We start from the raw sequence: 72089 nt of genomic DNA on the forward strand, positions 1-72089 counted from the left end.
TGTGCTTGGCTCTGACATTAAATGTTGGTTTCTTAGCTAGGTGGATCACATTCTGACTATCACTGAACCTTGTTTTTGTTAGGAAATTTCTAGCCATATATGACAAATATCCACATGACCCACATAAAGAAATCTATGCAAACAAGTAATTAGATTTCATATGCAAAAGAATAGGCAGTATACCGTCAAAGATGACACAAGATGTACACTAGTAAAACCCTCAAGAGGGAATAAACTAGCCTTCAAAAGAATCCATCACTCATGTCTATTATTCAACAATTAAATCATTACGATACATCTGCATAGTCCTCCATGGATACTAAAGCTTGAAGCCAAGAAAATAGTATCAAGGTGCTTTAAGGCTTGCATTATATTTTCTTCTTCAATCAATGTGAGGAAATAAACATTAGTGAAATGACAATGAAAAGTTGCTAAGGATTGTCCCTTGGAAGGGAAATGCCATGAAAAATCCTTTGCTAAGTAATATCAACAAAAGGAGGGTTCTAAAGAACAACCTTACACAATTAATTAGAAAAGGTCTAATTAATCAAGGGCTAAGTGTCATTAAATCTTTAAAAAATCGAGGCACTAGAGTAAACAACATTTTCATCAGTTGTAATAAATTTTCTCCCAAATTAGGAGACTAGATCATGACCAAATTGAATGATCATTCATTTATGTTATAGGACCATCTTCAAAATCAATTTAATAAAAGTATCTTGTTGGTTTGACTACCTAGCCCATTATACACTTTCACATATTGCGATAATGCTATATAATATAAATTCTCTTAACAAAACCTATTTTTTTAGGACAAAACACAAGTGAGAATAAGTGGAAAGCACATTAGACATGAGATTCAACAATTATCTTATAAGAGACATTGAGAATTTAAGTGATGTCTCTCTAATTACAAATCAAATCTAGGTCACAAACCTTTAATATGAACTAAATTTTACCTTTGTTGATAAGTTTCCTTAAGAAATTGGAATGAACATCTTCTAAATACACATTGAGAAAATCACATGGTCAACAATTTCCTAGGTCATTTGTGTAACTCATATGGAAATCCATTAATTCTAGGGTCGTATCATTAGTCATTGTAATCACCACTTCATTGAAAATGTCTAGAGATTTAGAATCTTAACATATATCACCAATTACATGGTGGATAATAGGCATGACACTACATTAAGGTACTATTGCAAGGTCTCCACCTAAGAATGAGATGGCCCTTGAGCTTAAAAAATTATTATAATGTTTATTGCGCAGGGGGCTTCACTTAGTGAACCTAGGTTATAGCACGTTCGTTCATGGCATACTAAAGAATCCCCCTATTTTCAAAAAATATTGCCCTAAACTCCCTTTTTGTCAACCCCTCCCAATACACAACTCGAATTAAAAACCCCCCATTTTCACAAACGATTGTATTTTTTCATAGCCCGAATTAAAAACCCCCTATTTTCACCATATAGGCAATATATTGTTCAATATTTTTAGGATCTTAAGCCCCCTAATATGAATGCAAATGATATAATATTGCCTAGCTAGTGAAGCCCTCATGGTGTATTGGCCTCCCTAATGACTTTAACTATCTAAGCGATAATCCAACCTTGAAGAGATTTATTTGGATGTACTATGTCACCAATATTTGGCTTGTGAGGTTTAGCTTTTATTTGAGCTCCTCTAGCATTATGTTTATCAAAAATTTATAGATGACAATGAAGCTTCATCACTTGAACTTGTAGTAGCTTATGAAGCAACTAATCTTTGAGCTAAGTAACATCATGAATGAAATTTGAAAACCTGGACATATAAGAATTGTAGTAAATTCAAGCAAGGTGTCATCTATTATTTATAAGAATCAAATAATACAAGTAATGATTCATCCTACCAAGCAATCCAATTGGTATGACCTTGTGAACATGACACTAGATGCTAAGCATGTTGGTGTGACTAAGGGTAGGCCCACATTGAAGGATAGATGTGCTAAAAAGAATTACATTTCTTCAAAATTTGGTTTCTTGAAACCCAACTCAATGTAAAAATGGTTTAGAAAGTGGTTGAAAAAATAATATTTGATAAAGCCCCAACTAAAGAGAATAACAAATAACCATGAAAAAGTACAACTAAGAGGAAATTGTTCCTTTTAATTAATATTCTAGTTGATAAATTTTTACAATCCATTATTAAGGGTAGACCACATGTATTTCACAATTAACCCTTCTTAGTTGTCTATATTGGGAAAATAAAGGCCAAATTTATAATGCATGCAAAATCATTTACATCCCTTTATCTAGCAATCTATCCCATTGATAAAAGTCCTTATTTTCTAGACACCAATTTAACCATATTGAATTCTCTATTAGAAGTGTATTACATATCCAAAAGATCATTTGAAATCCATTGCTAAATGTAGGCTCTTTTAACAACATCATTCAATGAATAAATATTTAAAATGCCCAAGGACTAATTATTTTATGTTGAAAATGACCCTTAGGACCTAGTTGGATGGGTCACATGTACAATCAACATAATGAAACCACCACATGAGATAAATAAAAGTGAACATTCCCCAACATCCTTGTTCTTGATTATAATTTAAAAAAAAACTATCTAGCCATATGACACAACCCACACTAGAAAGAAAAAGCCATTAATCTTATTTCTTGCAAACAAAGAAGGTGGATTTTTTCAAATAGTTCTTGAACATCCTACACAATGTAATTGAATTACATTTTTGTTATCTCCTAAAAAATACAAACTCCTTAGACGTTTAAACTAGAGTTGAAAGTATATGGCTAGATACTATTGGTGCAACAATGGAGGTGGGTGCATGCAACAACTATGGAGGATGATTTAGGTGTTCTTATAAAATAAATGTGCATTTAGATGCTAGAGATACTTTCTAATACTTTCTATTTTTAGTAATCTACTTAAATATGCATGCATAAGGTTGATTTTATTGTTAGCAATGGATTATAATTAGGTTTGAAGAGAATGATAATCAATTTATAAGGAAAAAAATGGTTTTCAAAGCACAAGAAACTATTGTGCATAATAGTATCAAGTGGACACAATGGAACATGGTAGTGTCTAAGTGGAAAACTATGCAAGATGGTGTCTAGGACACTAGCATGCCATATTAGTGTCCTAGGTGACATAAAAGTGTGAACATGGACATGAAAAGGGGTCTTTGCAATCTAAGGGGGAATGCTTAGTTGAGATAAGGTGTTTCGCCAATAATTTGTGCTCTAAGAGAATCAAAATTAGTCCATGACATGTTTATTACGGACAAACACTAAATTGAGTACAAAACAAAATGAGAAATCTTGAATCATGTACATTTTTGCCTATATAGTTATAAGAATTACAAGCCAACCAAACTCTCTTCTTTTATTTCCATTAAGTGGTCTAACAGATTTGATACAAATATTAAACCTCTAAAGGCGCACTAGATCCCTATCTCATGACTCAACTCACAACCTAACAAGATTTAAGTACATGGCATCATATAAATTGGATATAAATTAAAAAGAAAAATTTCTCAACAAGCTTAGATGTGTGCTAATCAATACTCAATCTAAAAAAATGTACACTATTATAGCTTGATCATATAATTCCAAGTAATCTTTAGTACACGTTTCAATATTTTAAGCCTCACAAGCTTTATTCAACCCATAAAAATTGTAATGGTGGAATTTGCATACCATGTCATTTCTCATTTACTTTTTGGTCCATTTTGAAGAAATGTCTTAGTGCATGTACATAGCGATAAATGCATGATCTTGTGTGAAGTTGGGCCCATTCTCTTAGCCTTTTGTCCATTGATATATACATATATCCCTACCTTATCATCACACACACACACACACACACACACACACACACATCTATACATTTTCCTTATCCATTCTTTTATCATGTTAACTTATGCATCGATCTTAATTTATTCATTTTCACCTATATTTAATTGTTTATTCACAATGAAACATTTTGTATTCATGGGGCAACCTTGTGGTAATTTTTTCCTTCTTTTCATAAATTTAAATTTCAAGATTAGATGATTGCCTCCATCTACCCTCCCACCTTGTATTGACTTTAAAAAAACATTTGACACAATTTTATGTTAGGTACTACTATTTATTGACAACTTATGAATTCATTTTAATCATCCATATATCATTTGAAATAATTCATTTTAGAGCATCGAAGGAGCAATTGAAAGTGACACATTTTAATTTGGTGCACTAAAAAGAATAACAAATATGAATATTTGGGCACTTGCTTTTATTTTTGATCCTTGTTCACTTTTATGGGGATTTATCTAAGAGATTTTGTCTCCCTATGATGAAATGACAACCCTTAAGGTATTTATAAATATTACTAGATCCCTAAATCTTTAGAAAGAGCATAGTAGAAACTTATCCATCTAGCAAATATAACATTACCATGTCTAGGGATGATTCTAAATTTATAGTATAGATTTTGCAATTTATGACTTTGCCCTAGATTTGTGAATTTGTCCTTTGATAGGACATAAATTCAATGTAAACTCTAGGGCGTTTTATTAATAAAGAGACATTGTTTCTAGATAAAACATTAGATGGATTTGTAATATTCAACAAAGAGACTTATTATTTAGTCATAAATTTGAGTATCACTTTCATCACATTTACATTTCTTAGAATAACTTGCACATTTAGCATACTTTTAATTTCATTTCTATATTTAGTTTATCTAGGCTAATTGTGCTTAATCAATTGTATTTATAATTAACTTAGGTCAACTTTAAAGAAAGCCTTATTTTCATATACATTTTTAGTGAACCCAACCAATTCTACACAACTCAACCTTCTTTTTAGGTTTAATATTGAACCAAAGTTTTCATATCTTCGTTTTTGAGTTTACATTTTATTTTTAGATCCAAATTTCCTTTTACATTAATGTGCTTCATTGATATATCTTCTTCTCAGGCTTTGTGTGATGTGTTGTGATCCTTTACATCCAACCTAGCCACTCTTGGCTACCACATCATGCTTTTGCTTTCAAATATGATATACCATTGATATTTTATGAATTTTTAATATGAAATTGTTGATTCGAGCTCTATTTTTGTTGATCCCCAAAAATGACTTTTGCCAATTTTAAAGGGGCAGTCTTCGGGAAGTTCCTTAGGCATGGGACCAAATGCGGCCTGCGAAACAACCTCCATGATTTTAGAAGTCGACTCTTCAATTAAAAGGGGATTTGGAAAGGGAGAGGGAAACAAACATCCACACCAAAAAAAATTTAAGGAAGGGAAACCTCAGTGAATGCAGAGCTTTTACAAAGAACTCAGAGTACTCTGCGAAGGACTTTCTATTAGAGTTATTTATTTTGCGAATTAGGCATAGTATGCCACAAACCCTTCATTGTTGGGAGGAGAGCAACATGAACAAAGTAACTCAGACATAAGTCATAACTTTCAAATCCTCCCATGGGAAGCATCTGTAAAGGCCAAACAAAATTAATAACTCAACTACCTTGAAAGAACATATCCCTTCGTATCTTGCGAAACAAATGTCATCCAAACCATTCTTCATAAAAATGGAAGAGTAAATATACATGATCCATATTTCATAAACAAAGGGGCTAGAAATAGAACATTCATTAAGAAAAACAATCATACATTCATGAAATGGCATAAAGTATCATTCATAGTGACAAAAAGGCGACAAAGGCACAACATGTTAGTTTACAAATAATGCTAAGGCTCCAATGCAGATTATGATTCATGCAAGAATAACAAGGGGGAGACTATTATTCATTCTTCTAAAATTGTTACATTCATAAGAGTTTTGAGACTATTCCTTTTTACAAGAAATAAGATCTCATGAAGATATTTTCCAAAACTCTCAGAGATCGGGCCACCATTTTCATTACCTTCTAGCCTTTTATAATCATTTTAGCAAGGCACCACTATTGGGTGCAAAAAGCTTTGCAAAGGTGAAGCCAATATGACAATGCTTTTTGCCTCTGCATTGGAGATTTTTGGGCCGTGGATTCTCCCTTGATTGCCGGTATGGAGAGCACCCATGTTTTGATCATGATTAAGGGTGTAACTGCTTCTATCATCCCATGATTTTCTCGATTCCAAAACCCTTAAAACTCTTCCAGTTCATGCATGTGCATCTTTTCTCCAACTGTTTCCATCATTCATCCTTCATGATTGTTGTGATCCTAATAGTCGAGAATCATTGCTTGTTGAAGTGGGAATATGGTCAACATGCGTGGAGGGAACATAAGGCTTATGTTGAGCTGTTTGGGCCTTTTAGTGAAACCTTTCAGTGGATGTGACACATGGCGAGTGAGCAAGGTTTCTTTTAAGAGACTACGCGGTATGACTTGAATTCTTCGCGGGTGCAACACATGACGAATGGGTGGGGCTCAGTTGAAATGAGCCCGAACTCCGAAAGGAATGCAACTGTTCGCCAAATGGCAGTGGGGCACACCATTCATCGTGCTCAAATGGAAGAAGGATGTTGTGGTTCATAAAATTAAAGGGGGTCGAAAGACTGACTACTATACAAAATCTACAATTTTCATAAGCATGACCTAAATAAATGAGAATGCAATGTATTTCAACATGTAATGAGAACATTCAAAATTGTGATCATAATGTCTACAAGTGACCTTCCAAAAAGTTAAGACGTTTCACTTCTATAAACATTACCCAAAATACAATGAGTAGTAAGTGGACCATTCATACTCATGAAATTATAAATCACTACTCATAAAATATAAATCAATAAAATTGATTAAAAAATTATACAATTCAATCTTAATAAAACATCATATAATTACCCATTTGTTAATTAGTCTCTTTATGGTGTATACCTAAAGAAGAATATCCACGGTGTAATGATTTTTGATGGTTTGGACCAGCAATAGCATGAAGACGCACAAAGGTAGATAAAACAAACGCCCGTAGAAAGTCAAGGAAGAAATTTCTTGGTAATAACTTTCCAGCCGGAAAACGTACAAACAAATCAAATAAATCGCCTGAGCCATTCCAACAACAACAAAGAAGAAAGACCAAATCAAACGAATTATTACCATTATTGTTAATGTTGGAAACCCAATTATGAAATCCACAGCAGGACGACATAGAAAACCTTTAAAACTATTGCACTGTAACATTCCCTTCCATTTCCTTCGGTCTCAACGTAGAAGCAAAATTTGAGCAGACTATTCCCTTCTTTTGATCGACAATGGCGGATGGCGGAGTGGTGGTCTTGGATGGATCTCATATTAGGAATGCCCTGCCAAATCTTCAGCAAAGACTAGAAGGCCGTCATCTCGACGGACAAATTTCTGGATCTGCATTTTTGGCATTGGCTGAGTCGGAGGCTTCTTCAATTTTGTTTGATCTCGCCTTGCCAGAAAATCTCAAAACCCTCGTCTTGAATAGATTGCAACTGACGGATAATATTGAGTCTCTGCAATTTGATAGCCGTACTGTGTTGCCCAAGCTGCAGGAGTATCTGCTTGCTCTCGCCGACGAACTCAAAGGTACGTGCAAATTGTACCTTAGATCGGGGTTCGGTGTGGTAATTTCTGTTTACTGACAGAAATTTCCAAATTGTGCTGCAATGCAGAGGTATTTGGCACTTTATGTTTGCCTTCATTTTAAGAAAACAATAGACTGAAATCCAGAGACATTTATTTTAAGTTATAATTCAGCAAAATCCCATGTAATTAGAATGTCTTTGCAAAGTTTTTGCCGAAGGCAACACATGTCGGATGTGGGCATATGGCTAATAGGCGGTTTAACTTGTTAATGCGCATAATTTGCGTAGATGGTCTGTATGCTCATACGGTGATGGGTTATTAACTCATATTATTGCTATTGCCGTTAGAATCTGGTGTTCTGTACCCCCTTGTAATTTCATTATTTTATACACCTAATAACAATGTTACTTAAAATTGTTGTCTCCTAGCGACATGATCTATTTTACCTTTATACGTAACCTATTACATATTTGTCCTATTTGCAGTTCTCATATTTCTTGTTTTCCATGTTTCTGGAATATGTAATACATTACTTGTTTCACGTGTATAGCTGTTTGCTTTGGAACACATTCTGATGCCTGGACTGCCGATGATACGATGTTATGCTAGTCCATAAATAAATGCTGAGTTATATCCTGGAACTAAATATAGAATTATTCTTTTAAAACACTAATTGACTGCAGGTCTGTGGAGAAAGTCTTAGGTTAGTTTGCTCATCGATTGCATTTGTGATTATGTCTATGCCTTCTGAACCCATTTTGTTTAATAGTTAGAAGCATCTTAAAACCTCCGACAACGCTGGAACATGAGAAGAAGATACCTAGAGTTATCCTCAAAATTCCAGGATTGGTATTTGAATAGGAAAATAGAATTGTAATGGAACTGGGATGATGGAGAATTGTGTACTTTAAACAGAGAATGTGTTTATTTTCACTCCATTCTCTTCTTTTGATGAATTCCTGTCATGATATGTTTTAAGGCTATGTTTTCATAAAGTCCTTACTAAGCTTCCCAACTTGAAGTGGATAACTCCTCACTCATCAATGAATATTGGTTTTGCTTTCTTAGTGGGTTCCTCACCCCTTAAGATAATCTGTATATACCTCCTTTTTGGCAACATGCTTACAATACCACCATTTTTTAACTAGTTCCATTTCCTTATGACCCAATCAGTTGACATCTATCTTTACTGCTAAGAGCTCCACTCCTCTGTAAGCAAAAAATAGAAGTGATATCCTTGTTGTCGAGGGTACCCAAAGTTTTAGCCAGAAGATGATGTTGCCATTATTAAAGCATGATTTCTATTAGATTAAGTGCAGTACTTCACCAGTGGCATTCTGTCTGGTAATGTGACAACATGAAATTGCATGCCAAAATTTCTATCATCTGGCCATTGAGAGCTGTGGGATGTCTGCTTGAATTGGTTGGTACTTCTCTGCATCTCTGTGATTCTGCTTGCTCAAATGCTTACATGTAGAATGCTGTCTCACTCTTCTCCTCGATCAATTAGACACTTAATTACTGTATATGATTTGTCAAAGAAATTATATTGGAAAGTTTGATATTTGGTGATAAACATTGGGTACATCCAAATTTTAATAATTTCCACAGAGAAGGGGGTGTGGAGGCTATTTTCTTTAGTAAAGGCACAACTTTATTTGGGAAATTATGACCAATGCTTATACAATTTTAATATTTGAGTGCACTGCTGATGCTTCTGTGGAAACGATTTTTTTTAACTCTTCCATCCATACTATAATGCCTACCAAAAACCCTTAGATGATTGCTCTAGATTTATTAGACAAAGATAGGATAACCCATCAATTGGATTGACAATATTTTGATGACACTCTTAGCATACAGAACAAGGAGTACACGCACATCCAAAGCACCAAATTTTTTGAAGGAATAAATGCCCATCCAGCTGACTGAAAATTGTGGAGTACAGTCCCATCAAAGCTGACCAAAAATTGTGGGTGCAAGCAGGCACTGAGGAGTTTAAATTTTAATAATTTCCATAGAGAAGGGGGTGTGGCATGGAGGTGGGGTGTGTGGGTGTAACTAGAAAGATGTAACTATTGATATTACGTCTTTTTGAGCGAACTATGCCCAATAAATATGAGATTATTTCTCTTGATATTATGCATAGTCATTTTGGTCATTACCACCAAACATGTTTTCCCAAAATATGGAATTACTTTGTTTTGAAATGCATTGTCAGTTTGGTCATCAATAACAAATTTGTTTTCTCTTTGTATCCGTGTTTATGCATGCAGGAAAAAATCCCAAACTCTATAAATGTTAGTTTATATTATTATAAAATAGTCACCATTCACACTACATATTACAAGGATCTTAGACAAGTCTCTTCTGGATTTTGTTAATACCAAGAGACAATTTAGATTGTTGTTGTAACATTTTCTGAAACGTCAAGGTTTTGTCATAAGTGATTGGTTTGGGTGAGGGCACAGGTGTTTGTTGGTTCTCTTGGGATCTCAAGTTCAGTATAGAAAATAATAGGGTTGATTTTGTTTGTTTTCGTATCATTTTTCTAATTGTTAATTTTTTATTTTCTGTAAGGTCAATCAGCTTGGCTTAACTGAGCGGATAAAGGAAGAAATATATAGACAAAGTCAATAGAAACATGTAATTATGAATTTACATAAAGGATAAAAGTTAGGACATAAAAGAAGTGATTATCAATTTAATTTTTCATAGGTGATTTCAGTTATAAATTCTAAATAATTTGTAGGTAAAGTGTTAAAAAAAAATACCCGTGATAAAAATGTGATGGCACAAGGCTGCAGATACATGTATCCTTGGCCATGGAGGTACTGCCACATATGAGCGTAGTACTTATTGTCATCCCAAATAGTGCTAAGACTGTGACTCGTTGAGGTTTTGAACATTCCAAACTTGCTTACAATTGTGTTTTTATTAATGGATTGGGAAAATATTTCAGTAAATACAGCTCTATATCCATTACTAACTTCTTGATCCCTATATTTTGTCATAAAACAAGTATCTTAAGAGTTAGATTATATTGGAATTGAGGGAAATTTAAGGACTAGTGGTAGTGGTAATTCTGTTTCACTGTTCATTCATAAATGATAGCACTTTCTTGTAAAATCTTTATAAAGTGTATTTCTCTTTCTTTATGTACCATCACTTTTTTACTTATTAAGTTGATGCTATTGTAAAATTCACCAAAACAGGTCTGATTCGTATCAGCAAATGTGACTATACTCATGATGGTCATAGTAAAACTAAACAAGTACTACTCACAAGTGCAACAGGGGTCATTTAAGGCGAACACTTCCACTTTTGGGTTCTCTTTGTGTTCAGATCCTGCAGGTAGCCCAAATGTTGCCGATTACCATGCTGCACAGTGCTTCTGTGACCTTCACAAGCTGTCTGAAGAGGATTTTGTGCAAGGCAAATCTAGTTCCAGTGATTTAATAGGAAATTATGAAAGTTAAAATTAATTTGAAATTTCTATTTAACAGGAATAAAAATGTGAAATTGTAAAAATGGTTAAAAACCTACAAAATCACTTTCCTAATCCTTCTTTTTTTGTTTTTAAAGATTTGCAAATAACCCAGATAATATGTAAATTAAAATTACTGAAACATTTTTTAAAAAGGGTCATTTTGTTTACCTTCAATAGCTCCAGCTTTGACAATATCTTGAAAATGGCCTGCAACTTGTGATGATTGTTTGTGAACATTTGAAATTGTTGGCTCCAACATAATTTTGTTTATTCACTCAGTTTGGTTGCCCAATTTTTGTAGCATCAAATTGCAGGAATGACATGTCCAAATATATATGCTCATAGCTTTCTTCAAATAACAACCATGTGAATCTGCAATTTTTGGCTTTTTCTGTTATGACTTGAACAATATTTTTAACCTGCAAAAATTCAATGGTCACTATGAGAGTGTTAGAAATATTGTGCATCCTTGAACTGCTCCTTACTTTCATGCTTTCAAAAACATCATACCTTTAGGGAACATTGTAAGTACATTTATTAAGGGCCTGTTCTTGTAGTCTTTCCATCCATCATATATTGTGGACATTCTTGTTTCATTCGAAGAATCTCTAATGGGATGAACAAAATACCCACATGTGCTGTAAGAACCTCAAAGGCCCTCAACTCTGACAATTGTAGTTTAGTTGACCCTGTTGCGTTTTAAGTTTGTACTTTGCAAATTTTGAACAGCAAGTATACTCTAACTATTACAAGCTCAAAAAGCAACTATAGAGAAACGCCAGAAATCAATAATAATTCAGTGGTAGCCTGATCAGACCCTTATCACATTTATTCAACCTTAATCTACCCTCAATACATAAACAAACATTATTAGATAGGAACTGAAAAATACCATGAAAATTCTGGAAACCCTTATTCCTTCCTTGCTGTCACACACAGTCCATAATGACAACCTGCTGTAACTTACTCCAGTCTGACCCGAACATTCCAGGCTAAGCGCACCTCTAGCTAATTTTTTATAATATTTTTTGATTCCTCCAACATGCAAATCGCAGACCCTTAGGTGATTGGCGCTACTTCCCAGGCAGCCGTACATCCACCAATAAATATCTCCTTTGGGTACCTCTGTTTCCCTATTTGCTGCTGCAACAAAATACTGAAGAATAACGATGCCTCCCTGACTAATAAGCACAAACTTGGTCCTTGAATGAAACCAACTAGAAGAGCAAGATCAACTGATATTTCACAGCCTCTGATGCTGTTGCACAAGAATCCCACGTTTTCCTGTACCGATACCTCTGATCACTGCAGAAGAATCTTCGGCTGAAACTCTTGGCCAAAACTTCTCTTAGAGCTCCAAACAAAATATCACAACTTAGCATAATGAAAAGAAGACCAAAAATCTTCTTTTATCTCCTCCTCTTAGGGTTTGGCGCGATTTTCAAGAAAGGTACGATTTTGGCATTAAATGAAATTCTTAACTTTTATTATTTATTTTTGACTATTGAAGTATCAAAAATAAATCACTTTCAATTTAATATAAAAATTGGCCCCATCTGATGAGAAATAGACCCTCACTTAAGTTATAACTTAAAGTGACTTTTAAAACATTAAAACATTAAAACATTAAAGTTCGCCATTTAATATTTAATTAAAGTAATTAAATATTAATCTCTCTCTAAGTATCCATCAGAATTGCCTGCCGTCAGAACTAGAGACTGCCAAACCATACTCTGCCCCTGCCCAACCCACTGGCTATAAATAGCAGGATTGCTAAGAATAGAAAGTATCTCAACCAGAGTCCTGGAGACCCCAAACGAAAGCTAGTCTTGGAGTGCTTACTCTGAAGATGAAGAACAAACTCTGAAGGACCCTCTAACCAACCTCATTAGCCTACGAGGGTCAGTGATAGGCTAATCTACTCAGTTGACAGATGTCAACTAGAAGGGGACATCACAATCCGCCCCTCCTGAAATTGCTTGTCCTCAGGCAATCTCAACTCCGGATGCTATAAAATCTCCTCACTTTCCCATGTAGCATCCTCTACTGACAAATCCTTCCATTTCACCAAGTACTCTGTGATAGTACGTCTCCTGAAATTCCTCTCCCTGAACTCAATGATAGCCTCAGGTACGAGTATCAACTTCCCTTCATCATCTAGAGGTGGTAAAACCGTGGAAGGTACAATACGGTGTCCCAACGCCTTTTTGAGACGTGACATGTGAAACACATTGTGTACTCTGCTATCTGTTGGTAAATACAGCTCATAAGCCACCTCACCTACGTGCCTGGTCACTTTGAAAGGGCCATAATATCGTTGCTTGAGCTTCTCTGCTCCACTCCTCCTGAGAGTAGACTGCCGATAAGGCTGCAACATCAAATACACCATGTCTACTACCTCAAATGACCTCTTTGTCCTCTTCTGATCAACATATTGCTTTTGCTGATTCTGTGCCTTGGCTATATTTTCCTTAAGAGTCTTCACAATGTCCTGGCTCTCTTGTATCATGTCTCCCGCACTAGGCACTCTACTGTCACTCAGCAATAAGTCAATGAAACTAGGAGGCTCATACCCGTACAGTGCTGTAAATGGTGTCATCTGAATAGACATGTGGTGTGTGGTATTGTAACAATACTTAGAGGTAAATCCACTTCACCCACAACTTTTGCTGCCCTGAAATATAGTTCCTGAGGTATCCCTCCACCCATTTGTTAACTATCTTAGTCTGTCCATCAGTCTGAGGGTGGTAACTGGTGCTCAGTGTAAGCTCGGTCCCACAAAGTCTGAAGAGCTTTTGCCAAAAGTGGCTCAAAAACCAAGTGTCCCTATCGCTGACAATAGTCCGAGGCAAGCCATGTAATCTGAATACCTCTCTGAAAAACAACTCTGCTCCCTGAATAGCTGAATAAGTGGTGGTGATCGGATAGAAGTGGGCATACTTTGTCAAAGGTTCCACAACCACAAATATGCAGTCACTTCCCTGTGCTCTCGACAACCCTGTGATGAAATCCATAGACAAACATTCCCACTTCCTGTTAGGGATTGGAAGTGGCTGAAGTAAACCAACAGGGTATGTATGCTTCTGTTTATTCTACTGACAAACAAGGCACTCTCTAACGTACTGTAGAACATCCGCCTTGAGCCCTTTCCAAGTGAAGCGCTCATGAACCTGTCTGTAGGTTTTGAAAAACCCGGGATGTCCTGCCATTGGTTCATCATGAAAGAACTGCAATACCCTACTCCTTAACTCTAATCTTGGGATCAAGTACACTCTGCCCTTGTAAATGATCAAGTCATTTACAACTCTATACCTGCTGTCCACTACCTATCCCTCTATCAAACCTGTAGCCCAGCTATCTTTGGCATACTCTGCCAATCCTCCGCTATTTGGACCATAGAACTCAGGTGGGGATGACGTGATAAGGCATCTGCAACTACATTCGGTGTGCCTTTGATATAGGAAATATCAAAGTTATAAGCCTGAAGTTTGCTGACCCACTTCTGTTGCCTGTCATTTAAGTCACGCTGCCCAAGGAGATGTCTCAAACTATTGTGGTCAGTCTTAATGCAAAACTTGCTGCCCACTAAGTACTGTCTAAACTTGGCCAGTGCATGCATTATAGCCAACATTTCCTTATCATAAATGCTATAACTCCTCTCAGGTCCACGGAGTTTCCTACTCTCGTATGCAATATGGTGCTTGTCCTGTATAAGCACCGCACCAATGCCCTCACTAGAGGCATCACATTGTAACTCAAATGACTTCGAGAAGTCAGGTGTAGCAAGTACTGGACATGAAGTCATGAGCTCCTTGAACCTATCAAAACACTCCTGGGCCTCAGGAGTCCATAAGAAGGCACCCTTCTTCATCAAGTCTGTCAAAGGTGCTGCATGGCGTGAATAACCGTTAACAAAACGGTGATAGAAACCACATAGGCCCAAAAAATCACGCAATTGAGTAAGGTTCACAGGAGTAGGCCAATCTACAATAGCACAGATCTTCTCTGGATCCATCTGCACTCCCTCTGCACTGATAACATGGCCTAAGTACAATAACTCAGTCATTCCAAGGTCACATTTGGATTCCTTGGCATACAAGGACTCCCTATCCAAAATGCTCAAAACTGTATCTAAGTGACTGAGGTGCTCCTCCCAAGTGCGACTATAAATCAGTATATCATCAAAGAACACCAATACTGATTTCCTCAACTGATGTCGGAAGACTTTGTTCATTGTGGACTGGAAGGTAGCAGGTGCATTGGTTAGCCCAACTGGCATAACCACAAACTCAAAATGTCCATAATGACAACGAAAAGCAGTCTTCTCGATATCCTGCTCGTGGACACTAATTTGGTGATAGCCTAATCTCAAATCAATCTTTGAAAAATAACAGGCACCATGTAACTCATCTATGAGCTCATCAATACGCGGAATGGGATATCTCTTTTTGATCGTCCGCTTATTAAGGACCCTGTAATCAATACACATCCGCAATGTGCCATCCTTCTTCTTCACCAAAATAACCGAAGAAGCAAAGGGGGACTTACTAGGCCGAATATGTCCCATAGCCAGAAGCTCCTGTATGGTTTTCTCTATTTCATCTTTCAGTTGCTTCGGATGTCTATATGGAGTAATCATCATTGGCTTCGCACCCTCCTCTAGCTCAATGATGTGCTCAAAACCCCTATCTGGTGGCCTCCCTGATGGTATGCCACTGAAAAATTTGTTATGTTTGGTTCTCAGTATCTGAATGTCATGATGGTATTCAACTTTCTGAGCATCCTGCTGTATGGGCATGATCATACATTCTACTGCCCACTCAGTATAATCATGGCGTACAAGCCTTTCCATCCGCCTGAGTGTAATCATCCTGAAGTTGCTGTCCTTAATAGCTTTCAGCACATGTGTCTTCCCATCAACAGTGAAAGACATCTCCATCTCCTGCAAGTCAAGTGTAAACTTGCCTAGTTCATGCAACCACCTCATACCAAGGACCAAATCTGTATCTCCCATCTGAACCACATAGAAATCAGTTTTAAACTCATAATTGTTTACATGCAATGGGAGTTGTGTAATCATTCTATTACACTTTAAAGTGTAACCATCTGCCACCCTCACACGGATGCCCTCAAACTCCTTCGTTTGGATTCCTCTCTTCTCCACTAACCTGGCATCGATAAAGTTATGTGTGGTTCCGGTATCCAGTGGGGTAATAACTTTCTGACCAGCAAGTACTCCTCTCATTCTGAATGACCCTTCCTGCTGAATACTCGTGAGAAGTGCCTCCTTAAGGTGTTCATCACCTTTTGCATCCATCTTGTCAAGTCTCGGAGGACCCTGTGTGTCATTTTTAGCCTCTAAATCATCATAACCAGCAGGCTGACCTTCATGATCAGATTCTGAATCTTCATAATATGCCCACATTACTCTATTTGCCTTGCCCTTAGGCCTCAAAGGACAGTCATGGTTGGCGTCATATGGACCCTTGCAATAAAAACATAGTTTCTTCTGCCTTAAGTCGTTAAGTGTCTCACGATCTAAGGGGGGGGCTGCTGGTTTTGGTTTGTAATCATTTCTAAAGTCTGATTTTTCTTTCCCTTTGCTTAAATTCCTACTATCTTTGAAAGATGTTGACCTCTTTGACCCAAATTTATTCTGAGTAGCTGTCACGTCCATACTCTGTGCCTTTTCAATGGCAAGTAGAAGTGTTGGGGGATCAAATGCCTTTACCCAACCTCTCAGAGGCTCCATGTGTCCCTCTATAAACAAAACTACTAACCGCTGATTTGACATGTTATTTACCATGCACGACAGTTTCAAAAACTCTGAAACATACGCCTCCAAGTTCCCTGTTTGTTTCAGCTGTGCTAACTCCCGGAAGTAAAACTCAGGATCTTTCTTATCAAACCTATCTACTAACAAATCAGCGAACTCCTGGTAGGTGGTAATCTTATCATGTTGGAGAGTGATGAGTCCGTTATGCCACCACTCATGTGCAATACCGTCCAAGTGTAAGGTTGCAAACTTAATCGCATCCCTTTCAATCATGGGTCTCAGTGTGAAGTATGTATCCAGGATCTAGTTGTAACTGCATCGCTGCCATCATAATAAGGTAGAGTGAGCTTGCTTGTGGCAAACTCAAGATCTCTATGTTGGAAACGTGGCCTCCTCTCTTGCCTGTTTCTCTCTACTTCTCGTTTTTGCCTCATGAACTGATCAAAATTCAGATTCTGCCTAACATCAGGGGGAAGAAGATTGCACTCATCATGTACCGTCATAACATTATCAACAAAGACAGGCTCTGCCTCAGCTCTAGCAACATCCTCTGGTTCTTCTGCCAAGAAATTAGGCTTGGAAGGCCTGTCAACTGTGCGTGTAACTGCCTTGTGAGGTCCAGGAATATTAGCTACACTCCTATTATCCTCTGGTTCCTGATTGTTTCGGTTTGGAGGATTCATATGCTCCATCATGGTGGTGAGTGCCTGTAAAGCCCGAGCAACCTGCTGCTGCCCCGTAGCCATAGTCTTGAAAAATTCTCTAGTCTCTTCATCCTCAGTTTTGTGGCCTCTGGGTGGGCTGCCTATATGCCTTTCACCCATAGTATCTGACTGCCTATCAAGACTCTGTTCTCCTTCAAGGAAGGCCCTGCTGCGTGTGTAGTACCTGTATGAACCCGTTTCCTGTGACTGCATGTAATTGCTAAACCCTTAGGATGGCAGGATTTAGCTCTGATACCACTGTAAGAACCTCAAAGGCCCTCAACTCTGACAACTGTAGTTTAGTTGACCCTGTTGCGTTTTAAGTTTGTACTTTGCAAATTTTGAACAACAAGTATACTCTAACTATTACAAGCTCAAAAAGCAACTATAGAGAAATGCCAGAAATCAATAATAATTCAGTGGTAGCCTGATCAAACCCTTATATCATTTATTAAACCTTAATCTACCCTCAATACATAAACAAACATTATTAGATAGGAACTGAAAAATACCATGAAAATTCTGGAAACCCATATTCCTTCCTTGCTGTCACACACAGTCCATAATGACAGCCTGCTGTAACTTACTCCAGTTTGACCCGAACAGCTACCATGATGGCTCAATAGATGATTCCAGGCTAAGCGCACCTCCAACTATTTTTTATAATATTTTTTGATTCCTCCAACATGCAAATCGCAGACCCTTAGGTGATTGGCGCTACTTCCCAGGCAGCCGTACAACCACCAATAAATATCTCCTTTGGGTACCTTTGTTTCCCTGTTTGCTGCTGCAACAAAATACTGAAGAATAACGATGCCTCCCTGACTAATAAGCACAAACTTGGTCCCTGAATGAAACCAACTGGAAGAGCAAGATCAACTGATATTTCACAGCCTCTGATGCTGTTGCACAAGAATCCCACGTTTTCTTGTACCGATACCTCTGATCATTGCAGAAGAATCTTCTGCTGAAACCCTTTGCCAAAACTCCTCTCAGAGCTCAAAACAAAATATCACAACTTAGCATAATGAAAAGAAGACCAAAAATCTTCTTTTATCTCCTCCTCTTAGGGTTTTGCGCATTTTTCAAGAAAGGTACGATTTTGGCATTAAATGAAATTCTTAACTTTTATTATTTATTTTTGACTATTGAAGTATCAAAAACAAATCACTTTCAATTTAATATAAAAATTGGCCCCATCTGATGAGAAATAGACCCTCACTTAAGTTATAACTTAAAGTGACTTTTAAAACATTAAAACATTAAAGTTCGCCATTTAATATTTAATTAAAGTAATTAAATATTAATATCTCTCTAAGTATCCATCAGAATTGCCTGCCGTCAGAACTAGAGACTGCCAAACCATACTTTGCCCCTGCCCAACCCACTGGCTATAAATAGCAGGACTACTAAAAATAGAAAGTATCTCAACGAGAGTCTTGGAGACCCCAAACGAAAGCCAGTCCTGGAGTGCTTACTCTAAAGATGAAGAACAAACTCTGAAGAACCCTCTAACCAACCTCATTAGCCTACGAGGGTCAGTGATAGGCTAATCTACTCAGCTGACAGATGTCAACTAGAAGGGGACATCACATGTGCTCTTTCCTTCCTCAATAATTTGGAGCATAATTTTACATAATTGGGCCTAAGTACCCTTTACGGGTTGCATTGACACTCTCCACCATTTATTGTCAGTATGATAACCTTACAATGTTAAGTGAAAGCCCATTGGCATAATTAAATTGTCTAATGAGATCATAATTAATATTTTTATAAACCAACATTTTTGTTCTCTTAGAGGTAAGAGGAGTATCTTCTTGTGAAGAAGACATTGCCAAACAGAGAAATGAGGGAACCACAAATGTTGTAGGAGCTATACCTGTAAATTGCTTTTTTGATCAGGATCTTTTTTTGATGAAGGATGAGATTTCGATTGAGTTATTTCTCCTGTTTCATCCATGTTGTCTATCTTTTTTACTGATTAAAAAAATCTGTTCTTCGAACAATCCTTCTTGTTCTTCTCAAGGCAAGCCTTGATTTCAGTGCAAAGATTCCCATTTATCCAAAAATCACTTATTGTAAGGACCCACTAGTCCTAACCTTTATAAACTATCAAAAATCAAATCCTATTAAAGTCTAACATGCGTCAATACAAATGAATATAAATTACCATTAATACAAGTACAAGATTTTAATATAAGATAATTAACATGCATACATAAGAAAGACAATAATGAAATAAAGATAAACTAGATGTCAACGTTCATGTAGAAACTAAGAAGTATCATGAAAATTTGATGATTATTGCAAACCCATAGTTAGTGAGCATATGATTGAAGTAAACTTAGAAAACTTAAACATAACCAATTATCCTACGCATCCATGAAATGAAATGAATAGAAAACTGATCAAAAGAAACACGCAAGCAATGAGTCATACACATGATTGGCACATGTTAGTAGGTTAGTGGGTTAGTGTTTACTTACTTTTTCTGTTAGTACATTTACATGGTGACTTCCTGTCTCATTTACTATAGTAGATTGCATAGGTCCTTTACATAGCTCACATAGCTTATTCATGAGACCACATAGGTCCTTTCACAATTACATCATAAGTACAATCATACATTAATAGAAATCTCTGTCTTCGGATGTAGCGTCTCCATTGCCATCGGATTCGCCTCCATCTGCAACTGGAAGACGAACATATGACCCAAGCGTTTTATCCACCCAACCAAATGAAGCTTTTGCTTCTCGGTGCTCATGATGAACTCCCTTCCCTCACAACGGAGTTTCCTAGCAAACTGGAATCAATTGTCGGGAATGGAACTTGTGCATTCATGTAGTATCTAACAACCAAATTGTTGAATTTAGCTACATGTGTTATGACAGGGAGTGAATTAATTAAGTTATTGGCCAATTTTAACCCTTTTGGGGTATGTGAAAACACCCTTCAAACAAGCACATCTTCCCAATGACATCCATCATAGACAGTTAAGTAAAATCCCCATTCCCGGTTAGTCTCATTTATTAATATTAAGGGACTGTTTCATATTAAATTTCTTTCTTAATACTGCTCAAACATGGAATTCAATTCCATTTCAACTCCCAGGATTAATAAATAGACACAATCCTACGCACATGTATATGTATTACTGATGAAAATCAAATCATAGAATATACAAACCATTTTTGACTCAGCAGACAAGATATTGGCTAAAATCATTCCAAGGAAATGCTTCAAGATCAAATTTTTATTGAGTAAGTTGAAATGGGAGGAAAACAAACGAAATTGACAAAGAGTGTTATATTTCAGTAGATTTTCATGAAATAAAATCTGCAAGCATGGGAATGATGTGCACTCAAGGAAATTGACCTTGCCCATAAACTATAACAGCAAATAAATAAAACAAGTCCAATGTGTAATCTGCAATTTCAAAGGGAAAAATGGAAGGTTTCAATGATAAAAACTGTGTTAAAAACCCAACAAACATGAATTAATTTTCAATGCAGCGATAATGCCTAGCTGTTTTTTGACTTGTATCTCTGCACACAAATTTGAATTTCAAGAAAAAAACGTTAGGAGAGAGAGGGGGTGCAATAAAGCCATGCCCCTAGGAGTCAACTTGCCTTCTCAAACAAATAAATAAAAATTTGAGCACCAGATAAAAACGCAGAGGGGAAAGATGGGGAGAATGGTGCGATTTATGAGGCCCAGCCGCCCCCCCCTGTGCCAGCTATGACCTCCTTATTCACCCAGCTGACAGAAATTTGTAAATGCAAGGATGAATCGGATCCTCCCTCAGCCTATTCACAATAGCAAATCAGCAGTCATGGTCAGGAAAAGATTAAGGAAGTCAAGTGTGATGTTACCCTATAAAATCGACTATGCCCATGAAAGAAATCGGTTATATCAGCAAATCGAATCATGATAAGAAAGGATGCAAGTTAATCTCTCATAGAAATCGATGGGGAAGAGCAGCAATATTCCCTGCTGAGTGATTAGTATGTGCAGATAAAATACGATAGAAAACAAGGATCGTAAATGTCCATAACTGCAACGATTATTCAATCAAGTCGATGCTTATCATGTATGCCACGAATCCAAGAAAATGTGCAGGAGAACAATGTAATGAAAGCAGCAATTACCAGTAATACTCAGCAAGGAAATGAGGTGAGGAGAGGAGAAGAAGGGCGTAGACCTCCTCCAGGCAGCTCGATCTTCCCAAGTCACCTTGCAGACCGATAAATTCGCAGAGAGGGATGAAGAAGGGGGTGCGATAATGAAGAAGGCCCCCAAGTTTTGATTTTCCAGTCTATTGCCTGTCAAAAATGGTATCTCAGATTTGTTTAAAACTTCCCTTGGCTGAAAAAATCGATCCTCAATGTGTGGATCTAGATTGACAAAAGTGATGGTGAAAGGAGAGTTAAAATGGAGAAACTCAAGTTGAGAGCAATTAGTGAAGGAGAAATAGCCAGTTATGAGAGAGAAACTTATGCAAAACAAGAGTTGGATTGGAGTCACAGGGAGTTCGACTCTACATGCCAATTTTAACTCATGCGTTAAATTTAAAACATGCTTAAATTCAAATTTTAATAATTTTAATTTTCAAAAAATCATGAATTCGAATTTAATTAATATTATAACTTTATTTATTTTAAACTTCTAAATTGATTTAAATATTTAATGTAATTAATCTTATTTAATTATTATTATTAATTTGTGTGTGTACAGGTTCACATTCTGTGAGTTACTGTCGACAAGCTACGAGACCCCTCCTCGGTCATATGTCCGCCTTCGACGGTCGACCCTGCAGCCACCTCATACTCAACGAAGTAGTCAGATCATCATCATATATATAAAAGTTCATAACATAATTAACATTACATCACATAAATCACGTTAGTAATATCACATAAAATAATGTTGTTAATAGCATAATATCAAGTGTCATCATTATTTCAATGTCTAACGAATCAATAAATCTAAAAATTAATAGCCTAGAATTGGTCGTGACATACATAAATGGTATTTCACCTAATTGCACAAGCGCTTGTATTCAACACAGCACCAGCTGCATCCCAAACACAATTCCCTCCACCTAGAATTTGCTCTAGTGTCATTGTTTCCAAAATGGCAAAAAAGGGTTAGTTTTGAAGGTGCATGATATGTAATTTGTTGGACTGAATAGTACATTTTTTTGAGGTAAAAGGGTTTTTTTTATTCATGAGTTGCTACCAAGGGGGGTATCTCCCTTTCCATTAAAACAAGAAACTAGATAAAAGCCTCACCTATGAGATGAAAGAAGATAACAATGCATTTCTCATAGGTATTGTTGTGCATAAGAAGCAACAGGCTTGTTGATGGGTGTTTTATGACCACACCAACACAAAATAAAAATGCCAAAGACACTTTATCCTCTCTTGAGGAAAGACCCCTCATATGCTAAGATTGCAAAGATCATAGATGCAACTCCAAGGTTCCTAAGCGAACTTGCGACTTTATGTTGGATATGAGCTCGTTTGGCTTGATGTATGTTGGCAATCCAAGGGGGACTTACGCTTTTGTTGTTTTTTGATCACAGTGAGGACTTGGAATGATACACTCTCCAAGAATGTATGCTATGAAAGGCATAGCAATGATGGTTCCCTTCTTTGGATTTTAGATCACGGAATTCAAAAAAATGGAAACAGAGGATCAGGTTAGGAATTCTACTCTACTTTTAAGAATTCAAGAGACAACAATTGATTGGGTGAAATCAAACCACACTTAGGTTTGTCAAAAGAAACAACTAGACAAAGTGGGTGCAATCTTCAAAGGTTGTGCTTATGATTTTCTTACCTTAAATAATTACCATCAAAATAAACGATATTTATCTAAGGATAGAAGTTAAACATACACAAAACAAGCTTAGACTAACCTTACACAATGAAAATAAATTATCTATTCATCAAAGGTATGATAAAAGGATTTCACCACTAATCAACACTATCAGATCTTTCATTCACTAAACTTTGAAAGAAACAAATTCTACTTTACTTTGAAGGATAGGAAACCATGCAACTTCAAGATAACGCAAATATTCACCAACAAACCAATGAATGAATCAATATTATCTTGAGAGTATCTTAGCAACAATTTCACAATGTCTCTCCTTATTACAAATGAGGGGGGTAAATCTCTTTATATAGGCCTTCAAAAGGCAATGAGAGAAAACCTTAATTAGGGTTTCAAAATAAATGACCACCTTTTATGCAAAAGAACTAGAGTAAGGAACTAATATTTAGATGCCAACTAAGCATCAAACAACTCATCATATAGGAGTGTGTGTCTCTTATCTCTCTCTTTGTTGGCAAATTCAATGAACCTAGACATCAATATCTCGAGTTCATCTCCAAAGACATATGGCGCAGTCTCATGCTTGTACTCCATGACTTTTGTATCCTTTTCACACTAGCTGAGAATCATCTCCCATGTTGGCTTGAGTACCTGAATCTTGTTCATGAAATTGATGAATATGGAAATGTCGTCCAAGTGACTGCTCGAGAAAGAACTCATATCCATAAAAAGGTGTTCCTTGACCTTGCTCATCAAATTATCCATAGTCATCTCCTTATCTCCCATTTCTTGCATAAACATGCCTCCGTTGAGTAGAGGATTTCCATCTTAATTTCTTTAAGTATCATCCTTAGCTGTGTTGATTCTTCATTTGATTTCTTGAAGGTTTCTTTTCTTGATATCACTATGCAATACCATCTAGAGAAGTCATATGCTTCTTTTTCCTTGATCACTCCTCCTTCCATCAATGTGTGTCGAAAAATCTCCATCAATGCTCCTAGGCGTGGAATAGTCTTGTCTTGGTAGATATGAGTGTCTGCCCAAGCGTGATCAACATCCTGGATTAAACTAAGGATGGCCAAAATCCTATTATAGATCTGCACTAAGTCCTCAATGAATGTATTTGCCTCTTTGTGAACTTTCTTCGACTAGTCTTTAGTTCCTTGAGAAATCACCTTCATTTTTTCAAGGCCTTCAACTGATTTCTTTGGAAGGGTGGTGGGTGGAACAAATGTCTCATCTTCTTGCCTAACTGGCTTCATTAGGCGTTGCACATATCCACCTAAGGTTTTATGGTCAGTCTTCAACTTCTTGTACTTTTCTTCCAATTTCCTAATTTGATCTTTCAATGCTTGAGTGGAATCATCAAAATCTTTAATGACTTGGGCTCTTGAAGTAGGTCCTAAATCAATCCCTGTTACATCATACTCCTTTGGAGTAATATCATCCCTCGTCTTGTCTACTCTAGGAACAACAACATGTAGAATTCCTGATCCTGATTTTCCTCTTATCATCCGGGAGAACTTCTTGGTTGTCTTCTTTTCTTTTGGCTTGTTTATCTGACTGAGGAGTTCTTCCAATTCTGTCGCCGGATCATTCTAGATCTTTTCTCATTCGGCTCTTTAGCCACATTGGTACTTCTAATGGCTGACTATGCACTTCCATTTGTTCTTGTTGTTCTGGAAAAGTTTCATCCTCAAGAAAATCTTTGCTCGGAAGGGAAAAGCTGGGGTCTCCCAAGCCTTACACTTCCGCTGTCATATCCACCTGATCAAAGAAAGCCATGATGTTCAAACCTTCATCCCGATGGGATCCTTGTTCAAAGTTTTCCTGGTAGGGAGGTTCCATGGGAGCATTTCCACTCTGCTTGTCAGATATACTAGACTCAATCTCCATTTGGCTATCATTCCTGGGACGAGATATCTTTTCTCTTGTAAATAGGTCCACTTCTTTGCTTGGAGAACTATTTGGTGATGACTGAGGTGTCATTGCCTTTTGCTTCTTCGAGTTTGGTCCTTTACTTGGTGCATTTTGCTTCTTTGCCTTCCTTGAACTTGGACTTTTGGCAATCTCTTTGCCTTTCCTTAGACTATTATCTTCTTGTTGGCCCTGTTCATACTCATCTGTATCATCTTGTGTTTCCTTAGTAATTCCATCCTGAGTGGATCGTGATTCAGGATAGCCCATCAAATCATATGTCAATTGGGTACCTAGGGCTTGGAATTTGCTTATTTGCCTATCAAATCATATCTTGATTCTTTTAGTCACTTGTCTTGTCTAGGTGTCAAGATCGAATATCTGTAGATTGGTCCAATTTGGTGGAAAAATGGTCGTGCTCTTTTCCTTCTCAAAGTCTGGTTGCACTCTATTTTCATCCTCTCCTAATTGATCAGGCACTGAGAAGAGTTCACACGTTCACACTAGCTTCAGTGATAGTCTAGAAAACATTCTTCTTCTAATCTCAAAATCATCTCTGGCGTTTGCCCAGTAATCTTCCAGGTGTGCTCTATGCCAACGTCTCTAGCCATCTATCGTCTTGATCTTGTTATATGGGTCAAAGTTTGCCCTTGCTATGTATGTGGTGAGCTCATAGAACTGCAACTCCTCAGTTGACTTCTCGGCTGCTAAAAGTGATGGACAAACTTCATATGCATCTCCCATGATGAAGGGAAATTGTAATCCTTGCTTTTTCTTCTAAATTTTGTCATATATTGTCAACTGTCTTGTTACCTCCAGTAGGATTATTTTATCTATTGGGTACCTTGGTAGCCGAACAAGATTGCCATCAAACCCTTGGACTTTGATATACGTGAACCTGGGAAACTGGATGAACCATGCACCATACTTTTCCACTAATTTTCTATCCTCTGAGGATAACCTCTTGTGAAAACCTCCTTGTAGATTCCAAACAATATGCATTGAAAATGCATCGTTCACTCTCCTGTAATGAATGGTGTTGGTCAATTGTAATTGAGGAAAACATTCATATACTTTGAACTTTTCTTCACTTTGTCCAATCATTGGCATATGAGTTCATCATACTTTTGAATTTTGGCAATCAAGTAGACTAAGTATGAACTTAGGTAGAAAGAACGAGTTTGCTCCAAATTCCTTAGCTGCTCATCCAAGTTGTCACTTATCAATTTGGACCAGTCTATAGCTCTGATTCCTTATATAACTTCTGCAATGTAGAAAAACATCCATGGTTCATAGGCATAGGCATGTTGATTTCCCATGAGTCTGTTCATCAGGACCACAAGATCATTGTACTCTTGCCTGAAGTCCATTTTGATGAGTTGTTTGGGTAGTTTAGAATGATGAGGCTTAGGCTTCTCCATTTACTTGTGATTGATAGTAGCTGCACATTCATCTACTCCTGCGTGGTAGAACTTCAATGCTTTCTCTTTATTCTTATAGTCCATGTAACGCTATGTGGTGATTCCAAATGCCTCTGAGATCGCTATCGAAGTGAGGTTAGCCATCAACTTGCCGTCAGGAGTTGCGATCATTCTTCTCTCTGGGTTGTAGTGTTTCACTCATTCAATTGGATGTAAGGAGGTAATCCGACAATTCCACTCCGGATCATTGTTCGTGCCATTACTGAAGGAACTACACCGTCATGCTCGAACATCCTTTGCCTGAAATCTTCTAAGTTGAATGTCCCAAAGTTGATGTCGCCAACATTTTCCCACTTTGACTGAATTTTGGACTCAGGAAGAAATCCTCCCATCTCCTTCTTGATTAGTGCTTGTATGGACACAACTGCGAACCTGAATTCTGCCATTCAATTTCTTGGAATTCCAAGGATAAACAATGTTAAAATTATTTCCTTTTTTAACTTGGAAATTTTATCAATCCATTCTATGGTTAAATCTGTCGTCACAAGGATTAATTAAATATCAATTCAAAATTCTTGATTGCAAGGAAAAATGAACAAGCCTATAGCGTGATTTTGGTTGGAATGACTGCATACTTGGAATTCCAAAAAATATAAATAAATAACTAACCTTGCTAGGAAGGAATTCCAAAATTAAAATAATGAAGAAAAAACGCCTTGGTCAAATTCGCACCTGCTCTTCTAATTGTGAATTTCCAAGTTGTGAGGTTAAAATGAATTACCAACTTACCATTATAGGTAATTTTGCCTCTTGAATTCACACCTCTTCGCCCTATTGGTTGACCAAAGGAGAAAACAATCAGTTTCACATAGGGTTAATCAATCTTCCTCAAAAAAAAAAAACTAATTAATTTTTTTCATGTGTGGGCCCCACGCCCCAAAATCATTGAAATATCAATTATTTATTGCTCCATGTTTCATATCTTCCTTGGGCGGGTTTTAGGCATGGCGAACCTAGGCACACTTTTGGCTCAGTGGAGGATTTTTGCTCTTGTGGAAAATTCCTCAAAGAAAAATTTGCACTCCTAGGCACACTTTAGCTTGGAGAAAGGATTTTTCTTTTGCACTTATTCCTTTTAGGCTGTGCATTTCATGTTCGTTCTATCGGATTTGAATCTGGATACTTGCTCCATTTACAATCAATGTTGACATGTGCTCCATTTACAGTCAATGTTCACATGTTGCTAAAAATTGCAACTACTAAAAATAGAAAGTTTGTCCAAACACAAAATTAGGCCAATTTGAGACAGTGCAATTTGCTAAAAATAGACTCTACTAAAAATAGACATTGCTAAAGATAGAAAGTTCATGAAAAACACTCAAATTTCACAGGTAAGCCTTTTTTGGAAAAAACTTCCCTTAGTCAAGTTTTACCTTCTCAAACATTTTTGATCACAAGCCTCTTCTTTCAGAACAGGCAGGACAGAAACCGTAAAATTGATGATGTTCTAAACTTGATGATGTTTAGTGTATTTGCATTCCCCTTTAACACTTGAAATTGTGCGAACCACAAAGATATTGCCAAAAGACCTAAAGCAAACGATTAGGTGAGCGAAAATAGGGGGTCCCCATCTGCAATGGGGCGATGTGTGAAAAGGTCACAACAAGACCCTCCTATACCTAAATCTCCTTTCACTATTGAGTGTTTAAAAGCTTAGGGTGCTGAGCCACAAGTTTCTTGTAATCCTCAAGATTGTATTTTAGGATTCCATGTGTGACCAACTCATAGCACTGGCCGAGCATTATATGTTCTTCAAAGCCTCTCTATTGAAAACCCCAACAATGTCACTTGTTTCTGCTCTTCAGTCAATTTTTGAGATGGCTGCAAGCGCTTCCTTTTGCCAAAAATTGTTAATTAACTTAATTGCTGCTAGTTTTCAATACATTTTTCTACCCAGAACATCAATGAAGCTCAGCACAAATTCTTCAAGGATCAGATTGTCATGCACATGCCCACCTTTGAATGATTTCGTGCCAATCATGCAAATTATTGCTCCTTCAATCGAAGGGATTAAAATGTTGAATAATCTCCCAATTTGTGTCGATAGGTCCTCATTTAAATAGCCATAGTTTCTGTTCGAGATGGCAACCTTGCACTTCATTTTTCTTGCTTGAGATTTCCATGGCAATTTATTTAAAACATTTTTTCTCTGTGAAAATGATGTTGAAAGATTATGAGGAATGTTTTTACTATTTCTGATTATGAATTTACCTTGGAAAATTTATCTTCACAGGATTACCTTAAATTAGGTAAACTATCTATACCACAATTAATCTACCTCCCTTGCTAAACAACTAAATTCGTCTAGACATGTACAATAGTCTTATTTGCTATAAGGATCTTGCAAAAATATCTCCAAATGATAGTTTCACACTTTATATAAAGCTTGAAACTGTGCTTCATTATTGATGTATGCTGTTATCTTTTTCGACACTGCCCATATGATGGATCCTACCTCATTCATATAGAGAACATTCCTTCGAAGAACTCAAAAAGTGATTATTGGGGCTCTTGAACGAGCTCCAAGACTTCATAACCCAATTGTACCAATTGTTAAAATGCTTTCAATTAAAGTTTCTTACCTTGATTTTTACAAATCAACTTATACAAATTTTAACTCTTTAAGCTTGCCATTAAAAACTTGCTTGTTTTGTTCCTTACTTGACTACTAGATTAACATAGAGGGACTTACCAACCACATTCCTGCCAAAGTTGTTTTGTTGTGAAGATACAACTAGCTTTGAAAAGGTTGCAAAATATCTCTCTGGAGAGCTGCTACATAAACCTAGCCTCCTTAAAAACCAATTCCAACAATGATGGGCATATGAACAAGAAAGTAACAAGTAATCACATGATCCTTTGGTGTTCTTTCATAGGGGACACTTCGAAGGTCCCAAGATATAAATGGTTTGTAGTCCATCACTAATTAGGATCTGCTTGTGTAACATAGTCCGCACAGAAACCCTTACTTTGTGCAAAACATTAGCACCCCAACAAAGATCCAATGGGCAATAGGGGTTGGAGGTAGCCATGTTTTGGATCTGATACTCAAGTTTGGCTGAATGGTAGCCAAACTTAGCTCCACTCCACATAATTTTATTAGGACTTGGAAATAATAAGTCTTCTTCTACTAAGTTCTTCTGCTATTTTGATTTTGGTCATAGTAGAGATGGTTGGGCAACTAAAATCCTTCCACACCCTCTTTAAACTGATATCCCTTGAATTCTCTATAACATAATTTGTAGCCTTTTCACCCCAAACATTTAACATCATATCTCTGCACTTAATTCTATGATCTTTGAGAGATGCTTGAAACCATTCCAAGAACTGGTCCAAAAATTAGCAAAATCTCCATCAATAATGAATAACCCATGAAAGATGATTAGTGATGATATCATGATGGGCTTGCAAGACATCATAAGCCACATTTGCCACTTGGAGGGTCAGCAATGGTAAGGATTCTCTTGGATTTTCATTATCTAGGTATCTCTTTTGTAGAACTTCGCACCATCGAGAATTTGGACTAGTAGCCATATGTCATACTAGCTTTGCATTGAGCACAATATTATGTTTAATTATACCATAGATGCTAGTGCCTCCATTTGATTTACCTCTCACAAAATCCAAATTAAGGAATGACACCCTCTTAATTTTGTTGGAGCCTTTCCATAAAAAACATTTTCATGATCTCGTCCAAGTCACGAGTGCCATTCTTTGTGAGTTGGAGGCAAGACATTAAGTAAATAGGAGTTGTTGATAAAATTGCTTTTATCAAGGATCCTTCCTACCACCAATAACTAGTGGCCTTTCCACACATTTGATTTTGTTTTACACGTACCAATTGTGTCATTCCACAACCTTGTCCTAACAACAAATTTGAATAGTGAAGCACACAAGTATTTACTCGGGATGGAGTGGATATCAAACCCAAGAAAATCAGCTATCCTCCTTTGAGTCACCTTCTTAGTATGAATATGAAATTATTTGACTTATTGCTATTAACAATTTGGTTCGAAGAGGAAATATAACTGTCCAAGGTGGCTTTAATCTTGATAGCCTACTCCATTTGAACCTTTGCACAAAGGATAGTGCCATTTGCAAATTGTTGGTGAGTAATGGAATCCAAATTCCTTGCTGTCTGAATGCCTTGCCACTCACCCACGGAAGCTTTCATTTTGATAGCTCTCTCAAGTGCTTTGTCATAATCATGAAGAAAAAAGGGAACAATGGGTTACCTTGCTTAATCCTCTAGTGCTTGAACAAAATTGCAAGGGTTTCCATTGACTAAAACTGAGAACTTGGACTAGAATTGCAACTAGAAATTCACTCAAGGCACCCTTGCTCGAAGCTAGATTTCTTTAGAATTCTCATCAAGAAGAATTTGACTCTCTCAATTATAAGCCTTACTTGTCCAAATCAATTACCATGCTCTTTTGATTAGTGTTGACTATTGAATAAATGGCTTCACAAACTATGATGATTCCATCCAAAATGTTCCTACTAGGCATAAAGTCGCTTTGCTTATAGGAAATGATATAGGGGAGTACAACTTTCAACTGGTTCACCATCACCTTAGAGATTATTTTGTAAAAAATGTTGCATAAGGAGATAGGCCGATAGTTTGCAAAAGAATCACATTCCAGCTTCTTTGAGATGAGAGCAATGAGTGTATTGTTTAGGTCCTTTAGAATCTTCTTCAACTTCCCTAAGTCCACCAACTCCCATACCTCTCTCCCCATAATAGCCCAACAATTCTAGTAGAAACTAATAGGAAATCCATTTGGGCTAGAGGCCTTGTCCAGATGGAGTTGAGAAATTACACATTTATTTTCATCTTCAGAAAGGGGAGCCATAAGCATTGTATCGTCTTTGTCTTTTACAAGCTATGGGATATTATTCTGTAGATAATTCATAGCCTTAACATTTGATGCACCATCTGTTGCTAACAAATCCTTGAAAAATTGAAGAACCTCTATTTGAATGTCTTATCCGTTAGTCAAAAGATGTTCATCAGAAGAGTTGATTAAATCAATCTCGTTTTGCCCTCTTCTAACCTTTTGAGGCATTATGGAAATTTTCTGTATTAAAATCTCCTTCTGCTAGCCAAGTTTCCCTTGATTTGGGTTTCCAAAGAATCTCTTCTCTTGCAAGGATCTTTGCATACTTTGCCATCAAGTCTTTTTCTTTTGTATAATCTGCCTGGTACATTCTAGAGGCAATGCTCCTTTGATTCAGCTCTTCCAGTCCTAGTTCTGTTCTGTTTTTTTCTTTGAAAATATTTTTAAAGGAATGTTTGTTCCAATCCTTCACCTGATTTTTGAGGTGACAGTTTTTTGAAGAAGCTAAACATCGTGGACCCCTTTGGAATTGTTGCTTTTAACCTCTATCCAATAATCCCTTTTGAACCCCATTGGCTCGAACTTGAACAAACAACTGAGGGGTGGCTTATACTCCAAAATTGAAAGATTTATAGGGTAGTTATTTGAATTAGAAATCAGAAAATGAAGGATTCTAAAAGAATTGGGATTGTAACCAATTAGTAGAGCATAACAACCTATCAAGTTGTTTGGAAATGTTGGTGAAACTATCCCGCTTATTAGTCAAAGTAAAAGCACTATTTTTAGGATCCACATCCATTAACCCCTATCAAATAATCCCTTTTGAACCCCATTGGCTCGAACTTGAACAAACAACTGAGGGGTGGCTTATACTCCAAAATTGAAAGATTTATAGGGTAGTTATTTGTATTAGAAATCAGAAAATGAAGGATTCTAAAAGAATTGGGATTGTAACCAATTAGTAGAGCATAACAACCTATCAAGTTGTTTGGAAATATTGGTGAAACTATCCCGCTTATTAGTCAAAGTAAAAGCATTATTTTTAGGATCCACATCCATTAAATATGAATCTGTAACAAACTTTTGGAAATTGAGTTCAGCTTGAGAAGCTTGCGAGAGGTCACTACTTTTTTCTCTTTGAGATAAAGAATAGCATTATAGTTACCCCCAACTATGAATTTTTCTATCTAATTGGGGAAGAAATAAAGATTGGATCTCATTCCAAACTCGGCTTTTGTCCTTTGTCCTTTTGGGGCCATATCCTTTCACCAAACAATACAACAATTTATAAAATAGACTTCTTACCTTAGAGAACATCCAATTTGTGGGAGAAAGGAGCAATTCCACATAGACTCGGATTGGTCTTTGAAGGACTTTGAGGCTCCTAGCTGCTTTCACTACCTCCACACTAAAACCTTTCCAACCTTTGCAATGATAGATTGGACAATTTTGCTCTGGATTCCTTCAATTTTGTTTCTTGCAGCAAACTTAAGTTGATGAACAAATAATCAAATTAGTGCTTGGTCATATGCCTTTTGTTAGGTAGTTCAAGCCCCTAACATTCCAGGTAACAATCTTCATTGCTCTCTAAGGGAGGGTTTTCCTCCCTGAAGTTTCAGCTTGCATTCATTTAAAGTAGATTGCTCCTTTGTCAAAGCATTTTCTTTCCTATTCTGTTTGTTCATTTCAGTGTTACCTGGGGACGCGTTTCCGGCATAATTTGACCTGTCCCGGAAACAGGGGTGTCCCGGAAACTCGGAAACTTTCGGAAACCTGTACTCTGGCTGTCCCATAAAATTAATGATTGAATTTTGTCTATTTGTTTGACTTCCACACTCATGCAAATTCTCTATTTAAATTTTTTAACACAAACGTTATATGTTAAGGTTTTATAATGTATATAAGCATGCTTTATCCATGTTTTTATACGAATATTTAAAATTTTCCCTATTTTTTATATAGCTGTCCCCACTGCTGTCCCCTGCCGTCTCCTACTCTGGGAAAAAAAAATCCGTCCCAGAAATCCGTTTCCCCATCCCTCCATCCCCCCGTCCCAGAAACTCGGGGTAACATAGGTTCATTTTCCTTCTGCACTTCTTCCTAGACCCCATGTCGGCATTAAGCAAATTTGAAGCAGATTGACTAATGCATCGAAGGTCAGTGATACCTAACTCAACATTTGCTTCATTTTCTGAACTTATCAGGCAATCCAAGTCATTATCATCACAAATTTGATCATCTACCTCTTGATGGTGATTGTTGAAAGCAATGATTACCATCTTCAAAGATTCCTCCATCCATAACTGAAATTTATTTTCTTGGATCTAAAGAATAGCCCAGATTCTTTTCAGAGTTGATTTCCACCTTATCCAAGTCCATTCCCTCTTAGCCACCCATTGCCAATTTTTTTCTCATGACTTTGTAGGGCAATTAATTTCTGAATGGGCACGATCTTTGTAATTCAAACAAAAGAATTTTGTTTCCCCACCTCAACCTATTGGAGCCATTTCCTAACTGGGGAAGAGAGAAAAATTACCTTTGGATTCTCAAAAATGGAAACAATCCAAACCCTAGTATAGATATATATCCAACAACTCCATATTGATAGCATCCACGGTATCCCATGCTATTACCAATCTTTGTTATTCTTCCTGGGGTGACCAATATTCCAACGGTAAATTGTATAGCAGTATCCAACATGGATCGCTTTGTGGAGAGCAAGATAGCTTATTAAAATTAGGGGTCCGATCCTATATAGGCGCATAATGGAGGACAAAATCTCAGTCTTATTTGGATTCGAAAGTGACAGAGAAGAAACCTTTGGTCAGAAAATTGAACAAGTGCTTGTTTTTCCATTCTGTCAATGCCCTTTCAATTTCTTGACAGTTTTTCTCCAATGAATCTCCCAATTAATGCACAATCCTGAAGAGAGGCAACTGTCAAGGCATCTTCAAAACCGACAGAAATGTTTGGAAAGCGTGCTCCATTTTTAGCAGCTTGAGAGAATTGTTGATCTTTTCTTACGCTGAAACTGCTGTGATTGCCTTTCAACAGTGGGTCATATATATGTATATATATGTATGTATGGATATGTATATATATTTGAGGTAAGACCGTACAAGATTATATTATAAGATGCACAGTACCAAAATATTGTACATGGTTGTATATTGACTGTGAACATGAGTTTCTAGGTTCACTAGTAGTGATACTAATTCTAATTGATCAGAAGAGGGAAATATAATGTTACCATGGGACAGTACTGTGCCATTAATACACGAGGACAATTTACTTAAGCACTTTTCAATAAACTTCAATAAAGAACTGGAAACTGTTTTTAAAGACCATAACATAATTGGAGACCAAAGATTGAAAATCAAATATTAGACTTAGTTCTTATCATATATATGAGAAAGAAAGAAAATAAATAATACTAATAGGCCCAAAAAAGCAAGAAAAGTCTGAAAATACACACACAGGGATTAGCCTTGAAAGAATAACCCCCCAAAATAGTCAATTATAAATAGATGCCAGGAGAAGCCCGTGCAAAGCAGTAGAAACAAATGAAGACCACCCAGGAGGTGAAAGTAAAATCCTTAGATGTCACTTTTTAGAGACGTTTTGGAGTAGAAAATAGTATTGTCATAGATCACTGTAGGAGTACTAATGCTGGATATGCAAATACTTGTCAGGGAAAATTTAGGGCTAACAGGCTGGACAATTCTAGGAAGCAATCTATTCTGTTTAGAGTTGCATATGTGACAGACAGTTGCTCATAATGATTATCAGTGTACTCTTGTGGAACAACTCTTGCATGCACTGTGCAGGAGAAGTGGAGGGGAAAGATTCCTTTTGCACATTCTTGATAATTAGAAAGCTTCCAGAGCATCTTTTCCACTGGACTCTTGCATGCACTGTGCAGGAGGAAGTGGAGGGGAAATATTCCTTTTTCACTTGTCTGATATATAGAAAGCTTCCAGAGCATCTTTTCTGGTAAAGGCTTTACAATATCTATAACTCGAACTCTACTGATTTCTTGCATGGTTTTATTCAAAAGTACTAATTGCAAATATTCACTAATGCAATCAGCAATTGCTGTAAGATTATCCTTATTCCAGTGCACAGGAAGAGCAAATAAACAGAACTAGATTGATTCTTTAGAGGAAAACATAGAATTAAGGAAGAATCCAGGATTACTTAAAAAAGGACCAAATGATTGAAGTTGCAAGTCTTCCCTTGAAACACCTTATATGATAGTTTACATACTCCTGAGTATGTTATGCAATACCTTTATCAAGTAGAGACATTCGGTCAAAAACTAGCGAATATTTAAGGAGTAATAGTCTCTCCTAATAGAGAGTTTTGACAAAGCTAATTAATTTCCTGGGTATGCTGAGCCAAAATATGCTGATAATGTCAACTAACTGGTTTTCCTACCATGATGCTTTCTTTGTTTTGGTCTGTCCAGGATGAGAAAAAATGATGAAGTATCCTCAAGAAGAAAATATGTTACCAGTTGTTTCATTTCGTTTTGGCTCTTTCATGCCTAGGGGAGCTCTACAGTGCAAGCAAGGGGCAGAGCATCATGTCATGTGACCTTGTAAATAAAAACTCTTCACCTTCTACCTAAAATTTGATAGCCATTTTAATTTACACATCAAAGTATTATTATTTAACAATAAGCATAATATAAAGTAAATATGTCAAAGCAAAAACAAAACAAAATAATTGCTTTTCCAAATGTAAATTTAAAAGTTACAAAAGAGAAACTCTCTTGAAATAAAATAAAGTAGACAATATAGATAAAACAAAATAATTTTGAACTAAAAATTAAAATTCATGTGTCCATGTATGTATGTAGTAAATAAAATAGCTCTAAAGTAAAAATAAAATAACTCAAGTAAATAAAATAACTCGAAACTGATATTGCTTGGCCTTTTTTAGGTAGATGTATTTAAGATAACTACGCTAAAGCAAAAACAAAACAAAATAATTGCTTTTCCAAATGTAAATTTAAAAGTTACAAAAGAGAAACTCTCTTGAAATAAAATAAAGTAGACAATATAGATAAAACAAAATAATTTTGAACTAAAAATTAAAATTCATGTGTCCATGTATGTATGTAGTAAATAAAATAGCTCTAAAGTAAAAATAAAATAACTCAAGCAAATAAAATAACCCGAAACTGATATTGCTTGGCCTTTTTTAGGTAGATGTATTTAAGATAACTACGCTAGTTGTTATGCATTCCTTAACGTAATAGCTGAGGATGGAAACTTAATGAACTGGAAAATCGAGGCATAAATATACATAATTCAGATCTCGTATTCACAAGTTGCAGGATCCAATTCTACATTTTCGAGAGTAATATTTATATGAATATCTAGTTGTGTCTATTTAAAATTCTATTTAAATGACAAAAGGCCCATGAAATAGCATGCTAGTAAAACTCTTTTATGTCACAGGCTTAAAGCTCTTGATTGAAATTAACCAACTTTGATCTCAAATGAGCTCACCAACATCGTAACCAGAGATTTAAATTAGCTTTTAAATTTTTACGGAGTCTACTGAAAGATAATAAATTTATCTAATTGATAATATATTTTAATAAAAAGAACTGGCTTTGTAAAGTTTTTCAATGTATAATATATTTGTTATGAAGTTTACAGCAAAAATTCTTGTCTAAGATATATTTAAAAATATTTTATTATTGACATATTTTGACCTAAGTAAAATAAGTGTTCTTGTACTGAGACTTCTTGTAAAATAAGTGTCAATGTTCTGTAAGAGGTCTTGAACTGAGACTTCTTCCAATCCATGACTTAATTTACAGGACATTTTCAATGCAGATGACCCATTGGTCGTGTCTATTTTGGATGGGAGTGTTATACGGCTGTTTCTTGAGGATGAAGATGATTTTGCAATGTTAGCAGAAAATTTGTTTACAGATTTAGATACAGATGATAGTGGCAAGCTTAGCAGAAATGAGCTTCGGGCTGCCCTTGTTCAAATGGGAGTTGAGATGGGTGTTCCTCCATTATCAGGTCAGTTAAATTTATAGCTGTTCAACTCTTTATTGAAATTTTTAGAATTTCTTATTTATGCAGGCATAATTCTTTTATTTAATCAATCCATTAATGTCAATAATGTCTGTCATTGAGCTTCATATACATGATATGATTGCTTAGAAAAAGTGATATTTTCAATAATGCTATTTAATATATAAAATTTTCTGTGAGTACTTTTGTTAATGGACTGGTTGCCCATACTTGGAGAAATATAACTCTAGCAATGTTTATTTCAACCTTTTATCTAGCCCAGATTGCACTATATTCAACCTTCAGTAATTTGTTTTGCATCTCAAATAATGATGATTTTCTCAAACCTTCACTAACAGTTTTGTTCTACAGTTGACATTGCTTGCACTTTTTTACCACCTAAATTACTGGGTCCTCCATTTTTTCCCGTCACCATGGGGACAGGAAAGTACGGGATAGGGCCTGGGTTTGGCTAGGTCAAGGTCATATCTTTGCCAAAGGAGATCGAGTCATATAATTTAGGGGATGGGATGGCTATGCAAGTGCATGTGTATTTCAATAAATCTCTGGTTGTCACTGAATTCAACCTGCCTTAATCTGCTGCTGCTCCTTCATCTTAAAGATCAGCTGTTTTCTGCCCTCTTTGGCAGGGCGAGTTGGGTAAATCTGATGGGGAAGTAATGCCCTGCCTCATTCTTGTGATCTGATAACATTGTCTCAGTCTGTGGGTGGTCCTTCCCAAAACAATTGAGGCACAAAAGCGTTGGGTGGGGTCAAGTTGTTTCAGCCACTTTCAGGAATGTAGTGCCTGTGGTTGTAGAGATGTAGGTTGTTTGTTGGTTTTCATTTGTGCCTAGTTTTATGATGGTATGTGGATTGGCTGGAGACATATAAATATACTTTGAAGGTACGAGTGGAATTTGGATTCGGTTGGTCTAGTAGCCCTTTTAGATATTTGGGAGTAAACTCCTAGCAACTAAGTTGTTTATGTTGTGTGTGAATTTCAGGTATGTGAAATCATTATATGAAATGATTTACGTGTTTTTTTCTAAAAAATAGTAACTTTGACTTAAAATATAGTTGGCATGAGTTTTCCACAGTCCATGATATTTTACAAGAATGCTCTAGAGATCTGTGTATGTTTTGACTTTTAAAATATCTTTTATTTTTAGTTTTCTTGTTGGGCACTTTTTGTTATTCTTGTGTCAACTTAGGATTGATCTCTTTTCAATTATCAATTCTCTTTATTAATATGAAATGTTTTCAATTCTGTACATTTTGTTTTGCAAATTATAGGCACATATATGTATATAGTATGGTCATACCTGGGGAAAAATTGCTGTACCAGCATGACAGAACTCCGAATCCATATTTGAACCAACAACTTAGATTACCACTTCAACCATTGAACTAGAAGCATCTTATTTGTAGCTTTACCCGTCTGTCATAATTCATCTTAATGACTTTGAGTTCCCTTATCAAAGCTAAGAAAAGGTAAATGCGGATTTGATCATAATGCAATTTCTTTGAATCAAGGCATGATGGATCCCTCATCTGTAGCTGGTCTTACCTTTGCAATGTTTTTGTGCCTTTCACATTCATAAGAGCAACTATCCACTACCTGTGCATAAACCTGCATAAAGATATCCATAAAGCCAAATGTTCAAGGCGGGAATATGGGACAGCATGACATCCATGCCATGTGTATGTATAATATGTCATAGAATTGTTGAGGGTGCCCATGCTGGTGATATTTAAGGACCTTAACTTCATGTTACTGGGACTGCTCATATGGCCAGTTTGAGCTGCTATACACATCTATAACATTCTCAAGGGCTCATTTCAACATGGACCCTTTCCAGAATGCATCCTTTAGAGACACCCTTATTTTTAGATAGGGGTGCATATAAGATGTTTACCTTGCCGGGGCAGATGCTGGGGGAAACTTGAAAGCATTTTTGTGCATGCTTTTGGAAGAAAAGTGCAACCTCCAATTCCATTTTGCTTCAAAATTTTTCTGTGCTGATTTTGGGAAAAAATTCAGAGTCAGTATCATAATATCTGCAAATCATTATTAATCAGTACATTCAATATATTTTACTATATCCATCCCAAATGAACTAATTCTCAAGATGTTCATTCCATTACGAGGAAATGAATTTCATTTATAATTGATTCCAAATTGGCAATGGCTGAAGTCATTCATGTGAATTTCCTCAAACGGAGGATAGGTTCAATTGTATACTTACGATGCAAACAGCCCTAATGATTTGTCTTTAGTTTAATTATATAAAAGAGAATCAAAATTAATTACTAGATTCCAGATTTCTTGAATTATACAAAGGATGTGCCAAAAGGCAGTTATAACTATTAGACTCTAGTTAAGAGCATTATTAGTTTATAATATGCCATTTGGGTTACTCAATGACCCTTCTGCTTTCTGAGGATATTATAATACTTGTACCAATCTTTCCAACCAATATAACAATTTTGATTAAACATACAATTTGTTCTAATCTTTCTAACTGATCTAACTATGCTTAGTAAACATACAAGGGATTAACGATATTATCTATATATTCTACACTGTACCCGCAGCATTAACCAAGCTTCAATGATGGCATAGTGCCAATACGTTCATAATTGTGGCTTGCCAAGCAGGTGGTTTTAACTTTCAAGTCCTCAGTTCTAGTTGGTTTGCTACTACTATATATTTTGAGCCTATTTTAACAACAATTTCTTCTGTAGGCAGGTGTTTAGTACTTGAAATGTGGTTGACATAGTGGTTATTTCTCAGACAATAGTGCTTGCAAAACAAGTGTTGTTTGATATCTTTTATGGTTTCAACCAAGTTTTCAACAAGAACCATTGTACATTGCTTCTATCATTTTGTTAGTTCAGTAGTCTCCAGAAAAAAGAGATTGTACTTTCTGCCAACAAAAAAATGTTATTGTTATGATTGTCCTAAGTAGCCCTCTACTAAGGAAATTTTGTAAGTTGCTCTGGTTACAATGAAATTTTATTTTGATAAGAATGTCACTTGAGTTAATGTATATGTTTGCATATTTACCAATTCTTAGGGTAACATATATTGTTTCCACGGCTAGCCTGAAACTTATTTTTAATATTTATGTAGGAGCAGAAAATTAGGTTACACCCCAAGATCATCTGCAAAACAAAAGATAACCTTCCACAAGAGAGTATGGCAAGAAAATAGCTTGCTATGATTAAGGATGCCAATAATGTACAATGATCAACAATGGATTAATGATAGTACATACTCCTATGTTCTACAGCTCTGATCTTATGATCTGATGTGTACAAGAGGCCTTGCTTAGATTGACAAGGTGAAAGATAGGATTAGACATGATCATGACATATGTATTAATCCTATGACATGAGACAACTAACTTAACAAATATTAAATGACCTAGGACAGAAGAAGTAAATGAGATGAGATAAGATCTCATTGACAACTAAGATTTTTGTAATAAGATTCCTAGGACCTAATTAAACTTAACATGTGAATAGGACCTACTAGATGAACTAGTTAGGTAAAACACCTTATTCACACCAATAATTTATACATACTTGCATTTTCCTTACTTCTAGAATACCTTATGGAGCAGTATATGTGTATCTAAATCTTGTATATGTCAGAATGATTTTTAGTGATAGCATTGTGCAACTTCAATTAATAATCAAGCATTCATTAAATATTGTAACAAGTTCTCTGCATATACCTGAAGAAGCAACCACTTGAGGATCAAAATTCTTGTTATGATCACTTGGGCTGGCTTCTGTCTAATTAGAGGGGCTAGCTTCACTTGCCTTGTTACCGTTCTGATTGGGTGGCTTCAGAAGGTGCATCATATTTTAAGTAAAACAGAGGTTCATGAGCATCTGTGTATTTATTTTATTGCTTATGACCTCAACAAGATGCACCGGAACTGCTGACATTTTGTTTTTGTCATTTAGTCTGGCTTTGAATTGCTTTGAATCAGTCTCCTTTTCAGCCACAAACCTGTTCTCTGCCAGCTTGTCATATTCATTTTCATTCCTTTGATACCTATTTCGGACATTGACCTCATTATTTGGATTTTTTTAATTAGAAACTTTATTAATTCATACCAAAAGTTGTTTTTATTGCAAATAACCATAGATTTCATCAAATGACTAACATTAGCAGCACTATCAGCAGTCTTATTTTTCAATTTCTGCCCATACTAATTTTTGAAGGAGATATTACTGAATTCTTAGCAATGATCAGAACATCTTTTAGAAGAGGTTTCATCTGACAGTTCAAATTAATTTCACCTATATATAGCTTTGTGACAAATTTTGAAGCTTTTCCCAGAATGGCATTGTTGAGATTGATTTCCAAACTGATCTCAAGCCGGTGGAACAGGGTTTCGTGGCGAGCTTATGGTTAGTACTTTGCTGATACCATAACATGTGCAAAAATGAATTTGTAATCATCATCTCTTCAGAAACCCCCTGTCCCCAAGGGGTACAGGTTTCCATTTGCTGCTCCTTCGAATTGATCTTACCTTTCCAAGAGCAAGAAATTCTCAGTTCGAATTCTGTTTCATTTTATTTTGTTTGAGCAGCAATTTGTTCTGCTTGTTATATCCTGAATCAGTCTAAGCAATTCTTGCATAAGGATTATAAATTATAATGAATAATTATTTTCCTTGTTCAAATATATATTCAAATATGTATGGTTTGGAGGTCGCTAAATCTCAGTATTACAGTAATTGCTTGGTCAATTGAGATGTTTCTGGTCATGCAGAATTTCTTTTATTGGGTAACAAGATGATCGCTCCAAACCAGAATCAAAAAACACCATGCAGATTTAGAAAATAGAAGAGATAAAAAATTAGCCCTGGTAGAACATGAAAATAAAACCAATCATGCAATTAGGAAATTGATTTTTTCTTTTTCTTTGTAAGATTGTTTGGTTGATAGAGAGAACAGAAGCCATCGAAATAGAAAAGCATCCTAGTAACCTCAACAAAGATGATGGTTGAAGCTGAGTTAGTCTTGGAAAATCATCCTTAACAAACTTGGACAAAACAGGCCTGTCAGTATACATGTTTACTAATTTTCCTAGTTTTCTTTCTTGTTTGGTTTTCATTTAAAGTCAATTGAATTTTTTAGGTTGTGTTTGTGGTTTCAATCATAGTTGAAAAACTCGGACTCGCCAGAGACTCCGCAAACCAAAAATTTGGACTCGGACTCGGACTCGGACTCGTGAAAGACTCGGCAAAAAAAAAAACCACAGTTTTACAAAAAAACAAAAAGAAATTAATGCATTTAGAGAACATAAGAGCCATAATTGAAACATTACACATGTCACATACTCATAGTTTCAAACTTTCAACTCTAAAATGTATAATACCAAGATTTCTTCAATGCTAATTATGCTTTTATATGGAGCTTAATCAGACTCGGAGGTTAAATTTTCCCTACTTCCATCGGCGCAATTTCGCCCTATATTTTTCGACAGGGGTTTGGGGGTCAAGGGGCATCACTGAAGGATCCTGAAATTTGAATAAGTCTGGAAAATTGAAGAATCCTCCAAAAACTAGATTTTGCATTATAACTCCTGGAAGTCCGAAACCACTCTCAAACATCCTGACAGTATATATGGAATATAACTTAAAGTATAAGAACTTATACTTAAATGTTATACTCCATATATGAATCTTGACGGAGAGACCAAATTTTTTCACATGTTAAACTCAATTTTAAAGCTTGCATGACTTTTTTTCTGGGTCGCGCGAGTCCATCTGAAAGACTCGCGAGTCCATTCAAAAGACTCGCGAGTCTTTCAGATGGACTTGCCTCGTGAGTCCTTGGCGAGTCGACTCGTGGCTCCCATGGACTCGCGAGTCTGTGGCGAGTCCACGAGTTTTAAAACTATGGTTTCAATAACTTAAGCCTTAGGTTTTAATCCCTGGGATTTTCAAAGCATATGAGAGCTGAGCCTCTAATAGCCAACTTAGGTATTTTAAGAACATTTAAAGCCATAGAATTAATTTCCTCATCCACACTGAACAATTACCCAATCTAGCTGACTTTTTTTTCTTGTGTAATGTACCTTTTTGTAAATGCGGTAGTTTTTGCCCTAAAATAACAATTTCAAGTAACTTTCCTACTAGGGTTAGGAACATAAACTTAATCATAAGATATCTCTAATTTATTCGTTAAATTTAACCATAGGGAAGCTAGGATAAGGTGCCTTAGAGATCCTCTACCCTAGGCCCAAGAGCGGATATACCCTAAAATAACAATTTCAAGTAACTTTCCTACTAGGGTTAGGAACATAAACTTAATCATAAGATATGTCTAATTTATTCGTTAAATTTAACCATAGGGAAGCTAGGATAAGGTGCCTTAGAGATCCTCTACCCTAGGCCCAAGAGCGGATATACCATCCCTCTTGGCCTCATGTGGCCTGTGCCATCCATATGAGGTGGTGTACCTAGTGAGGTGTCCTATATAACTATTTCCCTTCATCTTGCCTTCCATTTCCCACTTCCTATGGTTGGACTTCTTGTTATAATAATTCACCATGATAGAGGGATGGGGAGTATTCACAATAGGGCGCCGCGGAAACCCGTCCCTTCTAAGCCCAAAGGTAGTACCCCTTGTACCTCCTTGGTCTCATGGGACCATCTGGTCACCACCACGAGGTGGCGTACCTAGAAGAGTACCCCATTGCTGTTCCGTGCCTTGTAATCCCTCATTACCCCTGCCATGGTTGGAAAACAGAATATATATAGAACATCCTATATTTTGTCATGTATTCTATATATTTGTATATTAAACAATCATAAGCAACAGCACAATATGTGTAATGTCCCCTAATTAGTTATACTTTAAATTAACCTAATTTTGCCCAAATCCAAAATAGGTAATTAAGTTTATGGGAGTACCTTTGTATACTGTTTTCCATTAGTATTATATTATCAGATTTGTAGGTTAGTTGCCATTCTTTATTATCCAATTCTTAGTGCACTAGGGTAGGCTAGTTGGATAGGGTGTCCAAGAGACCCTCCAACCTAGGCCCAAGAGCAGATGCTACATCCCTCTTGGCTCCATGTGGCAGGTGTTAAGCATCCATCCTGGAGTGGCATACCTAGTGAAGTGTCCTATCGCCGTTCCCCCTCATCACAACCACCTCTCTTAAGCCCAAGAGCAAATGCTTCATCCCTCTTGGCTCCATGTGGCAGGGGTTAGGCATTTACTATGGAGTGGCATACCTAAGAGAGCATCCCCATACATTAAGCAATGAGTTTGCAATTGATATGATCTTATAACAGTCTTGTAAGGTTTACAAGCTACCTTAGTTTAGCATTATCACACCATCATATTAATAAGTCCTTATATTGTCCATATTATTTTGTTTTTGATTGAGAAAGCAGTGAAAACTAGGGCACTGACCCTTTACATAGTTTAAACTATAAACAACACTTAAACAACACTATAACAACAAACATCCATAACTAGTCTTTCCGAACCAGAAACAACAAAAAGAACAAAATAGCAGGGAACAAGGGAAAGCATCCCAAAACCCAAAAAAACAACACAAGACCTAAGGGGTCGACTTGCGAATGCCAGTCCTATCAATGACATTTTTCCAATCATCAAATAGGAACTTGTAAAGTTCCCTGGCTTCATCTTTGTCAACATCGTTGTCCGCAGTACGCTTTCTTAGGAGGGAGAGAGTGAGGGCCGAACAGTGAAGAACCTGCAAGCAGAAATTACTGAGACATGCAATCTGGGAATCCCTAGCCTCCACCTTATGATTTAGAACTTTGACCTCAAGAATGGCCTTCACATCTAGCAATGACCCCAGGTTTTCAATCCTCTGTAGAATATCTATAACATCAGTACGGATATATTCGAGTTGTTCCATAGTCGAGATCCCATGGGGGATATCAATCTTTTTCCCATCACCCTCCCTGTTGACAGTCTCTGCCACCGGGTCCACTTTTTCCATTTCAACCGTCTTAGCCAAATCCACAACAGGAGCACTGACCCCCTGGGCTCCCAAGTCCTCCAGGTCCGCCACATTCTTGTTCTCATCACCCTTTCTGTTCACAGTCTCCACCACCGGGTCCATTTTTCCCATCTCAGCCGTCTTAGCCAAATCCGCGATAGAAGCTCTGGTCTCCTGGGGCCCCAAATCATTCGGTTCTGCCATTTTGATCACTGGTCCACCAGGTTGATAGTCTCTGCAGGTTCCATATCTGACTTAGCATTAGCAGCCTTATTGAGGGGCCCAGAGGTACCCAAATCTTTAAGGTCCCCCCCCCCCTCCTTGTTCTCAATCAAGTCTTCATCAAGATCGGAGACATCTTTAGATTTTGCCTTTTTCTCTGAGGAGCTTTTCGACGCCAATCTGCATGACCACCTTCTGCCTTCAGTGTCAGGAGAAGGGCTTTCCTCAAATTCTTCAAACGAAGAATTGTCCTCAATGATAATTCTTTTCCGTTTCATAGGGGATTTCCCTTTACCCTTAGTGGGGGTGTGAGATTTGTTGGTCGAGGGAGAAGGCACATGGTTATCTCAGGGAATTGAGTAGACATAGAGGTAGGAAAATGAGTGGCCACTCCCTGCGAAAATTGGAAAAACCTAGGTATAGCCAAGCCAGAAGAAAAGGCCGAAAGCGGGAGAGAGGTCGTAGCAGGGAGTTGGACCAACATAAGGGTATGAGGAGGGCAGAGAGCCAGATGATAATTGTAAAGCCTATAGATTAAACCCTGGAGCAGCAAGACAGGTGGCTTGTCCTCATGCTTGGGATCAAGGGTATCTTTCACTGAGGTTTCTAGAGAATGCAAGAGGAAAAAAGACAGACACAGCAAGTCATTATTACGAAAATGGTTAAGCAAGGGAAGGGGGTAGTAGTAGAATACCTTAAAGCAATCTTCCAGCGTGAAGTACTTCATCACCAGCAAGCAAATTTGGTTCCATGGGTGCCTGAGTTCTTCATGGGCAAACCCTCCCTGCAACTTAACCGGTTCCTCTCTGCTTCTGAAGAAGCATTTAAGCCCTTCACTGTTAGAAACATAGCTAGTGCGCTTCCACCGCCTTCCTTCCAGAGCAAGACCTGTCGCCTGGGCAATGGATTCCTCCGACACTTAAAGAGAAACACCACCCATCGTGACTCTCCAGATTTTGTTATTTTGTTATATCAGTTTTTGTGACAGCATTAAATTGCATTCATTATCAGCTTTATAAGTTAAATTCATCACATTATATTTCAGGTTATCATCATTATAGAATTAATTCCCATCACATTTATATTCTTATTATATCTGATTATGTTCATGTATCAGATTGTAGTATCCACTATATTTACTGTATAACTGTGATCATTTATCAGATGATCAGCTATGTTACTGCCTGTAACCTAATAACAATTCTGATCTAAACTGATCGATGTTGATGTTATCGGATGCTTTGATTTCTTTCCTTTATATCTCTCAATGTGAGGGAGAGATTACACCTCTTCATCATGTATGCCCTTTGGCAAGAGACACACCGGTTCACCATTAGCACTCTTTGAAAGAATGCAACTCTTCATTATTTCTGCCCTTTGTAAGGGACACAACCTTTCACAATCAGATCTGCACTTCTGACCCCTCCCCAAATTATCCCCTCTCAAATGAGGCTCTCTTCTCCCTTTTATACCTCATATTTGGGAGAGTCACAACTTATCGTGTCATACCTTTTTTCCATTCATTGACTTAATTAAATTTTTTAATTATATTTAATTATATTCTTTTATATTTTCAATTTAAATTTATTTTTATTTTTCTAAATTTTAATTTTATTATTAATATTTACCATTAAATTCTATTTCAAAGTGGGGACATTACAATATGAATCAGCAATGAACCGATAGAAATAATATTCATTATGCTATATTAGACAGTCATAAACAGTAATGCATCATTAATCAGCAGTCTGCAGATATAAATAGTAATCATTTTGATATGTATAGGGAACTCATACCAAAACCACCGTATAGAATCGAACTGCTGTATACTTAATAATTAATACCCAAATCTGATCTCTTCGATGATTGATTGATTGAATGAATGAATTCCTTTGATTTGATGATTTGAGGTATTGGTAAGTGATGATTAAGTGATTGTTGATTTGATAGAATGATTTTTTGATTGATTGTTTGCTTGATTTGTATGATTGGAATGATGATTGATAAGTGATTCTTGAATGATTGGAATGATCTCTTTTATACAATTATACTTCATTGGTGAAAGAGTGACCACCTTTCATAAGACTTGAGTCACCACCCTTCATTAGAATTGAGTCATCACCCTTCATTGCTACCTTTGAGAATAATAAATTATTCTCCAAATTGATCTCCTTCCCTCTCTTCCTCAAATGATCCTTCTTCCCTTTATATCTTCCCATGTGAGGGAGAGGTCACATCTCTTCATCATGCCTACCCTTTGGCAAGAGACAACCTTTCACAATTTCCACCCTTTGAAATAGTTTCATAATTTTTGCCCTTTGAATGAGACTCAACCTTCCTACTTCCCATTCCTTTCTTCTTCTATTACTCCTTGGTTCACATTCTTCCATTCATTTCTTCACTCCTTTTTTCTTTTTTAAATGATCTCTTCTCCCTTTTATATCTCATGTTTGAGAGAGTCATAACTCTTCATTCCATGCCTTTTGACCTTTAATTAACTTAATTACATTTTAATTATGTTATATACATTTTTAATTATTTTATGTTTTAATTTAATATTAAATTCCTATTTTAAAAAGGGGACATTACAGTCCACTTCGCCCAAGATTGCTTGGCCTGAAGCAATGATCATGGAGTGTTCAAGATGATTCCCGAATGAAATGGCTTTGAAAACACACATGGAATGAACTTGCTGAAAACACATTAAATATGATGCGAATCATATTCAAGACATAAGGCATAGATTAGGAAGGCGCACGCACACATGAAGTAATCAAATAAACCTTCAGAAACCACTTAATCTCTTTCGAAGCCTTGGTGTCCAGTTAAGAAGGGCATAAATAAACCTTTTAAAAATAATAAAGCTCCTCCATCCTTGGCGTCCACTTTATGAAGTCTATTCTTGCTTTTAATTACAACTTCAAGTCACCAATTTACTAGGCGATGAACAAGGGGGGCATTTCATGAACCCATTACCCTCACTTACGTCATAAAGTAACTTCATAAAAGGCTTAAATGACAGACAAATATCACCCTGAAAACATTGGAACTCACCAAGGCCAGAACTGGAAAGTATTGCATTGAACTGTGAGAATATAGAAGCCAAGAACAAATGCTAAAAATAGTGCTTACTAAAAATAGCAACTCTATTGGAAAAAATTGAAAACCTTTGCTAGAGCTCACCTCAGGACACCGAGTCTCCTAACCACATCCACTTAGCCTACGGGAACCCTGGAATAGGCTAATGGAAACCTCATACTGTAACTGAACTAGGGGCGAAAAAGGGACATTACATTGAAGCTCAAAGGCAGTTTGAAGCTAACACCAAAACTCTATGGAACTTACCATGTGCCACAGCAGGTTGGCAAAGTCGCTTACAAATTGGAACTATCTTGATCTTCCAAGTCCCATCCTATTTTCCATGTGCCTTATTTGAAGGTCTTTGGACACCATGTTCATGTTTAGTCAACACTTCCTAAATTGGATGATAAAGGTTGCATCATCTTTGAACCTAAGGCTACCCTAGACGAATGTTCACATCACCTGTATAGCCACATCACACATGTTTTGGTCCAATGGCGAGGTCTGCAATTGGAAGACACAACTTGAGAATCTATCCACCAACTTCAGCAGTAGTTTTTGTATCTCAAGCCTCAAAAGACAACACTTTCCAAATGGGGAGGGCATGTTAGGACCCTTAGGTCCTAATCTTCTGGTATTCTTATTAACATTGATATAATCATAGTTTGATATTTGATTCATATTGCATTGTGTTAATTTATCCCACGAGTTGTACCTTGTAGGTCACTTTGTGTGATTCTTATACAATGGTGTTGTACTGAAGCGAGCACCATTTTGAATCATATTTTGTATATGGAGCTTTATGCTTAAGGAGGTCGCCTCCTCATAGAGGCCTGCAATTCTTTTGTATTTGGTTCACGAATATAAGCACATCTACAGCTATTATCTGTGCTCACTAAGCATTCTGTTCTTTTCGCATGCTGTTGTTTCTGTTTGATCATATTTTGCAGGTAAGATTATATCATTGCATGTATCCTTGGTCTTTGATTACCTCTCTAAATAGCAAATTCTTACAAAGTTCCATATCCAATGCTGAGCTATAATTGTTCACAAATGTATATGTACAACCATAGCAGTCGTACAGTTGTTTGGATTTGAACTACCTCCTGACTTGGACCATGAGAGAGTCAACCGATTCATTCTGGAGTGTCACAATTTGTTGCTTTGTTGGTACAACATTTTTGAACTGTTCTGTTTAACTTTATGATAACAAGAGGCAGGAGGGGAGGTGACTGATTCTGGGCTAATTTGGAAATCCTAGAGAGATGTTGCATGAGAAACCGAACTTGGGGTCAATGTTTGAAACGAGAGTTTTTCTTGCGAGTAGGATTTACAAAAAGTAAAAGATCTTCGGGGAGTGATGGAGGTCATGAAGAAGTTCAAGTCACTTTGATGCAATAAGTATATGGTTCATCCATCAAGGTACATTTGGAATTTCTCTATGTATGGAGGAGGATCATGAGTTATAATAAAAGGGAGCCTATATTGCATAAATTTACACTCGTTGTTGTGCCAACAGTTATAGTGTAGGATGAGGTGGATTTAGTGGGGAAAATAATCAAAGGTTGCCAAAATTAAAAAAAAGATGACGTGTATAGGACGGAATTTCTTTTTCAAATAAATTTTTGTAATGAACTTCCAAACTTTTTAATATTAAGGAGATACTTATGTGGCTCACAATATGTGAAAGTGGGGCCCCTTGTACAGAATGTTTTGCAGCAACAAGTAGTGAAGAGGATTCGAAAAATTCAGCGGGCCATAATCAAGGTTATCAAATATGAGGTGAGCAAGCTGAGACTTGCATTGCTACTGATCAGACAAACTCTCACAATCATAGAAAATTGAAGGAAAACCCTAAACATGCATCCATCCGTGGAAGACAATCTGCTGGGCTAGCAGTTGAAAAGCTAGATATGCTGCAGGCGCAGGAATTGATCCAGAATCTGCTCAAGAAAATTTGCAGCATCTGTCGTTAACAGGAAGGTCTCTTGGAAGGGCAACAGAGAAAATATAGGACCGGTACTGTAGAAAATGAAGCTTTAAACCAGATCCTTTGTAAATAATATGATGCTGTAGTTACCTGAATAAATGAGCAAGGTAAGTGATGTTTGAGATATACTAGGAATATAACGAAGGCTGGAGACAGGAAGAGGCCTGATTTTAAGGCTCTTGTACTAAATGATATGTTTCTGAATGCTTTTATATGTCGGAGAAGTCTGTGTCAAAACTCTTGCAATGAAATTTAATTTTATTAATTCCAAACTTCCCACTCCCCACCACTTTTTAATTTATTCTTTATAATTTACCTTTCACTGCAATAATACCGCCAATCTACTTGCATATGGATTTGACTGATTTATCATTCATAACTAAATAACTACATTTGTCATTCATAAAGCTGTTTTCCATATAAACTTAATATATATCGAAATGTATTGCCATTTTAATTATATAAACCATTATAAATTACAATGGCTAAAGATAGCTTAAATGAGTTGCTTGCCAAGAAGAAAAATAAGATATACCTAAACAGCAACATGTGTCACTAACAAAGTGTGGAGTCTTCTAATTTTTTTGTTTTGATTTATGTTTTTTTCTATATCAGGAAATGTCCACTTTGCCATCAGAAAATATCCCCTGTTTCTTAGATAGTTGAGATGTTATCTGGAGAAGTGAGACGTCTTTATTGTTTCCCATTTCTGAGGTGCTTGTCATCTTTGGAAAGGTTTCTCTGGGTTCAGACAGTTCCCATTTGCTTTCTTTACATATGGCTTCAATGTATACAGAAACCAGGAGCTAATAAATTATTGCCCTTTGGTTCTTAACTTCAAATGACTGGAATCCTTATAGTTCTAATTATCACATTTTTTATATCTCTACGGTTAAAGAGTGCCCTTAAACAATACATGTAGAAGTATCTCATGAACTTGTGCCTGAATAATTTGGCAGAGCAATGTGCCCTGAACAAGAAGTTGGACATAAAATTAGAAATAAATAGCTTCTCTTGTAGATCTTCAGTGGCAACTTCTAGTCATGACTGGGCTGACACTGTCAAGAGAGTTAACCTGATTACAATCTTTTTAATTTTTTGGAATCTACAAATGACATGTAGTCAAATTTAATTACTCCCTTTAAACACATGATATGCTTATAATCAATTAGCAGCTCATTTAACTACGAGCACAATATCACATAAATTGTTGCTTTCACAACTTAAGAAAAGATTATAATATATAGCAGATGGTAAAGCATTATATTTCCTATTGCTCACGTTCCTTTTTGTTATTTAATCTTGGGTTTTGTGCCCAAAATACTAATATGCACTTCTAAGTTTTATGTTGTTTGGATGATTAATATATCTTTGCTGGATCATAATATACTAAGTTTCTTCTGGTTAAATTAATAGTAGTTTGAATACTAGACAGGCCAAAAAAATCTCTTTTATGTGAGATTTCATGCACTATCATATGTTTTGTGATGCAGTTAAGCCTGAAGCTGATGCATTGCTTACAAACATTTTAAAGAAGCACGGGGCAGAAGGGAATCAAGAATTAGGACAAGCTCAGTTTGCCCAACTACTTCAGGGTATCTTACAAGATATCGCTGACTCTCTGGCGTCCAAGCCGATTGTCATCATCCAGGAAATTAAAATCATAAATGGCTCCCAATTGAGAAAGGTATTGATCATCTTTTTAGGTTGTGATTGTTTATACACTTTGTTCAGATAATTGTTTCTGGAGGAAAATACCTCAGTTTCTCATATGAGCACATCTCTTTAAAAATGCAGTTTCTGGCAGATGATAAACTTTTACAAGAAGTCACACACCTATTCGAGGAGTTGGATGTGAACAAAGATGGTAAAGTGAGTAAAGCAGAACTACGCCCATTGTTTGAGAGCAAAGGTTCTGAATGGGGTCTGCCTCCGCCGGAAGCCAATGACACAGTTGTTTTGCTTTATGATCAAGTCTTTGCAAGTGTTGATCAAGACCACAGTGGCCAGCTGGAGAGGAATGAGTTTGAAGTTCTAATAAAGGGTATACTTGAAACCTTTGCTGAGCAACTTGCAGCAAATCCCATATTTCATGATCTGGAAGGTGCTGACTAGAAGTTTCTTGTCATAATTTGAGATTTTTCCCTTTTAGTCTGATATTTTTGTTGTCATTATACATTAACGTTAGATTCAACTTGAATGCTTTCCTAGGAAAGTTTAACAGAGTACCATTTACTGGTCCCACTTTTATGACTCTGGTTGGGCAAAATTATTAGAATTTAGAACATTGTCATGTTAGCTACCTCATTTTTTTGGAAACTAAACACGTGAATGTCAACAGATTTTTGAATTTAACATACACTGGGCAAATGTCAAATATTTAGCTATACAGGTCTTTTTCATTGCTACAAAATACAATTTTCATATTGACTTGTTTTTGAGGCCCAACCTAATTTTATTTCTTATATGATTCCACTAGGCTGGCAGTTATATAGAACATGGATTCTCCTTTAAATCAGCTAAATTTATTGTAAATGGTGCTTGTACAAAAATTCTTTCCAAGTATAGTCGTTCTCCTTTGTTCTATAATTTCAACTATTTTCTTTCTGAGTTAGAAATTATTTCAAGTTTTTATACTGCATTTTACCAGTTTATTTTTTGAGATATATTTTGTTCTATATCTTCCTTTATGGGATATCTGATGACAATTTATAGAGCATGTACTTTATCTGCTTTACTGTTGTTTGTTATTGTTGGCAATGGAATTGCAACTTGTATAAATTATTTATCTGGGGCACAACATATTCAATGCCTATGGGAAGTGTAAAAGGTTTTTCAAACAATGGAGGCAGTTGAAGAAAACGGTACCTGAGAACATGATTCAAAAACTTGACTTTGCTAAAAATTAGGAGACCTAAAATTTGACTTGGATTTGGGACTTGGAAAATTTCCAAACATCAAAAAGCATATACGTTGTAAAATTAATCTCGGAATTAGTTTGAAATCTCCTGAAAATGAATACAATTTGGTCAAAGTGTTGATAGATTGAAAGCAGAAAGCAAAAAAATGCAAAAATGAGGGTTTTTTGGATTTTACTGCCTCTGACTATCATTTGGTGCTGATAGCCAAATTTTTGGCTTGGATTCAGAGTACGGCAAGTTTTCCAGCAAACCGCCAAAAACACACCTGTGACTTGCCGGTGAGTCTCTTGGAAGCCTGGTTTGCCTTCTGAGTTATTATGAATTATTAACTTACCGAGTTTTGAACTATGTCTGAGAAGTGAGAACATTCAGAAATATGAGTTAAATTAGATAGGGAGGTTACATTTGCTTGGACTCATCCCATGCTTCAGACGCTATACATTCGTCCGGCCGTTATTTTATTCAAGTTATGTTCAATGACTTGACATTATTGATGGACATGCCTTCTATTGCAGAGTTTGATATATCAAGCGCCTCTAAACAGTTTTGTATTGATTATCTAACCATGTCAGCTCTGAATTTTCTATTGCCAGTTTCTTCCAACATCATCCCTACCAGTGGCTGAAGGGAAATTGGATAACTAGAAAACATTGAAGCACAATTTTAAAAGCAAAGGTGGGTTGATTTATGATTTTGTCAAATTCTAATATAAATGGTTGCATTACTCTATAAGCAATGCTTCGATGAATTCCAAATTCATGATTAGCCAATATTTTTACATTCTTTTGTTTGCAAAAATGAGATGAGAGTGTCAAGTAATTGATATCAAAGACATTGCTTATACAATGGCTCGAAAGTGGAGTATGCCATGAAAATTTATATTAATCAAAGAGCGTAACAGCTTCCAATGTAGAAGCTATTTAAACTGAATCTTATATGCAATGCCTGAATAATTCATTTAAGGATCAGAGCAAATGATTAAACTGCAGATACACTCAAATCTATAAGGAACATTGTTTACTGACAAAGGTGTTGACATCAACAAATCAATTTAATTTATTCATTGTAATAAAAATCTGAAACTGAAAAGCAATAAGGGTGGTTTGGAGTTTTGCAACTTGGAAACTTGTCACCTCTTTTCCATGTTAAGTGTTGATGACTTGTAACCTCTTACTGTTTTAAATCTTAGCAAGGTTATATGAAATGTTAAATGTTGATGACTTGATAACTTGTAACCAGAACCTTGCTAAGCTCCAATGCATTGCATCAGTGAAGCTCTTTAACCAGAACCTTGGTAAAACTTGTCATGAGAACATCATGATAGTTGGCTGAATTTGTATTAGAGAAGGATTTGTCTTGTCTAAAACTGCTGAATTATTGTTTCTGGTTTTGATTGTGTGTGCATCAAAAAATCACAAACAATCAAAACCAGAAACAATAATTCAGCAGCTATCATGGATTGTGGAAAATTAATACGTTTTGTCTAAAGCTGTTCAGATTTTTCAGGACATCATAACTTCTGCAGATTTTTCAGAATATCAAAACAAAATCTGCAAACCTAAAACAATTGTGGCGTTTAGCGTTCGAGTTAGCTTTGGTAAACGTTCAAGGGTAAGATGTTGTGATTGAACTATTTGTCATGAGAACATCATCATGGTTTGCTGAAATTGCATTAGAGAAGGATTTGTCTTGTCTAAAACTGTCCAGATTTTTCAGAACTTCATAACTTCTGCATATGATGGCTGAAATTGGCTTCTGACTGCTTGTGTTTTTTATAACAAAGATTTTGAGATCTTCAGTGGAAGTGAATTTTGTTCAAATGTCAAAACAAAATTTGCAAACCTAAAACCAATCGTAGTGTTTGGCATTCGAGTTAGCTTTGGTAAATGTTCAAGGGTAAGATGTTGTGGTTGAACTATTGTATTGAACCACTAACATAGCTATAGCAACGATGTCTATGGAATCATCCTTATAAATCACCAGGGAGAAATAAGAGCATTGTCATCGTCATCTCTGTTTTCCTCAATTATTGATTTGCTGCTACCGCAAGGCATAAATCTCGAGAAAGATATCTTGATTTCTTTCTAAACATGTTTCTTTGATAGGGCAAATCTTTTTCTTGTGCTGTTCAAGTGCCACGATCCTCTCCACTCTCACATGCTTTAACATGTCTTTCAAATATATATATTGGGTACATCAAAAGAACGAGCTTCTTCCATGTACTTGTTGGTGCTCAAAGTTGCAGATTTCCAAATTCATAAAGCTAGGCCATTTTTGAGTGCCAAAGGTGTAAAACTCATGGAATATATTAAATTTGTGATTAGGTGGGGACAATGACGGAGCAATTTACTACGGTGGGTAATGTCTTAGTAACTTTAGGCTCATCTAGGTCAAGAGGTAATTTCCTAAGGCGCTATATTAAATAATAACTACAGGGAATGGAAATAAACCTTAACAAATGAAACCCATTGCATAGAAAATTTCTATTTATATGTCGTCAAGCTTATCTACTAGTTTGACAATACAAGGATCTCACACCTTTATATTGTAGAACAACCACCATGTAAAAAGTTTGAAAATGTTGCTTTTGTAACACTTAATTCCACATACACTAGGTTTTGTGCATGTAAACAAGTAGGTAAATGAAAGTGTAGAACATTTAGTTGAACATATTTGAGTTATCTATTTACAAACCTATACATTTCATGTGGTATATTGATGAGATGCCTTATAAAAGCTTTATAAAGAGTTTTATTACCGTCAAATTGACAAACTTATCAAAACTAACATTAAAATCAACAAATGCGACCAGGATGATTTATAAGATCATAAAAAATATGTACAATGTTTATGGAGTCATTCAAAAGATTCCAAATCTACACTTTAAAACATTCCTTGACGATTACAATGTGGTAACATACCCTTTTGGAGAAAACCTAGAAAATTACAATATAAATATTGTTGGTGTTGGAAGCCCTCATAGTCTACGACTCCCTTTTCTTTTGTTTTAGCTCAAAAACCTTCTTTTAATCTCTTTTTTATTAATTGAAAACTTACAACAATTTGCTTGGTAGCTTAGTTGCTTGTGAGAATTTGACAAGGAACATGAAGTCATAAATGTGGTGTGTGAGCCAAGTGAAACATCATGGAATATATGAAATAGATGGTCTAGGGTTTGCATGAAGATAATTGACAGTTGGAACTAAACTATGGCATTCATGGTGAATTGGACCTTTTCATCATCCATGCCGTTAGGGTGAATAATATTTCTTTTAGGTGAAAAAAATCCTCTTAGAGAAAATGTAAGAGCCAAACATAGGCATTAATGGTGTCTTGCGGAAATTTGGGTAGTGATAGAGGCAAGTAAAAGAAATACTAAAATTGACGTGGGAAGGGAGGGTAGGACAAGAGGTGTGCAAAGTTTTCTTTCAAGATAGGAGGTTAAGATAGGGCATTAAAAGGGAAGTTCGTAAATCATAGAAGAAAGAATTGATCCAAGTGTCAAGGGAGAAATATGGGATCTTCTTGTGGAATTGGAGGTTAGTGACAAAATGTCCATATAGAAGACAAGAAGTCCAAAAGTCAACTTGAACTCCACACAGGAATAAATGATTGTGAAAGAATTGGTACATTTTGCAGGAACTCAATGTTGAATTGGAGGTTGGAAGTGGAAGTCATGATGGAACATTGAAATGGTGGTTTGCAAGTCCATTGAAGGAAAGTATTGAAAGGAATACAAGGAAAGATGGAAGGATGGAAGATCTAGATTTGGAAAGATAAAACAAAAGATTGTATTGAAACTCCACATGAGGAATTGGAAAGGATGCAAGCAAAACATGTGAAATTTTCTGAGGGACATGGAGGTAGAATTAGAGGAAGCCTAGAGGTTTGAAATTGTAACAAGATTTTGCGAAAAAGGAGTTGATAATGTAGAAAATATTTGGGGAACTGAAGGTTTGGATTTCTGGAGGGCAAGGTAAAATGGTAGAAGTCCATTAGACCCACAAGTTTACAAATGGGAAATAGAGAAGGGATCATGGGTTATAGAAGTCAAGAGTGGAGAAGGATTGAAGGTTAGGAGGAAGAAGAGAATGAGAAGTTTGGATGAATCCCTCAAGTGCACAAAGCACATGAAGCTTGACTAGGAGTTGAGAATGAGAGAATGTGAGGATGTGGAATAGGTCAAGAGGTTGAAACAAAGAAGTTGTAGTTCAAATGTCTGTTGAGAATTGCCAAATTGATGGAACAAAAGAAACAAAGGGAAGAAGGGACCTAGTAGACTTAGTAAAATTTATATGGGATTGACAATCAGAATATGTTATCTATTGTTGCTTATGGATTTGATTGTCACTTTTTTTTTGCATCAATGTTTTGGATCACACTCTGTGATCCATCACCAAGATGAAAAGAGAATGCTAGGATATGATTTTGAACTATTGAAAGTAGTTTGACACTCCATTGATACTCTGTAACTTCACCAAAAATATGGAAAATGATAAAAATGCCCTAGACTTGAACATTTTAGATTTTTTGCAACTTCTAGCATTTGATAGGAACATGGGGAATGAAGAGGAACAATGCATAGGAAATTTGATGAAAGGAAGACCCACTCAAATATTTCTCACATTAGTTCTAAATGATGGAAAAAATGAAGCCTGATGCGTAAGGGTGTTGCGACTTTTTTTTTTGCATTTTTAAGTTGTGCTCCAATAGTATTGATGAGCATATTGGAAGGGATATAGACTATCGAAAAAGATACCTATTGGAGTTATAATGAACCAATCCATGTCTATTTGAGAACATAAGTGATTGGGTGTTTGTAAATTGTATGTTCTTGAATATTATTGGCATAAATTGACTTAGCCACGTGTAATATTTGTAATCATGTCCATTGTTATCTTTGCAAACTGATGTTTGTCACAAATAAGTAGACATAATATCTGAATGATGACATCATTACAACTCTCTTTGTGCAGTAGTACAATATGTTGAGCATTGAATTTAAATCAGTGGAATCCCGTGGTTTCAATTGAAGCTACAAAAGTTTTCTTAAAAAAATAAAAATGAAATCAAGCATGCTCTTAAGAATTTCGATAGGACCCTTGGCATTTCCATCGACATCAGAATCCTAAAAATTATCGCTCAAACCAAGGCCATCAGATATACATACTAATCCTTCACCGAAACGTCCAGTCTGACCGAAATGACTCTATTGAAGAAGCCTACCATTATCCTATCGATAAAGTGACTTATCGAACAAATCTTGGCCGCAATGGGCTTCCAAAAGGATTCACCGAAAACATTAGCTCCATCAACATAAAGTACATCGAGGAAATCAGGAGTGGTCCCACCAATGAAATAAAGAGTTTCGATGAAACTATAGTATTGATGAGACATGTGAACAACTCGCCGAGGGAAGAAGTTTGGCCGAAAGAGTGATATCAAAGGAACCAATGGATATTTTATCGACGAAGCTATTTCAAAGGAAAGAGCGTATTGAAGAGGCACAAAAGATGTTGACCGAAGATAGCTTTCTCATCGATAAGACTTTTCGAGAAAAGGAAGGTGTCGAAGAGGTGCAAAAGTTATTGGCCGACGATCACAGTTTCATCGAAAAAGGAAAAGTTGAAGGAGGACATTCTTTTGCCGACATAAAAAAATTCATCAATGACCCATGCAGAAGCCGGATAATGAGGGATCATTCTCGACATACTCAAAAACGATAAGACGGTTGCAAAACACGACGATGAAAGGATTCCCGCCGAAAATGGGGTTTCGATGAGCCAATGGAGGATTACATCGACATAAACACGTGAGATAGAGCCTTTCGATGAAAGTGAAGAAATCGATGAAGCCACAAAGCTCCTTAACGATGATGGTAGTTTCATCGAAACTAAGGAGACATCGATGAAACATGACATTTCGAGGGAAGATAAAGTTAAGCCATCAAAGTATATGATTCCATCGAAAAGGGGTGCGGCCATAAAATTGATGAGCATCGATGGACAATATGAAGTGCTGCTAGACAAATGATTACTTTCTGCCGCGAGGATCAATACAAATCTTAATAAAGTCACTTCATCATAAAATCAAATAAATGCCTCTGTGACCATTGTGCAACTGGTAATGGTAACTGATAAAGTCGCCATGAATGCTCGATAAATTGACAAAAGAGGAAACACTTCTGAGCAACCCTTGAAGAATTCGCAACGAGCCTCGGAGAGCCGAGATGATTCGAGATCAAATTCACGAGTGGTCTACCCAGAAATCAAGTAATTTTTTTCACTCTCAAAGCTCTGTAGTGATAATGGAGGGGTCATCTTCTATAAAGAATAGGGCTAGGAAAGTTAAAGAGACCTAGCCCCTAGAAGACAAACCTAAGAGGCAAAAAAAGGAAGGGCGCTCTCTGGCCCAGAACCTAATCGACCAATGTCCTGCGTCAAGCCTTAGGTCTAAGAAAATTAAAACAGATGAGGAAGGTTTGGAGGATAGATTTGAAGGCCTAGGAGATACATGGACATAGATAAGGGGTCATGAATTGTTTATTTTTGGGTATATATGAAGGAGTGCACCTGAGCTTGTGAATAACTTATGGAGGTTGAATTTGGGGAAATTGGCAGTGGCTAATGTCTTTGTGAATGTTGAAATCATGAAATCCCTAGCCAACAACTATGACCCCAAGACCAGGACCATATATGATTATATGGGGAGACCAATACTATCAATTACCAAGGAAATTATTGACATTGTGTTTGATTTGGATTGGGGATTCGAAGAGCAAATTGATACTAAGAAATTGACACAAGAGTACTTCAACCTAGAGGACATCTATAAAAGGTGGAGACTCCTTGTCCATAGACCCAGGGTTGCAGGATCGATGGTACCATTTGGTAAAGATGACAAAGTTCCCTATGATGTCAATTTATTTCATCCCTACTTCAAGTATACATACTACTGCAGTGCTCAGGTTCTGGGAATAGAGGCTCATCCCTTGATGGATATAGCGGCTATGGTCATCTATGTAGATTTGCAATCTAAAGATCCCTGGTTATTTGATTTTTCTACCTATCTTGTTGATGCCATCAATCATGGACTAGAAAAACTAAAAGGAAATGTAATTAATGTGCATTTCAAGTATTACTCTGTTCTTATGCACATGCTATTGTATGTTGGGCAAGACAAAGGGCTATGACCAGACGAGTTGTGCATTAGGACGTATGATAAGGCTGAGATAAGGAAGCCTGTGCAACTATGGATATCTTCATGGGATCAAAGATACAACAACAACCAGTACTGGCACTTCGAGGAATACTTTGTTAAGACACTACACAGATTATTGGGACACCCGTGTGATTATGTTTTGTCTCCCGAAACTCAGAGATTCTTAAGGCCAAAGGATTATGGCGAAGACACCGCAACTGAGCACAACTGGGGAGATTTTTATTTTTTTTCGGATTGCACTCAAATAAGAGTGTATAGATTTGAGAGAAAACCATATGTATTGCCTATCACTGTGCCTAACAGAGTAGCATGCCTAGAGATTGTCAGGCAATTGTTAATAGTAAGTGCCCAACACTTAACTGATCATGGAAAACAATCCATTGTGACTGGATTACTGGTCTTTTTAGACTTTATTGTCAAAAGTTCAAAGAGTTATGGTTTGCTATAGAATAAATTGGATTATTACAAGATGGTAGAAGGAGACCCTAGGCCAAACTTTGATTCAGAGGGATACATAGGGGCAACAAGGTCATCCCAGAAACTTAAGGCTGGAGAGCATGTATTGCTCATACCTGATGATTTCATCAGAAACATAAGAAGGGAAGAAGCTAATGTAAAAAGGGCTAAGTATGAGCGAGTGTTACAAGCCTACAAATGGAAGCTCTTCTGAGGGAGAATAAACGAGGACATGCTTCAAAACATCAAAGATCCCTTAGATCAAGCAAATAAACTTATGGAGCATGAGCTAGAGTTGCTTGAGGGAGTGCCTGCTTATGTCTATGGGAAGCATATCAAATCTATCAGGGGTACAGAGCCCTTGGCCCAATGGTCTCCTCAATCTGTTTCTAATGTTTTTCCAGTTGACTCCCCTAGAGAAGAGAATAATCCTAGATTTGAGGGTGGTGTGCAAATGGATCTGATGACGGGACAGTACAATGTCCAAGATGTTGGAGATATAAGGATGTTTGAACATGAAGATTTCATTGCTGATGATGATTTCATTTCCTCTGAAGAATTTGATACATTTTTATACCAGCATAAAGGAATACAAATTAGGACTACTATGAAAGAGAAAACAGAGGAGGAACAAGCCCAAAGGTTACAAGAAGAGGTGGACCTTGTTAAGAAAGAAGTGACACTTGAGAAAGGAAGGTAGCTACTCAAGGATGCTGGTGTGCTAATCTACTCAGGGTGGGACATGAGGTCTGCATTGCTATTTGATGGTTTCCTCAAGAAGCAAGATCCCAACAAGCAGATCATACCAGAGGAGATAGACAAGATCTTTATGGGCTCAGGATATGATCCACATCAAAAGGCTCTCATAATAAGGGTCTTGTATCCGAAGAAGAAGAGACCCATACTTGTTGATACAAATCAAGTTTTTGGCCACTTGATGATCTAGCAAGTTGAGAAAATGATCCCAGAATCACAACCAAATTGAACGTGGATGTAGCAAAACTGAATCAGGAACAAACAGAGTTTTTGGTCAAAGAGAACAACACTTACAGAGGCTTGTATGAGAAGGCTACTGAAGAAATCCAGAGGCTACAAGGACAGTTGCCACAAAAGACTCCTATTATGGGGGGATATGAACCAGATATGGGTTTTCAACCCAACCTAAGGGTCTTAGATGCTATATCTGATGCTACCTATTGGAGGATAAATGCTGAAAAGTTAGCAAAACAATTAACCAGTGCCCAATGGAAGATGAACAAACTGGCAAATGATGTCATTGAGCACATGTTCAAAGCTATGTTTCCACATGCTAACTAATATTGGAAAGTATACACATGGACTATGAAAGCTCTAAAAGAGCATGAGAGATTAAAGGCGAGATTGCAAGATGTATTGAAGGACAATGAGGCCATGACTGCAGAAGAAAGAGTTCAAGGGGACCAATACCTGATGGAGCGTGACAAATACACAGACACACTAAATAAAGATCTCCAAACATTGGACGAAGATTATGTTGCAACAATACCGGTTGTCTACAAGGAAGGTGAATTGGCTCCATTAGAGCAATGGCAAAAGGAATTTGCATAGATTAAGGAGAAAGTCGTGGCTAGATTTAACCAGGCTGAAGATGTAGCTCCACATGTCAACCAGGCAGTGTTTGATCTCTTTTCATTGGAGACAGATATGAAAAGAAAGAGTGTGGCTACTAGATGCTATAAGAGTGACCGTTATATTAATCATCTCGACATGCTTAATCTATTTATCTTTCACTTTGTTAAACAATTGTAATCAGGTTGTTAATGATGAAGAGACATAGCTTCTCATAGAATAGGTGTTACTCATTTATATGAGCAAATTTTATAAAATGAGGACATTATTAAAATATAAGATACTGGACAAATACTATAGCCTTGGGCATACTATTGTACCATTTTGAAGCTTTAATAGAATCAATCATTTTTATCTGCAAATGTGTTGTGGATTATCTCATTTTCTGTAGGCAGTTGTTTGTGATATTATCTAAAGGAGATAAGGTTATTTGTGTTCTTACAGTGAAGTTTATGTTTCTATGTTATGAAATTGGATTAAAAGGATCTACTTGTGAATTGTAATTGTTCCTTGTAGTTCTTCCTTGGATGGTCCTTTAAGGTTAAAGTTAAATTCATTCAAGCGGTTTATGATATAAACATTTAGCAGATCTAACAAGAAACAGTAATTGACAAATTTACCAAAGGGAGTAGGATTAAAAACTATCTCACAAATCATACATTAAGTCCTAAAGAAATATAAGACTTTGTAGCCCAAATAATAGATAAGACACTGGTCGTTCACAAATCACAACCGTTACCATATTAATTACCTTTGTATTAAAATTATAAGATAAGTGAGTAGGATTCACGGGACCAATTAGCAATAGTATATATACATATAGATTTCAAGTACAAAGATTGAATAGCTTCTACAACAACAATCTTGAACTCATCTAAAATCACCTCTCCCAAAAAGCCATGCCATTCTGAGGCAAGGAAGAATTTAGACCAAGATACTCAATCTGCTATAAAACGTATTAGTCATCAAAAGCCACTAGTGAATAGGTATACCTGCCTAGGTCTTGCAGAGCCTAAAGTGAGGGAGTTAGTAACCAAATAGGTTCACTCTATAAGTTGGCCAAGTCAATTGGAGGGTTTTATCATAGGAGTTGGCATTTCCTTAGAACCTATCCAATCTGTTGATTTGAGATCCAACACAATCAATGCAAGATGTGGCAAGAAATCAATAAGAATCCAACGCCTTAATAGATAAGAAAGATGCCAGCAATAATCTTCCTTAAAGTAGTTCAACTCAAAAATTCAGCAAAGATAGAAAGTTCGTAAAGAAAAGTGTTAAGCCTCCTCATGTGTGCTAAAACAATGTTGCAAAGAATAAAATGCTAATGTTTCTTCTTTAAAAGGTACAAATCAGAAGGTAGGAAAACCCCTCAAGAGTCAAAGAACAATATTGCAAAGAAGAATGATGTTGACGTTTCTTCTTCAAGATGCAAAATTTAGAAGGTGGGAAAATATAAAAAATCTTTAAAAAAAGTGGTGAGCCTCTTCTCATGTCTAAAAAAATAATATTGTTATGTCTAATCGAGAAGTGTGATCAAAACCCATCAAAGATACAATACTTGTTAGTCCTACGCTTGAATCTCCACTAGTTGTGCAAAGTCTAGGAGACAATAACACCCGAAAAACATCATATTGGTCTAGAGTATATAAGTATTCCGATTTTTCATGTTGGTAAAAGTACAAAGTTGTGTGACACTCTTATAAAGAAAATGGCTAACACTAATTGAAAAATTTAAATTAAATAAATAGAAAGCGGTATATATGTTCTGAATTTTGAAATGATGTTAACTAATAAAATTTATATTTTTTAGTGTATTTTATGTTTTTAATTTCTCCAAAACAATTAAAAACATTTGAACATATTTTTTAATAAAATAAACACTAAGATTTAGTTGCTAATAAAATGTTGAAATTGAGGTTTATGAAGCATCACTCTTTATATATATAGTAATTCTATTATTTTTTTTTTGTACTGATAATTTGAAACTTAAATGCATGGATATATTTTTTCCCTTTTTTATAAATATATATTTTTAAATAAATTCAAAATTCTATGTACCAAAATATAAGTCTTTCCATTTGATGTCAGCTTTTGTCACAACTATTTATCCACAATAGAAAATAATTATATAATCTTGACATAGATTCTTTTCTCAATTGCATCATATTTTTTCAAAAAAATTTAAATTTTTTTTAGTATTTTTCCTTGACATGATGATCAACCTTATATTTTAGTGTTGATGACCTAGTTTCAATAAAAAATATATAAAACATAAAAACTAATTAAAATATATAGTTTAGAAGACTTCATTATCGATCTACAGAAGGGTATTTTATATTTTTAAAAATATTATTTATAAGAGTAGTGTTGGAACATCAAGGTTTTCAAATAATTTTTTTATTTAGTAATTGGACCCAAAGTGTTATAAAATATGTATTTAGTAGAGACTTCCATTTGGAAAGTTGTGGCCTATATCTAACTTAGCTAGAATGAATCTAGATAGGCCAAATGGTTGACCATAATTATTTTTTAATTACAAAAACTTAAAATTCACTTTTGTTGAGAAGTTGGCACAAAGTGCGACACAACTTTGTACTTTTACCCATGTACTTAAATAATTATAAAGCTATCAAATTTGTCGAGAGATATTCTAAATAAAAAGCAAGTTGCATCTTCACTTGTTGGTCGACAATGTGAATTTGATAGGTTATCAGGTCAATCAAAATAAAATTGTAATAGAACCCACCTTGTCCAAATATATTGTCATTGAGGACATTGAGAACATCCCTCGTTTGATTTTTTTGATCTTCAACCTTGTCTATCATGCAACCAACACACATTTTGCAAAATAATGTTATGCCATAGATCCACCTATAAAATCAATAAGGCATATGGATTTTGGATGAATACATTATTCCAAATGGAACATTAAGATCCACTTTTTGTCAAAATCCTCACTAATACATTTGGACTAGATTTCCGACTGAGGTTTCCGACGGAGAAGGTATATTGTGGCCAAATTTGTTTTTTTTTGAAAAAATGCCCGCATTCGCTGTAATTCCAACGGAAATTTCCCATTTGGTTTCGACGAAGAAGGCATTAGCAATGATAATTTTCTTTTTTTTCAAAAAAGTGCTCGAGTTCATCGTAATTCCAATGACAACGACCATTACTTAAAAAAGAAGAGGGGAATTCATTTGTGCATTGCAATCCCGCGTAGGCGTCAGTGGCGACTTCAACCCCCAAGAACATCAAACCCGCTTCGAAGGCATTTGTGGCATTGCTTGCAATTCCGCGCAGGAGGTAGATTCAAATTGCCCTAGTTTTTAATTTCATGTTGCAAAAAATATACATGTGGTGGTTAATTGCCCTAGTTTAATCTCGTAAAACCATAGAACTGCGATTGAGGAGTGAGCGTTCAATTTTGTAGCAACAATCTCTTCCTTCCGTATATGCGTGTGTTGATTGTTCACATGAGATCACATCTCTTTGCGGCATCGTATCAAACAATTCATGAGCCTTATCCATGTTTCCACATTTTGCATTCATGTCAAGCAGGGCATTTGTAAGTACAACACCTAACAAAATTCCTCTATCCGTTATGCTTTGATGGATATCCATACCCTGTTCCAAAGCTCCCATTTTTGCATAGGCAGGGATGATGCTGGCAAAGGTTGTGGAATTTGGCTTTATGCCTTCCAATTTCATTTGCTTGAAAGTGTCTAAAGCCTTTTCGACAAATCCATTTTGTGCATATCCAGCAATCATTGCAGTCCACGATACAACATTTCTTTCAGGCATTCTATCAAACAGTTCATGTGCCTTGTCTATGCTTCCACATTTTGCATACATGTCTACCAGGGCAGTTCCAACTACAACATCTGACAAAATTCCTCTATCCTTTATGATTCGATGAATGTCCATACCCTGTTCCAAATCTCCCATTTTGGCACAGGCAGGGAGGATAGTAGCAATGGTCGTGGAATTTGGCTTTACACCTGCCAATTGCATTTGCTTGAAAGTTTCTAAAGCCTTCTCAACAAATCCATTTTGTGCATATCTGGCAATCATTGCTGTCCAGGAAACCATATTTCTTTGAGGCAATCCATCAAACAGTTCCCGTGCCTTGTCTATGCTTCCACATTTTGCATACATGCTAACAGAGCAGTTGCAACTACATCTGACAAAATTCCTCTATCTTTTATGCTTTGATGGATGTCCATACCCTGTTCCAAAGCTCCCATTTTGGCACAGGCTGGGAGTACGCTGGCAAACGTAACTAAAGAAATGCAATGATCAGCTCCAAAGACATCAAACCACTACTAACAAAACCAAGAGTCTAAAATATGATAGAGAATAGTGTGAGCTGTCCCGAAATAAAATATTTTATTTTCAATTTCAACTAAAACATAATTACTCAGCCATTTAATGTTATTAATAAGCGTTTAATTTATGAAAGAGATAAATGGTTGGCCACAAGTACACGAGTTACTAAATGCACACAAATAAGTGAATTTGATATTCAAAACTATCTACAATGAATTCAATTCTTGTCCATTAGTCATTTATGTTTGCAATAAGCATCTTTCTTTGTTTTTCTTAATCTTTATTCATAGTTATGTGCATATTTCACATTCTATAATTAGGATATCAGTTGCTATGGCTGAACACTAGCATGATGTTTGTGTTGTGGTATAGATGCGTGGAAACATAATTATGGGATTGTTATATTATAGAGATCATAAATCTAGATATCGCATATTAGTTCTAGCTCTTCTTGGATTGAGTCTAAAGTTGACATACAGTCATAAAGCCATTATTAGCAGATCTATTTATTTCTAGTAAAGACAATTGAGAAAGTCATTTTGATATTGAGAGTTTCTTATCTGTTTACCTGTTGATCATTATTAAGCCATAATATTTAGGTCTATTTATCTCTCTTGCAAAACCTTTGTAAGTGTCCTAGATTGTCCCTACTACTCACTCTTCAATGAAATAGTGGAGTTCTAAAGATTTGTTGCACAAGATGGTGTTGAATGTATCAACAAGGCTAGCATGGAAGGCATGTTCAAGCTTCCACTTGTACAACTTACAACAAATGATTTGTTGATAGAAGAAATTCTTGAAATAGGGATACAATCGAAAGACAAGTAAGTACATACAAACCTCCTCAGTTGAAAGTAAAATCTGTGTATAAAAAGAGTACATTGAATCCTAATCCATAAACACAATAGAGATACCGATGGAGACTTAATTGGATGTAGCATGTCGCACCAAAGTTGTTAGAGTATGCTAAGCTAGTACATAATGTTTCGCAAAGCCACATTAGTATTTTACCCAGATCATTATCTACCAAAACTAACTATAGTAATCCTTTTGAGGATTCATTTCATGGTGCTAGATCTTCATTTAGTTCCGCTTCTTGTTGGAGAAAAGAACAATTATTTCTTGAGGTAGATGAATATCCCATCAACAAAGGACAAGACCCTTTCTAGAATATAATAAATTCTACTCCAACAAAAGATCATGGGGGTTTCACTAGAGATATTGAATAAGAGATAGACTTCTACTGCTGCATTAAAAGCATTGGCATGTTCTTCATTTATTGATGTAAACTCTCTGTGACGCCACCACAACCAACAAAGGTGTAAAAAGTTGTTTGCAATGCATGGATTTTTAGGATTGTCCTTTGAGAAAACATAATTAAAGTATGGAAGTAGGATCTACCAGCTCCTGAGGGAATCTTGATGAAAAATAACTGTAAAATATTTGGGCGAGCTTATATGCAAAAACTCATGCTTCCTGATGGGTTTATGTACATAAATAAGCACGAATTAAGTGGTAAAGGGGCTTCTGGAAACAAGAGGGACAAAGAGGCAGTGGAAGTGAAAACTTCTGGTGTTGTATCTGCTCCATCTCAGAATGGGAATGGCGAAGGTGTTGTAAGAGGAGCTGAGAAGGTTGTTGGAAGAAGTGGGGGTGTTTACATTCCCCCATTTAAGCTGGCTCAAATGATGAAAGATGTGGAAGACAAGAGCAGTGTGGAATAGCAACGCATGACATGGGATGCCCTTCAGAAGAGTATCAATGGGTTAGTAAACAAGGTAAATGCATCTAACATCAAGAACATCATTCCAGAGTTGTTTGCAGAGAATCTCATCCGTGGGAGGGGTCTATTTTGTAGGTCTTGTATGAAATCCCAAATGGCATCCCCTGGATTTACAGATGTTTTTGCTATGTTGGTTGTTGTGGTAAATACAAAATTTCTTGAAGTTGGCAATCTGCTTTTGCGAAGAATTATTTTGCAGCTTAAGAGGGCATACAAACGCAATGACAAGCACATGTTGATAGCAACATCCAAATTCATAGCTCATTTAGTGAATCAACAAGTTGCACATGAGATCATTTCCTTGGAACTTCTCACCCTTTTACTAGAGAACCCCACAGATGATAGTGTAGAGGTTGTTGTTGGGTTCGTGAAAGAATGTGGTTCTTTGTTGCAAGACCTTTCACCCAAAGGTCTCTATGGGATTTTTGAAAGATTTAGAGGTATTCTCCATGAGGGGGAAATTGACAAATGAGTACAGTTTTTAATTGAAGGTTTTTTTGCAATTCGCAAAGCTAAGTTCGAGGGTCATCCAGTTGTGTGTCCAGATTAGTTAACACATGAAATTTTCCTAGAAGATGAACTTGATCAAGAAGCTGGTTTGGATGTTTTCAAGCCAGATCCTGATTTCTTAGAGCATGAGGCAACCTATGAAAAATTGAAGAAAGATATCCTTGGAGATGCTTCTTCAGATGAAGCAGAAGGGTTTGGATGTTTTCAAGCCAGATCTCGATTTCTTAGAGCATGAGGCAACCTATGAAAAACTAAAGAAAGATATCCTTGGAGATGCTTCTTCAGATGAAGCAGAAGGGGAGAATGATTCAGGTGATGATTCAGATGATGATGATGATGATGATGATGATGATGATGATGATGAGGAAGGTGAGGAAGCACTGAGAATACATGATGAGACAGAGACAAACTTGGTCAATTTAAGACGTACAATTTATTTGACAATCATGTCAAGTGTTGATTTTGAGGAAGCTGGTCATAAGCTACTAAAGATAAAGCTTGAACCTAGTCAAGAGGGAACACACCTTCATTAATATGGTCTTCTTCGGCAAAGATTCTGTATGATCAATAAAATTTATGAGGAATTTTTTGATAAGTGTTTTGTACAACAATATTCTATGATACACAGACTGGAAACAAATAAACTGCGTAATGTTGCAAAGTTTTTTGCCCACTTACATGGCACAAATTCTCTTCCATGACATTGTCTTGTTTATATATGTTTGACAGAGGAAGATACTACTTCCTTTTCCTGTATTTTTATAAAGATTCTCTTGCAGGAGCTAGTAGAGCAGCTTGGTATATTGTTGCTTAATGAAAGGTTGAACGATCCAACAATGTAGGAGTCTTTTGATTCAATTTCTCCAAAGGACAATCCCAAAAATTCATGGTTTGCTATCAATTTCTTTACTTCTATTGGTCTTGGTGGTATCACTGAGAGTTTACATGAGTATTTGAAGAATATGCCAAGGCTTGTAATGCAGCAACAAAAGTCTATTCCTGAGTCAGATGAATCTACCTCTAATGACGATTCTTCTAGTTCATTAGGTTTGTCAGATTCTGATACATCAGACTCAGATTCTGATACATCAGACTCAGATTCTGATACATCAGACTCAGATTCTGATACATCAGACTCAGATTCTGAGAGTGAAACTGACAGTGAGAGCAATAAGGAGTCACCAAGAAAGAAAAATAATTCAAAGCATGACAATGAGTATGAAAAAACAAGAAGAAAGAAAAGGGCGAGGGCATCTGACTCGGAGGATGGAAGTGACAGTGAAAAAATCAGAAGGAAAAAGAAAAGGAATTAAAAATCTTTCTAGTCAGTTATTCAAGGCTCTAGTAGACACCATTTTCTTAGACTTTGACAAACAAAAGAATCACTCCCAAGTGCTTTGGTTTTATAACAGATGATTATAAGATGCTACAATGTTGTCTTATGTATATTAATAGCCACGGGTTTTAGAGTTCTGTACTTGACAGGTAATGGATAAACAGTGTTAGGAGGAGAAAATATTGAAGGCCAAGTGCAGATTGTGATAATACTAGATCGATGAATCCTGTTATTTATTGAGTATTTCTTGTTTTCCATGTTGTGTGATGTACCATAAGCAAACTAGAAATCTAAATTCAATAAGATGCTTTGTTCAATGATGATAATTTCTATTTTCTTTCCTGCGAAGAAAGACCATGTCAGACAATATCAACGAACAACAAAATAAGGAGACAATTGCTAGATTGTGGTTTAACTTGAAAAGAAAAGGTGATGGAAAATGTTATTGTCCGTGCAAAATTTGTAAGGGGTTAAAGACTAGAAGACTTATAATCAAAACAATGAAGAAACATTGTAGGTTACATGGTCACTTTGAAGGTGGACATGATTATCATCCATTGGTAAGTTTTTCATTATATCGTTTTGATAATTTATATACATAATAAATCACGTGATGATGAGATCATGATCATGGTTTATTTATGTTTATCAATTTTATATAGATCGAGCACCCCAAAACACATGGTATGGATCAACACAACCCTAAGAATATGGTTTTCAAAGTGGACGAACATGGAGGTGTGAATATCAAAACTGAAGATAATGATCCCATGGAAGATGACGATCATGAGCCAGAAAACACAATTGAAGATGATGGTACAAATACATTGATCCATGACTCATTTGGTACTCGCGCAACTGATCATGATGATGAAGATGACCTTGATGTTGTTCATGATGTCCCTCTACTTGAGAAGGCATCTGAGGCCCTTTACGAAGGCTCGCAGGCAACTCTTCTCTCCGCTGTATTGTTGTTGGTGAACTTGAAGGT

At 36.3% G+C, this 72089-nt stretch overlaps 1 protein-coding gene across 1 annotated transcript; it reads left to right on the top strand.

Annotated features, from left to right (window-relative positions):
* Positions 1-7032: 7032 nt before the first annotated feature.
* LOC131069913 (uncharacterized) lies at positions 7033-53324 on the top strand. Its single transcript, XM_058005460.2, has 4 exons — positions 7033-7554; positions 37448-37642; positions 52431-52624; positions 52735-53324. The coding sequence occupies exons 1-4, from the start codon at positions 7254-7256 to the stop codon at positions 53050-53052; spliced, it is 1008 nt and encodes a 335-aa protein (XP_057861443.1). The 5' UTR covers positions 7033-7253; the 3' UTR covers positions 53053-53324.
* The last annotated feature ends 18765 nt before the right edge of the window (positions 53325-72089 follow it).

Source organism: Cryptomeria japonica, chromosome 7, assembly GCF_030272615.1.
Source record: "Cryptomeria japonica chromosome 7, Sugi_1.0, whole genome shotgun sequence".
Lineage (NCBI taxonomy): Eukaryota > Viridiplantae > Streptophyta > Pinopsida > Cupressales > Cupressaceae > Cryptomeria > Cryptomeria japonica.

What these genes read in the sequence shown, in the direction of transcription:
- LOC131069913 (XM_058005460.2), top strand. Translation starts at nt 7,254, where the DNA reads ATGGCGGATGGCGGAGTGGTGGTCTTGGATGGATCTCATATTAGGAAT. An exon ending in TCTCGCCGACGAACTCAAAG is followed by an intron (nt 7,555 to 37,447) that starts GTACGTGCAAAT and finishes TTTTCAATGCAG; the next exon opens with ATGACCCATTGGTCGTGTCT. An exon ending in GGGTGTTCCTCCATTATCAG is followed by an intron (nt 37,643 to 52,430) that starts GTCAGTTAAATT and finishes TTTGTGATGCAG; the next exon opens with TTAAGCCTGAAGCTGATGCA.